We start from the raw sequence: 72089 nt of genomic DNA, 5'->3' as shown, positions 1-72089 counted from the left end.
CTCGTTGCTATGCATCACCATGATCTTGCATGTGCGTAGGATTTTTTTTGAAATTACTACGTTCCCCAACAGTGGTATCCAAGCCAGGTTTTAATGCGTTGATGTTATATGCATGAGTAGAACACAAGTGAGTTGTGGGCGATACAAGTCATACTGCTTACCAACATGTCATACTTTGGTTCAGCGGTATTGGTGGATGAAGCGGCCCGGACCGACATTACGCGTACGCTTACGCGAGACTGGTTTTACCGCCGTGCTTGCACACAGGTGACTAGCGGGTGTCTATTTCTCCAACTTTAGTTGAGCCGAGTGTGGCTACGCCCGGTCCTTGAGAAGGTTAAAACAACACTAACTTGATGAACTATCGTTGTGGTTTTGATGCGTAGGTAAGAACAGTTCTTGCTCAGCCCGTAGCAGCCACGTAAAACTTGCAACAACAAAATAGAGGACGTTTAACTTGTTTTTGTAGGGCATGTTGTGATGTGATATGGTTAAGACGTGATGAGATATAAGTTGTTATATGAGATGATCATGTTTTGTTGAAGTTATCGGCAACTGGCAGAAGCCCTATGGTTGTCTCTTTGTTGCATAAGATGCAATTGCCAAATAATTGCTTGACTTTATCGCTATGCGATAGCAATAGTTGCAAGAGCAATAGTTGGCGAGACGACCATGTGATGACACATTGATATAGATCAAGATGACAAAGATCATGGTGTCGTGCCGGTGACGATAGACATCATGACAGTACTTTGGAGATGGAGATCAAAGGCGCAAGATGATCATGGCCATATCATGTCACATATTTGGATTGCATATGATGTTTATCTGTTATACATCTTATTTTGCTTAGTTCGGTGGTAGCATTTTAAGATGATCTCTCACTAATTATCAAGAAGTGTTCTCCCTGAGTATGCACCATTGCGAAAGTTCTTCGTGCTGAGACACCACGTCATGATCGGGTGTGATAGGCTCTACGTTCAAATACAACGGGTGCAAAACAGTTGCACACGCGGAATACTCAGGTTAAACTTGACGAGCCTAGCATATAACAGATATGGCCTCAGAACACGGAGACCGAAAGGTCGAACGTGAATCATATAGTAGATATGATCAACATAGTGATGTTCACCATTGAAACTACTCCATCTCACGTGATGATCGGACATGGTTTAGTTGATTTGGATCACGTGATCACTTAGATGACTAGAGAGATGTCTGTCTAAGTGGGAGTTCTTAAGTAATATGATTAATTGAACTTAAATTTATCATGAACTTAGTCCTAGTAGTATTTTGCAAATTATGTTGTAGATCAATAGCTCGCGTTATTGCTTTCATATGTTTATTTTGATATGTTCCTAGAGAAAATTGTGTTGAGAGATGTTAGTAGCAATGATGCAGATTGGATCCGTGATCTGAGGTATATCCTCATTGTTGCACAGAAGAATTATGTCCTTAATGCACCGCTAGGTGACAGACCTATTGCAGGAGCAGATGCAGACGTTATGAATGTTTGGCTAGCTCAATATGATAACTACTTGATAGTTTTGTGCACCATGCTTTATGGCTTAGAATCGGGACTACAAAAACGTTTTTGAAATGTCATGGAACATATAAGATGTTTCAAAGAGATGAAATTGGTATTTCAGACTCATGCCCGTGTCAAGAGGTATGAGACCTCTGACAAATACTTCGCCTAAAAGATGGAGGAGAATTGCTCAACTAGTGAGCAAGTACTTAGATTGTCTGAGTACTACAATCGCTTGAATCAAGTGGGAGTTAATCTTCCAGATAAGAAAGTTATTGGCCGAGTTCTCTAGTCACCATCACCAAGTTACTGAAACTTCGTGATGAACTATAATGCAAGGGATGACGAAAACAATTCCCGAGCTCTTCGTGATGCTGAAATCAACGAAGGTAGAAATCAAGAAAGAGCATCAAGTTTTGATGATTGACAAGACCACTAGTTTCAAGAAAAGGGCAAAGGGAAAGAAAGGGAACTTCAAGCAGAATGGCAAGCAAGTTGTCACTCCCGCGAAGAAGCCCAAAGCTGGACCAAAGCCTGAAACTGAGTGATTATACTGCAAAGGAAATGGTCACTAGAAGCGGAAATGCCCTGAATATTTGGTGGATAAGAAGGATGGCAAAGTGAACAAGGGTATATTTGATATACATGTTATTGATGTGTACTTTACTAGTGTTTATAGTAGCCCCTGAGTATTTGATACTTGTTCGGTTGCTAAATATTAGTAACTCGAAATAGGAGTTACGGAATAAACAGAGACTAGTTGAGGGGGAAGTGACGATGAGTGTTGGAAGTAGTTCCAAGATTGATATGATCATCATCACACACTCCCTATACTTTTGAGATTAGTGTTAAACCTAAATAAATGTTATTTGTCATTTGCGTTGAGCATGAATATGATTTGATCATGTTTATTGCAATACGGTTATTCATTTAAAGTCAGAGAATAATTGTTGTTCTGTTTACATGAATAAAACCTTCAATGGTCATACACCCAATGAAAATAGTTTGTTGGATCTCGATCGTAGTGATACACATATTCATAATATTGATACCAAAAGATGCAAAGTTAATAATGATAGTGCAACTTATTTGTGGCACCGCCGTTTGGGTCATATCGGTGTAAAGCGCATGAAGAAACTCCATAAAGATGGATTTTTCGGAATCACTTGGTTATGAATCATTTGATGTTTGCGAACCGTGCCTTTTGGGCAAGATGACTAAAACTCCGCTCTCCGGAACAATGGAACGAGCTACTGACTTATTGGAAATAATACATACCGATGTATGCAGTCCAATGAGTGTTGATGCTCGTGGCGGGTATCGTTATTTTCTGACCTTCACAAGATGAATTGAGCAGATATGAGTATATCTACTTAATGAAGCACAAGTGTGAAACATTTGAAAAGTTCAAAGAATTTCAGAGTGAAGTGGAGAATCATCGTAACAAGAAAATAAAGTTTCTACGATCTGATCATGGAGACAAAAATTTGAGTTACGAGTTTGGTCTTCAATTAAAACAATGTGGAATAGTTTCACAAACTCATGCCACCTGGAACACTACAACATTATGGTGTGTCCGAACATCGTAACCGCACTTTATTGGATATGGTGCGGTCTATGATGTCTCTTATCGGTTTACCACTATCATTTTGGGGTTATGCATTAGAGACAGCTGCATTCACGTTAAATAGGGCACCATCTAAATCCGTTGAGACGACACCGTATGAACTATGGTTTAGCAATGAACCCAAGTTGTCGTTTCTTAAAGTTTGGGGTTGCAATGCTTATGTGAAAAAGTTTCAACCTGATAAGCTCGAACCCAAATCAGAGAAGTGCGTCTTCATAGAATACCCAAAGGTAACTATTGGGTACACCTTCTATCACAGATCCGAAGGCAAGTTATTCGTTGCTAAGATGGATCCTTTCTAGAGAAGAAGTTTCTCTCGAAAGAAGTGAGTGGGAGGAAAGTAGAACTTGATGAGGTAATTGTACCTTCTCCCTTATTGGAAAGGTGTTCATCACAAAAATCATTTCCAGTGATTCCTACACCAATTAGTGAGGAAGTTAATGGTGATGATCATGAAACTTCAGATCAAGTTGCTACCAAACCTCGTAGGTCTTCCAGAGTAAGATCCGCACCAGAGTGGTACGGTAATCCAGTTCTGGAAGTCATCTTACTAAACCATGATGAACCTACGAACTATGAGGAAGCAATGATGAGCCCAGATTCCGCGAAATGGCTTGAGGCCATAAAATCTGAGATATGATCCATATATGAGAACAAAGTATGGACTTTGATTGACTTGCTCGATGATCAGCAAGCCATGTTAAATAAATGGATCTTCAAGAGGAAGACGGATGTTGATAGTAGTGTTACTATCTACAAAGCTCGAGTTGTCGCAAAAAAGTTTTTTGACAAGTTCAAGGTGTTGACTACAATGAGATTTTCCCAACTGTAGCGATGCTTAAGTCTGTCCGAATCATGTTAGCAATTGCCACATTTTATGAAATCTGGCAAATGGATGTCAAAACTGCATTCCTTAATGGATTTTTTAAAGAAGAGTTGTATATGATGCAAACAGAAGGTTTTGTTAATCCTAAAGGTGCTAACAAAATGTGCAAGCTCCAGCGATCCATCAATGGACTGGTGCAAGCATCTCGGAGTTGGAATATACGCTTTGATGAGTTGATCAAAGCATATGGTTTTATACAGACTTTTGGAAAGGCCTGTATGTACAAGAAAGTGAGTGGGAGCACTACCGCCTTTCTGATAAATATATGTGAGTAACATATTGTTGACCAGAAATGATGTAGAATTTTTCTGGAAAGCATATAGGAGTATTTCAAAGGAGTTCTTTTAAAAGAAAGACCTCAGTAAAGCTACTTACATATTGAGCATCAAGATCTATTGAGATAAATCAAGACGCTTAATAAGTTTTTCAATTAGTACATACCTTGACAAGATTTTGAAGTAGTTCAAAATGGAACAGTCAAAGAAAAGAGTTATTGCCTGTGATGCAAAGGTGTGAAGTTGAGTAAGACTCAAAACCCGACCATGGCAGAAAATAGAAAGAGAATGAAAAGTCATTTCCTATGCCTCAGCCATAGGTTCTATAAAGTATGTTATGTTGTGAACCAGACCTATTGTATACCTTGCTCTGAGTTTGACAAAGGAAGACAATTTAGATCTAAGAGTAGATCACTGGACATCGGTCAAGAATATCCTTAGTGAGGACTAAGGAGATGTTTCTCGATTATGGAGGTGATAAAAGAGCCCATCGTAAAAAGTTAAAATGATGCAAGCTTTTACACCTATCCAGATGACTCTAAGTCTCAATCTGGATACATATTGAAAGTGGGAGCAATTAGCTAGAGTAGCTCCGTGCAGAGAATTGTGGACATAGAATATTTGCAAAATACATACGGCTCTGAATATGACAGACCCGTTGACTAAACTTCTCTCACGAGCAAAACATGATCATACCTTAATACTCTTTGGGTGTTAATCACATAGCAATGTGAACTAGATTGTTGACTCTAGTAAACCCTTTGGGTGTTGGTCACATGATGATGTGAACTATGGGTGTTAATCATATACAGATATGAATATTGGTGTTAAATCACATGATGATGTGAACTAGATTATTGACTCTAGTGCAAGTGGGAGACTAAAGGAAATATGCCCTAGAGGCAATAATAAATTTATTATTTATTTCCTTATACCATGATAAATGTTTATTATTCATGCTAGAATTGTATTAACCGGAAACATGATACATGTGTGAATACATAGACAAACATAATGTCACTAGTATGCCTCTACTTGACTAGCTCATTAATCAAAGATGGTCATGTTTCCTAACCATAGACATGTGTTGTCATTTGATTAAAGAGATCACATCATTAGGAGAATGACGTGATTGACTTGACCCATTCCGTTAGCTTAGCACTTGATCGTTTAGTATGTTGCTATTGCTTTCTTCATGACTTATACATGTTCCTATGACTATGAGATTATGCAACTCCCGTTTACCGGAGGAACACTTTGTGTGCTACCAAACGTCACAACGTAACTGGGTGATTATAAAGGATCTCTACAGGTGTCTCCGAAGGTACATGTTGGGTTGGCGTATTTTGAGATTAGGATTTGTCACTCCGATTGTCGGAGAGGTATCTCTGGGCCTCTCGGTAATACACATCACTTAAGCCTTGCAAGCATTGCAACTAATGAGTTAGTTGCGGAATGATGTATTACGGAACGAGTAAAGAGACTTGCCGGTAACGAGATTGAACTAGGTATTGAGATACCGACGATCGAATCTCGGGCAAGTAACATACCGATGACAAAGGGAACAACGTATGTTGTTATGCGGTCTGACCGATAAAGATCTCCGTAGAATATGTGGGAGCCAATATGAGCATCTAGGTTCCGCTATTGGTTATTGACCGGAGACATGTCTCGGTCATGTCTACATTGTTCTCGAACCCGTAGGGTCCGCACGCTTAAGGTTTCGATGACAGTTATATTATGAGTTTATGAGTTTTTATGTACCGAAGGAGTTCGGAGTCCCAAGTGAGATCGGGGATATGACGAGGCGTCTCGAAATGGTCGAGACATAAAGATTGATATATTGGATGACTATATTCAGAGTTCGGAAAGGTTCCGAGTGATTCGGGTATTTTCCGGAGCACCGGAAAGTTACGGGAAATCGCCGGGGAGAAGTATTGGGCCTTATTGGGCCATACGGGAAAGAGAGAGGGGCTGCCTAGGGCAGGCTGCGCGCCCCCCAAGGCCTAGTCCGAATTGGACTAGGGGGAAGGGCTGCGCCCCCTCCTTCCTTCCCTTCCCTCTCGCCCTTCCTTGAATCCTACTCCTACTACTTGGAGGGGGGGGGGGGAATACTACTCCCGGTGGGAGTAGGACTCCTACAGGGCGCGCCATAGGGGCCGGCCCTCTCCCCCTCCTCTCCTCCTTTATATACGGGGGCAGGGGGACACCCGATAGACACAACAATAATTGATCCTTGAGATCTCTTAGCCATGTGCGGTGCCCTCCTCCACCATAGTCCTCGATAATATTGTAGCAGTGCTTAGGCGAAGCCCTGCAACGGTAGAACATCAAGATCGTCACCACGCCATCGTGCTGATGGAACTCTTCCCTGACACTTTGCTGGATCGGAGTCCGGGGATCGTCATCGAGCTGAACGTGTGCTAGAACTCGGAGGTGCCGTAGTTTCGGTGCTTGATCGGTCGGGCCGTGAAGACGTACGACTACATCAACCGCGTTGTTCTAATGCTTCCGTTTTCGGTCTACGAGGGTACGTGGACATACTCTCCCCTCTCGTTGCTATGAATCACCATGATCTTGCATGTGCGTAGGATTTTTTTTGAAATTACTACGTTCCCCAACAGAAATTACTTGAACCTTTCAATAATTCAGACTTTTGTTTCATCAAGTAAATACACTTGGCATCTAGTCAAATCATGTGTGAAGTAAGAACATAACGATATCCACTGCGTGCCTAAACACTCATTGGACTGCACACATCAAAATGTATTACTTCCAACAAGTTGCTTTCTTGTTCCATTTTACTCAAAACGAGGCCTTTCAGTCATCTTGCCCATGTGGTATGATTTGCGTGTCTCAAGTGATTCAATATCAGGTGAGTCCAAACGATCCATCTGCATGGAGTTTCTTCATACGTATATACCAATAGACATGGTTCGCATGTCTCAATCTTTTCAAAACGAGTGAGTCCAAAGATCCATCAACATGGAGCTTCTTCATGCGTTTTATACCAATATGACTCAAATGGCAGTGCCACAAGTATGTGGTACTATCATTACTATCTTATATATTTTGGCATGAATATGTGTATCACTACGATCGAGATTTAATAAACCATTCATTTTAGGTGCAAGACCATTGAAGGTATTATTCAAATAAACAGAGTAATCATTATTCTCCTAAATGAATAACCATATTGCGATAGACATAATCCAATCATGTCCATGCTCAACGCAAACACCAAATAACAATTATTTAGATTTAGTACCGATCCCGATGGTAGAGGGAGTGTGCGATGTTTGATCACATCAACCTTGGAAATACTTCCAACACTTATCGTCACCTCGCCTTTAGCTAGTCTCCATTTATTCCGTAGCCTTTTATTTCGAGTTACTAACACTTAGCAACCGAACCGATATCTATTACCATGGTGCTACTAGGAGTACTAGCAAAGTACACATTAATATAATGTATATCCAATATACTTCTGTCGACCTTGCCTGCCTTCTTATCTACCAAGTATCTAGGGTAATTCTGCTCTAGTGACCGTTCCCCTTATTATAGAAGCACTTAGTCTCGGGTTTGGGTTCAACCTTGGGTTTCTTCACTAGAGCAGCAACTATTTTGCCGTTTCATGAAGTATCCCTTCTTGCCCTTGGCCTTCTTGAAACTAGTGGTTTCACTAACCATCAGCAATTGATGCTCCTTCTTGATTTCTACTTTCGCGGTGTCAAACATCGCGAATAGCTCAAGGATCATCATATCTATCCCTGATCTGTTATAGTTCATCACGAAGCTCTAGTAGCTTGGTGGCAATGACTTTGGAGAAACGTCACTATCTCATCTGGAAGATTAACTCCCACTCGGTTCAAGTGATTGTAGTACCCAGACAATCTGAGCACATGCTCAACGATTGAGCTTTTCTCCCTTAGTTCGTAGGCTAAGAAACTCGTCGGAGGTATTATACCTCTTGACGTGGGCACGGTCCTGAAATCCCAATTTCAGCCCTTGGAACATCTCATATGTTCCGAGACATTTCAAAAACGTCTTCGGTGCCACAATTCTAAACCGTTTAACATTACTTAACTATCATGTAGTCATCAAAACGTGTATGTCAGATGTTCGCAACATCCAAAGACGACGTTCGAGGCTCAGCACACCGAGCGGTGCATTAAGGACATAAGCCTTCTGCGCAGCAATGAGGACAATCCTCAGTTTACGGACCCAGTCCGCATACTTGCTACTATCAAATTTCAACTATATTTTCTCTAGGATAATATCTAAACAGTAGAACTAAAGCGCGAGCTTACGACATAATTTGCAAAAACTTTTTGACTATGTTCATGATAACTAAGTTCATCTAATCACATTATTTGATGAACTCCCACTCAGATATACATCCCTCTAGTCATCTAAGTGATACATGATCCGAGTCAACTAGGCCGTGTCCGATCATCACGTGTGATGGACTAGTCATCATCGGTGAACATCTTCATGTTGATCGTATCTACTATACGACTCATGTTTGACCTTTTGGTCTCTTGTGTTCCGAGGCCATGTTTGTACATGCTAGGCTCGTCAAGTCAACCTAAGTGTTTCGCGTGTGTAAATCTGGCTTACACCCGTTGTATGTGAACGTTAGAATCTATCACACCCGATCATCACGTGGTGCTTCGAAGCAACGATCTTTCGCAACGGTGCACAGTTAGGGGGAACACTTTCTTGAAATTATAATGAGGGATCATCTTATTTACTACTGTCGTTCTAAGCAAATAAGATGCATAAACATGATAAACATCACATGCAATCAAATACCCTTGAAGTTCGCGACGTGGGAGCGTTACAAGAATGCGGTCGGTGGAGTCGTTCACGAAGCGATTCAGATCGCGGCCAAATCCGATCTAAGCACAGAAGAACGGTGCCTCCGTGTTCAACACACGTGCAGCCCGGTGACGTCTCCCGTGTCTTGATCCAGCAAGAAGAGAGGGAGAGGTTGGGGAAGACTCCGTCCATCAGCAGCACAACGGCGTGGTGGTGATGGAGGAGCATGGCACTCCAGCAGGGCTTCGCCAAACACTACGAGAGACGAGGAGGGAGAGGGGTAGGGCTGCGCCAGGAAAGATGGAAACTCATGTTGTTGGCAGCCCCAAAACCCCCACTATATATAGGGGAAGGGGAGGAGGGTGCGCCCCCTCTAGGGTTCCCACCCCTAGGGGGGCGGCAGCCCTAGATGGGATGGAGGGGTGCGGCCAAGAGGGGGAGAGAGGGGGGTCCGCCCTAGGGTGGGCCTTTAGGCCCATCAATGCCTAGGGTTTCCCCTCTCCCCTCATAGATGCACCTTGGTCCTTGGTGGGAGGCGCACCAGCCCACTTTGGGGCTGGTCCCTTCCCAATCTAGGCCCATGCAAGCCTCCGGGGCTGGTGGCCCCTCCCGGTGGACCCCCGGAACCCTTCCGGTGGTCCCGGTACATTACCGGTGACCACGAAAATACTTCCGGTGGCAAAAACCTCACTTCCTATATATTATTCTTTACCTCCGGACCATTCCGGAACTCCTCGTGACGTCCGGGATCTCATCCGGGACTCCGAACAACATTCGGTAACCACATACAAACTTCCTTTATAACCCTAGCGTCATCAAACCTTAAGTGTGTAGACCCTACGGTTCGGGAATCATGCAGATATGACCGAGACAGCTCTCTGGCCAATAACCAACATCGGGATCTGGATACCCATGTTGGCTCCCACATGTTCCACGATGATCTCATCGGATGAACCACGATGTCAAGGATTCAAGCAATCCCGTATGCAATTCCCTTTGTCAATCGGTACGTTACTTGCCCGAGATTCGATCGTCGGTATCCCAATACCTCATTCAATCTCGTTACCGGCAAGTCACTTTACTCGTTCCGTAATGCATGATCCTGTGAATAACTACTTAGTCACATTGAGCTCATTATGATGATGCATTACCGAGTGGGCCCAGAGATACCTCTCCATCATACGGAGTGACAAATCCCAGTCTCGATTTGTGCCAACCCAACAAACACTTTCAGAGATACCTGTAGTGTACCTTTATAGCCACCCAGTTACGTTGTGACGTTTGGCACACCCAAAGCACTCCTACGGTATCCAGGAGTTACGCAATCTCATGGTCTAAGGAAATGATACTTGACATTAGAAAAGCTTTAGCAAACAAACTACACGATCTTGTGCTATGCTTAGGATTGGGTCTTGTCCATCACATCATTCTCCTAATGATGTGATCCTGTTATCAATGACATCCAATGTCCATGGTCAGGAAACCATAACCATCTATTGATCAACGAGCTAGTCAACTAGAGGCTTACTAGGGACATGTTGTGTTCTATGTATTCACACTTGTATTATGGTTTCCGATCAATACAATTATAGCATGAATAATAGACAATAATCATGAACAAGGAAATACAATAATAACCATTTTATTATTGCCTCTAGGGCATATTTCCAACACCTAACACTTATGCAAATTTGATGACTTAGATGTGCAACACACGAAGTAACATTTTTCCTCAATCAATGAAGACTAACCCTCTAAAGTGTGAAGAAGTTAATGAAGAATTTGATTCTCAGAACCCTATGACAATTGTACACGGTGTCTGAAATCATCATTCTTATACGGTGGGTTACGCCACCAGCCAAAGTTGAAAATCTTCAATTTGAGTTTTTCTTCATTTTTGAAATTCCCCAGTTGTTCAATTTCTTCAACTTTGCATTGTCTTCACTCTTTCTGTCATTGTTCTTCATTGACTATATATATATATATACTTGAGTTTTATGTCCTCAACAACATTCACTTATTGCTAATTCTTCAAGTTTCCTGTTCTGCTAAGTAAATGTGATCGGACCCTTTCCCCCTCTATGCTAAACTCAACCTAGTCTGTTCACAAATTCTTCATGTGCGTTCTATTTGAAACCCACTCAAAATCTTCACTGTGTCCTTGTCAGCTGAAGAATTTGCGAACGAAACATTAAAATTTTCTTATCTGAATTTTCAGCTTTTGCCACTCAAACTGTTCCACATCCCACGATAAGATTTATCTATTCACCCATGATCTCACACGATCTCCACCACACTGTACATGGGTGACACATGTCGCTAGGATGAGAAGGGTCAGGGGCACATTCGTCCATTTTCCTCGGGTGAGCGATTTTTCACCTTGGCTATAAATATCCTTCACCCTCCTCAGACTGCATTTAGCCCACTCGAACTCACTTCCCTCGCTTGAGCTCTCAAGCCCTAGCGCTGCCGCTACTCTCATCGTCGCCGGTGAGGAAGAGCTTCACTGCCTCGACCTCGTCGCCGTTGTACTCGCGCAGGTCGTGGATATCTTCACTCCGCCGCCGTTGTAGCTGTCTTCCTCTGCCAAGTTAGGGCATGGAAGATCTGGACTGACAAACTTCGAATCTAACACTCCTAGTTCAGAGGTACACATGTCCACAGTTGAATCACTAGGTTCTCATCAAGTTAACTCATTTGTAGCATTCCTCGAAGAAAAACTGCATACTTCTTCAGAGAACTCAATTGTTCAAAATCCTCAGCTGAAGAAAATGGAAGATGGCAAGAGACCTCAGAAGGGAGGGAAGAAACTGGAAGTGAACACTGCCTTTGAAATCCCTGATGACATCTATGCAGGGTATTGCACTCCGGATGAGGCAACTCATGGAAAAGAAACGAAGAATGAGCACAAGGTGCGCATTCAGAGGATTGAACAAAGATGGGCACGGGAATGGAGGGGGAATATATATATGTTACTCCAAAGTACATGAAGAAATTCACTCTTCACCCTCCTTGCCCAATACCTCCGTTGGCACTTGGCCAAATTGATAATCCCACTAGCCTCAAGCGCGGTGAGGACTATGCTGATGAATGGGCCAAGCGGCAAGCCAAATTGGCCAAACAGACCAAGGAAGCAGTGAGGAAATGCAACGAAGACTCAACTACTGCCACTGTTGAGGCCTCTACTAGCAAGAAGGCTATGCCCAAGAAGCCAGCTCACAAACCACCTTCCTCAGTAATGCCCTCACAGCCAAGCTCATCTATGCCCTCATGGCATATTCCTCAAGCTGCTCTAGTTCCTCCAATTGCAAAACCCTCAGCTCCTCCAGCAAAGTCCTCGGCACCTGTGCATTTTGCCTCTTGCCAAAGGACCATAGGCATCTCAATTGCTTCAGGAGCATCTGCAAGTTCTTCAGCTCCTCCTGAGTCCTCAACAGGCCCCACTTTGCTGAAGACCAAGGCTACTGCTGGACGAGGCACAAGAACAAGTCCTCATAATAAGCAAGTTGCCTTCCAGGTACCGTCAGATGATGACGAAGCTGATGATGAGGAATTAGCAGAAATCATCAAAGATAGACATCAAAGGGCAGCTAGAGCCAAGGGTAGTGTCGTGCCACTCATGCTGGATCCGAAGAAGATCCTGGACTTCATTGATCTCTGGCACAAGGACCCAAACACTCCCTTGCCATAATTAAATCTCTCACCTGGCCAATGTCACATGTTGACGGTTTTAATTTCTAAAGAAAAATGGAAATTTGAGAAAGCCAGGTCTGTGAAGAAAGCTCAGTACAAGAAACAACACTTTCTGAAGGAAAATGTTCTAAAGCTATCACCTGATGAACTTATTGCTCTGCAATCAGAAATCAAGAAACTCAGTGATGAATTTGACGCCTACAAGGCAGAATGGTTGGGAGCCAAGGTCAGATTTGTCAGAATGGCGAAGGGATTTACTTCCAATGTTGCTGCTCAAATGCACATTGAAACTCCTCACGCTGAAGAATCTGCTAGGGCAACCACTAGTGTTGCACCTTAAGAACAAGACATGCCAGCTAAAGCATCTGACGTTGCGCCTGAAGAAACTAAACAAGTCAAAACAACTACATGAGTTGTGCCTGAAGAAACTGCACCAATTTCCTCTGCTCCTCCCGCACCAACACCAATGCCAAGTCCTATCCTTCCTTCTGCATTAGAAGCGAAGAAAACCAAGGCTATGGAGCGAGCAGCAGTGAAGAAAAGGAAAGCATCTGCTTCCTCAGAGTCTTCTGCTCCCAAGAAGGCGAAGACTTTGACCAGCTCTTATGCAAATCCAATAGACGCTGTTCCTCTTTCAAGCATGCCATCAAAGGAAATCATTCCTTTTGGTGAAGATTATGTGATTCCAAGCGAATCAGATGAAAAAGATCCTTCTGCTGCTTCGATAGAGCAGTTGGACGAGGAAATTGAAGTGGACAATGTCACTTCAACTCCATTGGTATCATCACCCATGCCTCAGTTCACGGCTGAAGAGGCAGGCATTGAGGAAATTGATGATGAAGAAGAAGAAGACATGGACATCGGGTGCACCACTCCAGTGTTGAATGATGACTATTGGGAAAGTCATCACCCTAATTCCCCCATGTTCACCCCACCGCAACAGATTCCTCAGTCCCCAGTCCAGACTGAAGAAATTCGTACGGGCTTTGATGAACCTCAAGCGTCTCTTCTTACCATCCCTGAAGAAATTCCAGCCACTAGTGCTGATGTTAATGCTGCTGAAGAAAAGGAGATCCATGCTGCTACTGAAGTGGAAACTGAAATTCCTCAGCCTATGGCCCCTGGGACTGTGATTCAAGAGGCAGTGAAGACATTGACTGACACACCTCAGCCAAAGCCGAAGAATCCGTTCTCAAAGACGCAGAAGTTAAAGGCTGATGACTTCTTTCATGAGCATGTATTCTTCAATGATTACAACCCATATGACTCTACTCGTCTTTGAAGGAAGCCTTTCTGGACAGCAAGTCAGATGAACTTCTACTCTTCACTGCTATTCGATAGGATAAGATCTTTGACCATGAGCATATTCCTCATGTGGATATGAAATCACTGCCTTGCTTCACACCAGTCCTCGGTGTTCTTCATGATGCTGGGCTACTCAACTTCTGCACTGACATATGTGATTGGAATGAAGAGCTAATTCTTCAGTTCTACGCGACGCTGCACATCAATGGAAATTATGAAGATATAAATTCTTTGGTGTTGGACTGGATGACATAGAACACACACTTCAAAGCACCGGCCTATGAATTGCTTCATGCCCTGCCTGTCAGTCCTCCCCTTGAAGGTGCACGTCTCCTCTATCATGAACCTGAGCTCTCTGATCATTTCATGAAAGTGTTGATGAATCCGCTAAAGTCTGGCCAAGCCCCAAGAACCAAATTCCTCGTGAAGGAATTGCTTTATGTGCCTTGGACCGTATATAGAACTTTGACCAAGACCCTGAGTCTAATCAAAGGCCACGACTCTAATGAAGAAGAAGTCGTTGGCATCATGAAGAATCTGCTATTCAATATCATGCATGGTATTCCAATCAACTACCATGATTTCTTCATGAGGACTATGGAAAATGTCGCTCTTTCTCCATTTGAATTGAAGCCTTACGCTCACTGGATCATGAAATTCATCAGATCAAGGTCTTCAATCAACTACAAGGATGATACACTTAACCATGGCAGCTACTTGCCCCCCAATGAAGTCCTCAAGCGGACTATTTTCTCAGCTGATGAGAAGAGCAAGGCCACTATTATTGATGAAGGCATTCGTCCATTGGATGGACAGTTCCGCAAAGCTGCATCCTACTCCACCAATGACGACTTTGCCACTCATGACTCTGCTGCCAATGCTTCTAAGAAAAATCCTCAAGGCACAACTCCAAGGGTGATGACTGACTGTGAGCTTCTCCTCAGTCTTCATCAGAAGGTCGATCGCAACCACAAATGGTTCAAGTGTCAGTTTGGTTCAATTCGTCACAACATGAATGCTACACACAATTCAGTGAAGAAGAACCATTACTACCTCCGTGAAGTATTTGATTGCACATGGTGTCGGTGTCAAAACCGGCGGATCTCGGGTAGGGGTCCCGATCTGTGCGTCTTAGGCTGATGGTAACAGGAAGCAAGGGACACAATGTTTACCCAGGTTCGGGCCCTCTCGATGGAGGTAAAACCCTACTTCCTTCTTGATTAATATTGAAGATATGAGTAGTACAAGAGTAGATCTACCACGAGATCGTAGAGGCTAAACCCTAGAAGCTAGCCTATGATGGTATGATTGTAATTGTGATCGGCCTTCTAAGGACCAACCTCTCCGGTTTATATAGACACTTGAGAGGGCTAGGGTTTACATGGAGTCGGTTACAAGGAAGGAAATATAATATCCGGATCGCCAAGCTTGTCTTCCACGCAAAGGAGAGTCCCATCCGGACATGGGCCGGAGTCCTGAGTCTTGTATCTTCACGCTCCAAGAGTCCGGATGATGCATATAGTCAGGCTATTCGGATACCCCTCAATCCAGGACTCCCTCACCTGGGCTGTTCTGTCTCATCTCTACAGTGAAGAAGATCTTAAGCAGATGGGCTTCAAGCAGGACTTTGACTTGTCTAAGCCGCCGTCGAAGAAATTCAAGAAAGTCAAAGTTCCTTCTTTGGTGGCCATCTCGTTTTCTTCATTGCACTAGACTGATGAAAATGAAGATTTGGATGACACTGCGGCAGGCCCTACTTCAACAACCAACCCCAACAACACTGGCGCTCCTCCATCGACTTCGTGATGATATTCTTCACGGGCGTTAGTCCTCACTTTTTGTCCCTTTTGGTCATTCAATGGCAAAGGGGGAGAAATTTGAGTTAGTCTTCAAGCGAGTCTATTTATGTGGGCGTTTTTTTGTTAAGTTGAAACTCTCGCTCTTCTGAAGTATTTGTTGGATCGAGTTGTAAACTTAAGTCCGATGGTGACCTGATACTTTTGCTCTGTTTTTCTGCATGCTATTTCCTCATATATGTTATGCACGCATGCTGAATTACACTAGTCACCATATTTCATCATGCATTTCAAATTCATCATTCTATATGTTAAATGCGTGTATGAATTACAAGATATAGGGGGAGATCTCCATGATATTACTCTACAATGTGCATCTGCTATCAAAATAAAATTCCTCACATATGCACATCTTCAGGGGGAGTTCTTCTATATCTTGCAATCAAATTCCTCAATTTTTGAGCACCTTCAATTAATATGTTTATCCTTGTTAAAAACTTCACCTATTTGCCATCAATTACCAAAAAGGGGGAGATTGTAAGTGCATCTAGTGCCCCTTAGTGATTTTGGTGTATTGAAGACCTATAGGTTAAGGGACTAATATGTTTGTGAGTGTACACAGGCTCTATAAGTCGATGATGAGTTTGATATTTACTGTGAAAGTCGACCGCTAAAAATGTATGTCTTCAGCCTAAGACTTTGGTTCTCCTGAAGATTTTGAAAGTGAAGAAATTGGTGTGACCTTGAATAATTGGATATTCATGTGAGGATTATGAAGCGTGAAGACTTTTGTTTTCGTAGTTTCATTTTCTCTTTCTTGAGTCATAGGAAACACCATACTGTTAAAGGGGCTCAAGGTAATACTAAGGAAACTGATTTCCAAGTGATGCTCATCTCAAAATACTACAACTAGCCAATCCTTTCGAGTGAAGCCATTGGAAATCTCATATCAGTTTAGACAATTTCTTCACTGACAGAGACAAAGATTTTCTAGTCTCTGATGAATTTGTTCTGACTGAGGAGTTAGGAATTCGCTAGTGCGGATTGCCTACATAGTGAGGAACATGATAGCCCCGAGGAATTTGATACCTCAAATCCGACCGTTGATGTGCTACGAGCCTGCTGTCCAAAATATTCTACCACCTAACGGTCATATCATTGAAGGGAATTTATGTCTTATCATGCCGCGCTGCTCCCTAGACTATAAATAGCCCCCCCCTACAACCACTAGCTGGTTGGCTGCACCATGAGAAACTGACACTTGTCATTGAGAGCATCCCATCCTCCAAGGACTTTGAGCGAAAATCATCAAGTGAGGAAAACCCAAAACCAAAACCCAAACACCTACAAAACCAAAGTGATTGAGCATCACTGAAGAGATTGTTCCTATGTGGAACTGACGCTTGTTACCTTTTGTCACATCCCTAGTTCTGGTATGCAGTAGGCTAGCCCTTCATGTGTGCATCATGTTTAAGTTTCAATTAAAGTTGAAATGGGGAATTGATCAAACCCTAGCACCAGAAAGAATCCAACTAGGATCAAAATAAAATATTTTTCATTGAACTCAAAATGCCCTCTAAAAATGTTCGACATTTCTGGTTTGAGGTGTAAGCATCTACCAAAAATGGTTTATATTTTTGCAGGACATATTGGGCTCTGAATTAAATCAAACTCTATTTGCATTTGGGCATTTAAATGCTATAAAATATTTTAAATGCTCAAATAGTCATAAACTAAAATGTTTACTGTTGGATATATTCTAAACAGTAGCCATGATTAGTTTCATGATTTTTGGAAGTGCCTAGATATTTTTAATAAAGCCCAACAGATACAGAAATAATAGAAAATAGAAACAATAAATAAAAGAGAGAGAGGGCTTTTACCTGGGCCACTTACCTGACCGCAGCCCACCTGGCAGGCCCAGCACTGTGCTGGCCCATGCCAGCCAGCTGCTTCGTCCTCGCCAGGCAGGCACAGAGGTGACTCCGACGAGCGCGAGCTCGCCACGGCGCCACCTACTTGCCGCCCGCGCCCCTGGACACATGGGTGAGCTCCACGTTGCCGCCCCGACCCCGCAGACACCTCACTCGCTTCCCTGCCTCTCCCTCTCGCTCTCCCTCCGCCATGGCCGACGCTGCTTCGCCCGCGCCACCGTGAAACCGCGTCCACCATTGTCCCCGTACTGAGCCACCGTGTCCAACAGCTCCGCCATCGTCATCTCCGTCGATTAGCCCGAGCCCCGAGTGCTCGCGCGCCCTGCTTCTTCCTCTTCGAGCTCAACTTCATCGAGCACCGCCGCAGATCCCCTTCATCGTCGTCACAGCATCAGCTCGTCCCCGACCCCGCCGTCTACGTTGTCGTGACAGCTGTGAGCCACTAACCCTTCTCCCCCTCCCCGTTCGCGCTCTCGAGCACCGTAGCGACTGCATGAAGCATCACCGCACGCGCCGCCGCCGAGCTCGTCGCCGACGTGACTCTGGCCACCCACTGGCCACACCACCATGTCCAACGCACTCACGGCACTCGCAGGAACCCGTATCACCACTCCACGCGCCTTGCCGTGCCCTCTAGCGCCGTGTTCGACCTCGGCCGAACTCCGGCGACCGCCAAGGTCGTCGCCGGCGACGTTCCCGGCCACCCCGAGCCCAACCACCGCCACCAAACACTGCGGCTTGCTCCCAGCTACCCGTAGGTGGTCTCCGCCGACCATTTGGTCGCTGGAGCGCGAATCTGCACTTCCTCCGCCACGTCTGGCCTCGCGGGCGGTTAAACGCCGGCGGGTTTGACCGTTGACCTTGACCGGGTGGGCCCAGGATGACTCCCCTGAGTCTATGACAGGTGGGGCCTGCCCTGCTAACTATCCAGGATTAGCGCTAACTAACTCTGTTTAGTTAGTTAACTAACCACTGACACGTGGGTCCCACAGGTCAGGTTTGACCTGGGTCAACCCTATTGAGTGCTGACATCACAGTGACGTCACCCTGATGCAATAAAGCATTTTCTAGATTTATTCTTTTTAGGAAATTCCAGAAAATAGTATAAACTTCTAAAAATCATAGAAATTCAACCATAACTCCAAATGAAATAATTTATATATGGAAAATTATCAGAAAAATCCAATCTATCCATATGTACCATTTTCATGCATGTTAGAAGAACTTACGACTACTGTTTAGGACAATTCAATTAAATGGCATTTAAATAACCACATGTGGAGTTTGAATTTGAATCTTGGATTCAAACCAACTTCATTTAATCTGGTTTTAGTTGCATTAGCACAAATCACAGCATATTGCCATGTCACATTCAGGCATCATATTGTTGCATTGCATTGATTGTGTTTCTTCTCTGTTGCCGGTGTTTGTGCCCCCCTCAGTAGACGTTGTTCCGACGATGAGTCCGATGACACCGATGAAGAACTATACTATCTTCAGAAGTGCCACGCAAGCAAAACCCCCTTGTTCATTCCGATACAATCCCACTCTCTCGCTCCTGCTCTATTTTAATGCATTAGGACAACAACGATACAACTGTTATTTGCTGCGGTAGTTGAACCCTTTTATCCTCTGCATGACCTGTCATTGCCACAGTAAATAAATGAAACCCACTAGCATGAGTAGGAGTTGTTTGAGCCCTGATGTGCCTACTCATTCATGCTTGTTTGTCATGCCTGCTATTGCTTAGAGTTGAGTTAGGTCTGATTCACCGGGGATGAATCAAAGGTGTGTGAACATGTCCTACTATTGAGAGCTAAGTGTGTGAACACGATTTGGTAAAGGTAGCGGTGAGAGGCCATGTAGGAGTACATGGTGGGTTGTCTCATTGCAGCCGTCCTCAGGAACTGAGTTCTGTGTTTGTGATCCATGAACAGTTACTACCACACATTGGGCTCCGGGTGCTCCAAGCTCTCTTGGCTTATTAATCAACTTGATCTCTGTCCAGGAGTTGCAACTAGTTTCTGGTGTTTGTAGGTAGTGTTAGTAGTCTACCAAGTGGCACCCGGTACAGGTGGGCTTGGGACAGACTAGGCACCGTGGCACGGTGTACCAAGCGTAGATCCACCCGTCGAGGTGGGCTTGGGAACCCTGCACACATCGTTTGGGGCCGTAAGCGACACCTCGGCCGGATCTCCTTGCGGATGGAACCCGAATGGGCGATAAACTTGGAAGAGAGACTTGTGTGGTTAGTCAGGTCGTGGCCGACACCCTCGCTGGGCTTCCGCTTGAAGGTTGCCGAGTACATGTCGTGTAAACGGCGGTAAGTGGTGAGAGCGTGTGTGAAGAAGTACACCCCTGCAGGGTTAATATGATCTATTCGAATAGCCGTGTCCACGGTAAAGGACTTCTGGGTTGCTTGTACAGTTCATAGACAAGTGAAAGTGGATACTCTAAAATACGCAAGATAAGCGTGAGTGCTATGGATGGCGTTCTCGTAGGGAGACGGGAGCGGATCCATAGTGGTGTATTGATATGGTGAATATGTGGACTCGTGTGCACCACCTCAAAAGAGTTACTTGCAGTCGTAGTTCAGGATAGCCACCGAGTCAAAGCTAGCTTGCTGCAGTCAAACTCCACCACCCCCCGTTGTTGATAATGATGCATATGTAGTTAGATCTGATGTAATTCTTGCTGGGTACATTTGTACTCACGTTGCTTAATTTATGTTTTTGCAGAGAGACTTCAGTCTCGCTAGTAGTTCCGCTTGGACTTTGACGTTTAGCTTGTTACGTCAGCTATGATCTTGTGCCCTCGGCAGGATCTGATAGACAGTCAGGCTTCTCAGCCTTTTTCTTTTGTAGATGTCTGTACTCAGACATGTTAAGCTTCCGCTTGTGCTTGACTTGTTTGCTCTGAATGTTGGGTCATGAGACCCATGTTTGTAATATCTCGCTCCTCGGAGCCTATTGAATAAATACTTGAGTTGTAGGGTCATGTTGTGATGCCATGTTGTATTTGCACATATCGAGCATATTGTGTGTATGTATTGAAATGCTTGGTATGTGTGGGATCTGACTATCTAGTTGTTTATCCTTAGTAGCCTCTCTTACCGGGAAATGTCTCCTAGTGTTTCCATTGAGCCATGGTAGCTTGCTATTGCTCCGGAACACTTAGGCTGGCCGGCATGTGTCCTTCTTCCTTCCTATGTCTGTCCCCTCGGGGAAATGTCACGCGATGAATTCCGAAGTCCTGCTAGCCCAGTTGCTACAGCCCGGATTCACTCGCTGATGACCGACACGTTCGTTGATGGGTCATGCATGCCTGTCCCTGTAAGTTAGTGCCACTTTGGGTTCACGACTAGCCTTGTTAGCCCGAGTTCTTTGTCATATGGATGCTAGCGGCACTATCATATACGTGAGCCAAAAGGCGCAAACGGTCCCGAGCCAGGTAAGATGGCACCCATGGGAATACCGTGCGTGAGGATGCAAAGTGATATGATGTGTTACATGCTAGATCGGTGTGACTTGGATCGGGGTCCTGACAGCTTTGGTATCAGAGCCTGACTGCCTGTAGGATTACCAAGTCAAACTGGTCGAAGTTGAGTCTAGAAATGCTTTAGTTATATAAGGGAATTGATGGTGGGATGGAATGTAAGGCTCTTTTTACTCCTTATACCTTATGCCCTTCTGATCTGAGTCATCTTATATTTCCTACGGGGTTAAGGAACTAGGCTTCTCATCTATCTACTAGGATGACGAGTTATTATGTTAGAGACTTATAGGATTGATAGTTTCAAGCCTCAATTCAGTTTCTACCTCTGTATGTTAACTATTGATCTCGAAACCTTGATATTGTGCTTCTGAGTGGCTATGCCACCATTTCTGTAGTATGTCTCCAAACTTTTTGAGCATTTACAGCTGTTATGCTGTCCGAGTAATCCCAGGTTTCTAAATAATCTGATGCATTTGCAAAATCCTTTCCCTCTGGTTTCGATATTATTTTAGGCCAGGTTAGTCACACTAATTGCTGAGTTGAGGTACTCTATTACCTCGACATATATGTTGGAGTTATTATTATGACCCTAGGTGTCTAGAGTATCACCTAGTAATCCAGCCATGCTTTGTGTTCCCAGTGTGATGATTCTGGCCACCATTCTCGACAGCATCCCGTGATGCCACTTAGTAGTAGGTATTCTACTCCTGGGTTTTGAACCCGAGATTCACCCTACTTGCTTCCTGTTAATAGTTTTTGCTTGTTCCTTTAGGTTATTAGCAACCTTTGCAATAGTCCTTGAAGTTCGTGGTATTTCCTTCTTCCAAATACTATGAACCACTTTATGGCAGAAGTTTGTTGGATCAAAAGATCACAACAGGAGTGCCCTCGATGAGTTCTCCATTCTATATTGCGACTCTGCCAGTTCTACCTTTCTGCATGGGTTATTCGGAAGGAACTTGTTGAACTTGTTTCGACATACTACCGTATGCATCCACTACTCAGAAACCGTATGTTCCTTTGGGTTGTCCCGCTTTAGTTGTCTTCCGACCCTCGTCTACCAATTGATAGTCAAGAGTATGCGTGCAATCGTTCATCGATGCTTATTATTCTTGTGTTCCGTCAAGCCATTCTATCCCAGAATGATTAGGAGAAATGAACTCCAGTACCTCATCCATATCTAGGATTGGGTCAAAGTAGTCATACTCCGCAGATCCCATACTAATCCAGTTTTTGTTCTGTTCTACCCTGAAGTATTACCCTCTTTATGTCAATAAAGTCATAGGAATTACACATCATCTTATGAATTCTTGGTGCAGTGATACTTCTTACCATCATTATTCATTTCTCGGTTCCGTGCTGTTGCAACCGGAATGCCGACAAGTGAACTATGATGTGTGAAATCAATACTCCTAGCAACCTTGTTGCCTAGTAGTTAAAGGACAATAATCTCATTCTTTGTGTCTTAGCTATTGAGTTATCATTCTAAGACTGATCGTGCTACCTAGTCCTTATTTCCGGTACGCTTTCGATCAATGAGTTAGGATTGTGTCAATCCTTGTTCATGTGATCACATCATCTTGCCTTGAAAAGCAAGACTGTTCTCGAGCTTAGTGACATATTGGTGTCGTGATTTTCCGAATATCTTCTCGGAAGTATTACCAGGTTGTCACCTGACTGTTATGTTGAGCTCGTGTTCAAGTTGGTTTTCTTATAACGACCCCTTCTCCAAGAATCTGTGTTGGGTACCCCTGAGCTAGTTGGTTAAGCTAAATAACAACTTGGAGAGTTGGAAGATAGAAGCTTGTCCGATTTAGTTCATTATAAGGGATATCTTGTGTGTGTGTGTTGAAGAAAGAGGATATATTCATCGATTGATCCTCGTGGTCATTTGTTGGATCTATTGTCTTGTCAAAACTTTGATTTGAGCATGGGCTATCCTCAAATCAAATCAGAACCAACGATGCTCGTAATGCTGTCTTACTCCTGGTTTCTCCTCGAGCATACACCATTACATCTTTTGGTCTGACCAATGCTATCCCCGTGTTCACACAATTGTGGAACTTCAATTATATGGAAATCTAGATGAATTGTTGTTGAGCCCATTAGCAACATTGTTATCTTCTCCATGATTCATGTTGAACATCCAGCTAGTATTGGAAACTTTTATAAGCATTATCTTCATGACCCGCTCATGGAGCATATGTCCGGATGAAAGAAGTGACCTCCTCTAATTCATGTGCATTTGATGCAAGTTGCCGCCATGAATTCAAGAAAGTCAATGTTGCCTCCTCTGGAACCATCTCAAGTCAGTCATGCATGTGCGAAGTATGCTATGGTTTGATAGGCTCGCTACCTCCATTCCATATGTGTCCCTAGCACACCAAGCCGCTGATTGATTTGTTCAGGAAAAAGAGTTAAGTGCTAATCCATGGTAATACACAGGACTTCGATATCCTCGATGATGGTTCCCCACCGGAACTTGGTAGTGTTTTATTGTAAGGCTACCATGGGATCATGTTTGTCTGGGACAACGTGTTCACATGTTTGTAGCAGAACCAGCTCATGTTTTGGAGCTTGCTATCGTAGTTCATTTCCCGAGAATCACGCAATGTCATCTCGTCGGTCTGTGTTGCAAACTTTCATTTTTATTTCTAGACTCGATGAGTCTAGATTATTCTGACACCAACCAGATCTGAATCTCAGGCAGATATGATGGTTGGAACGTTTCCCAAGAATTATAATATTGGTCTTTCTGTAACTGGTAAAGTGGATGTCGTGGCCAACACACCCAACCGGAAGACCTGTTATTATAGTATCTTGATTGAGAAAGTTGGCCACCTCCCCATAGGGATTTCGCAGGATTTACTCCATAGTTGTCCCTTATGGATTCTTGTGTTCCCGAAGTCCGACCTTTTACTTGATGTTCTAGATACCAAACCATATCTATGAATGGGATACGCTAGTGCATCAAGGAGATCATTAGAAGCGGAGTGCTAAATGTCTCTCGGTTCATCATCCTGATTTTATTCCCTTGGCCCGCTAAGGTGAAATCTGAGAAGTGTTATCCTCCTTTGCATCTGCATCGTCCATTGTTGTTCATCATGGTAGTATGATGTGTTGCCAGGATCCCTGACACGGATGTTGGTAAAACCTTGATGAATATGGAAATGCTCAAGTTCTTGAGAGCACGCGCAAGCGCTAGGTGTTATCATCGGCACTAACTGGGTTTGCTCTCAGCTTCCTCGGTTATGCTATAACTTCTCAAACAGTGGACTCACTCTCTACTGTTGAGCTTCTCCCCAGTTACTAAAATCATTCATTGTATTGTTTTCAACAAGGTAATCCACATCATCCATACTAGTCCAAGTATGCCATTCTACCGAACCCCTCCAAACGATCGCTCGAGAATTGCCTTAGGCTGGTATAAAGATTTTCAAAGATCTATGAATCAAAGGTAATTCTTTTTGCCACTTAAGGTAATAATCTACGAATCACCCTCCTCCAGGATGTTTTCCTGTGGCATCATGGCAACTCAACTCCTCGCTACGTTGACAACCGTTCACCACCCTCTTAAGTATGGAATTGTTGTCTACCTAGTGAACCCTAGTCATCTGTTTCACCCCATCCCTTTGGATGTGTGTTTCGTGTTTCAGCTCGAGAGATGTTGCTATGTCTCATTCCATGAGTTGATCCTAAGTTGTTCGACCTTCGATAAGATCGATCCTTCTAGAGTCTTTCTTTCTCTCTCGTTGTCATGTTAGTTGGAGTTCTCAGAGCAAGACGATGAGACAAAGATGGTGATCGAATTAATGCCCGTATGAAGTGCCACCTGGATCGTGAAGATTGTTAGTTTGCGTTCCCCCTTCATCTTACCCTAGCTTGAATCTCGGGTCGAGATTCTTGTTTAGTAGGGGTGAGTTGTCACATCCCTAGTTCTGGTATGCAGTAGGCTAGCCCTTCATGTGTGCATCATGTTTATGTTTCAATTAAAGTTGAAATGGGGAATTGATCAAACCCTAGCATCAGAAAGAATCCAACTAGGATCAAAATAAAATCTTTTTCATTGAACTCAAAATGCCCTCTAAAAATGTTCGACATTTCTGGTTTGAGGTGTAAGCATCTACCAAAAATGGTTTATATTTTTGCAGGACATATTGGGCTCTGAATTAAATCATACTCTATTTGCATTTGGGCATTTAAATGCTATAAAATATTTTAAATGCTCAAATAGTCATAAACTAAAATGTTTACTGTTGGATATATTCTAAGCAGTAGCCATGATTAGTTTCATGATTTTTGGAAGTGCCTAGATATTTTTAGTAAAGCCCAAGAGATATAGAAATAATAGAAAACAGAAACAATAAATAAAAGAGAGAGAGGGTTTTTACCTGGGCCACTTACCTGGCCGCAGCCCACCTGGCAGGCCCAACACTGTGCTGGCCCATGCCAGCCAGCTGCTTCGTCCTCGCCAGGCAGGCACAGAGGTGACGCCGACGAGCACGAGCTCGCCACGGCGCCACCTACTTGCCGCCCGCGCCCCTGGACACATGGGTCAGCTCCACGTTGCCGCCCCGACCCCGCAGACACCTCACTCGCTTCCCTGCCTCTCCCTCTCGCTCTCCCTCCGCCATGGCCGATGCTGCTGCGCCCGCGCCACCATGAAACCGCGTCCACCATCGTCCCCGTACTGAGCCACCGTGTCCAACAGCTCCGCCATCGTCGTCTCCGTCGATCAGCCCGAGCCCCGAGCGCTCGCGCGCCCTGCTTCTTCCTCATCGAGCTCGACTTCATCGAGCACCACTGCAGATCCCCTTCGTCGTTGCCGCCGCATCAGCTCGTCCCCGACCCCGCCGTCTACGTTGTCGTGACCGCTTTGAGCCACTGACCCTTCTCCCCCTCCCCGTTCGCACTCTCGAGCACCGTAGAGACTGCACAAAGCATCACTGCACGCGCCGCCGCCGAGCTCGTCGCCGACGTGACTTCGGCCACCCACTGGCCACACCACCATGTCCAACGCACTCACCGCACTCGCAGGAACCCGTATCACCACTCCATGCGCCTCGCCGTGCCCTCTAGCACCGTGTTCGACCTCGGCCGAACTCCGGCGACCGCCAAGGTCGTCGCCGGTGACATTCCCGGCCACCCCGAGCCCAACCACCGCCACCAAACACTGCGGCTTGCTCCCAGCTACCCGTAGGTGGTCTCCGCCGACCATTTGGTCGCCGGAGCGCGAATCTGCACTTCCTCCGCCGCGTCTGGCCTCGCCGGCGGTTAAACGCCGGCGGGTTTAACCGTTGACCTTGACCGGGTGGGCCTAGGTTGACTCCCCTGAGTCTATGACAGGTGGGGCCTGCCCTGCTAACTATCCAGGATTAGCGCTAACTAACTCTGTTTAGTTAGTTAACTAACCACTGACACGTGGGTCCCACAGGTCAGGTTTGACCTGGGTCAACCCTATTGACTTCTGACATCACAGTGACGTCACCCTGACGCAATAAATCATTTTCTGGATTTATTCTTTTTAGGAAATTCCAGAAAATAGTATAAACTTCTAAAAATCATAGAAATTCAACCGTAACTCCAAATGAAATAATTTATATATGGAAAATTATCAGAAAAATCCAATCTATCCATCTGTACCATTTTCATGCATGTTAGAACAACTTATGACTACTGTTTAGGACAATTCAATTAAATGGCATTTAAATAACCACATGTGGAGTTTGAATTTGAATCCTGGATTCAAACCAACTTCATTTAATCTGGTTTTAGTTGCATTAGCACAAATCACATCATATTGCCATGTCACATTCATGCATCATATTGTTGCATTGCATTGATTGTGTTTCTTCTCTGTTGCCGGTGTTTGTCCCCCCCCCCCCCCCGCAGTAGACGTTGTTCCGACGATGAGTCCGATGACACCGATGAAGAACTATACTATCTTCAGAAGTGCCAGGCAAGCAAAACCCCCTTGTTCATTCCGATACAATCCCACTCTCTCGCTCCTGCTCTATTTTACTTCATTAGGACAACAACGATACAACTGTTATTTGCTGCGGTAGTTGAACCCTTTTATCCTCTGCATGACCTGTCATTGCCAGAGTAAATAGATGAAACCCACTAGCATGAGTAGGAGTTGTTTGAGCCCTGATGTGCCTACTCATTCATGCTTGTTTGTCCTGCCTACTACTGCTTAGAGTTGAGTCAGGTCTGATTCATCGGGGATGAATCGGAGGTGTGTGAACATGTCCTACTGTTGAGAGCTAAGTGTGTGAACACGATTTGGTAAAGGTAGCGGTGAGAGGCCATGTAGGAGTACATGGTGGGTTGTCTCATTGCAGCCGTCCTCAGGAACTAAGTTCTGTGTTTGCGATCCATGAACAGTTACTACCACACATTGGGCTCCGGGTGCTCCATGCTCTCTTGGCTTATTAATCAACTTGATCTCTGTCCAGGAGTTGCAACTAGTTTTTGGTGTTTGTAGGTAGTGTTAGTAGTCTACCAAGTGGCACCCGGTACAGGTGGGCTTGGGACAGACTAGGCACCGTGGCACGGTGTACCAAGCGTAGATCCACCCATCGAGGTGGGCTTGGGAACCCTGCACACATAGTTTGGGGCCGTAAGCGACACCCCGACCGGATCTCCTTGCGGATGGAACCCGAATGGGCGATAAACCTGGACGAGAGACTTGTGTGGTTAGTCAGGTCGTGGCCGACACCCTCGCCGGGCTTCCGCTTGAAGGTTGTCGAGTACATGTCGTGTAAATGGCGGTAAGTGGTGAGAGCGTGTGTGAAGAAGTACACCCCTGCAGGGTTAATATGATCTATTCGAATAGCCGTGTCCGCGGTAAAGGACTTCTGGGTTGCTTGTACAGTTCATAGACAAGTGAAAGTGGATACTCTAAAATACGCAAGATAAGCGTGAGTGCTATGGATGGCATTCTCGTAGGGAGACGGGAGCGGATCCATAGTGGTGTATTGATATGGTGAATATGTGGACTCATGCGCGCCACCTCAAAAGAGTTACTTGCAGTCGTAGTTCAGGATAGCCACCGAGTCAAAGCTGGCTTGCTGCAGTCAAACTCCACCACCCCCCCTTGTTGATAATGATGCATATGTAGTTAGATCTGATGTAAGTCTTGCTGGGTACATTTGTACTCACGTTGCTTAATTTATGTTTTTGCAGAGAGACTTCAGTCTCGCTAGTAGTTCTGCTTGGACTTTGACGTTTAGCTTGTTACCTCAGCTATGATCTTGTGCCCTCGGCAGGATCTGATAGACAGTCAGGCTTCTCAGCCTTTTTCTTTTGTAGATGTCTGTACTCAGACATGTTAAGCTTCCGCTTGTGCTTGACTTGTTTGCTCTGAATGTTGGGTCATGAGACCCATGTTTGTAATATCTCGCTCCTCGGAGCCTATTGAATAAATACTTGAGTTGTAGGGTCATGTTGTGATTCCATGTTGTATTTGCACATATCGAGCATATTGTGTGTATGTATTGAAATGCTTGGTATGTGTGGGATCTGACTATCGAGTTGTTTATCCTTAGTAGCCTCTCTTACCAGGAAATGTCTCCTAGTGTTTCCACTGAGCCATGGTAGCTTGCTACTGCTCCGGAACACTTAGGCTGGCTGGCATGTGTCCTTCTTCATTCCTGTGTCTGTCCCCTCGGGGAAATGTCACGCGATGAATTCCGAAGTCCTGCTAGCCCAGTTGCTACAGCCCGGATTCACTCGCTGATGACCGACACGTTCGTTGCTGGGTCATGCATGCCTGTCCCTGTAAGTTAGTGCCACTTTGGGTTCACGACTAGCCTTGTCAGCCCGGGTTCTTTGTCATATGGATGCTAGCGGCACTATCATATACGTGAGCCAAAAGGTGCAAACGGTCCCGGGCCAGGTAAGGTGGCACCCGTGGGAATACCGTGCGTGAGGCCGCAAAGTGATATGATGTGTTACATGCTAGATCGGTGTGACTTAGGATCGGGGTCCTGACACCTTTGTGGACTGTGTATCCTCCAGACGGTTAGGCATCATGGTCTGAGCATCCAAGAGGAATTGTGGATCGCCGAGTGACCAAGTCTGTGAAGCTTTGAAAGTCATCTATGAAGACTTACCATGAGTGTTGGGCGAGGTCTGTGTGACTTTAGCTCAAGGATAATACGGTGAGGACTATGTGTCCTCGAGTTTAAATACTCAGCCGCTCCAACCAGACATACAATTGTCACAGCAATTGGAACTGGTCTACCAAATCATTGTCTTCACCAAGCCAACTGGTTCTATTTCTTCAACCCTTTCATTTCCTAATTCATGTGTTGATAAACCTGATCATTACTGTTTGAAGACTTTGACTGAAGCCTTTCTCTATTTCCTCAATCCAATTTCTTTAGTCACATAGTCTTCAGCCTGCTTATCCTATTATCACGCTTTCTGTACTTTGTGTTTGTTTTCATTTCATTATGATGACTATGCTACTGCTGTGTTATGCTTATGCCTGAGTACTTATTCCGCTGCTAGTGTGTCTTTACTTAGGAATTTATTCACCTAGAAATTCCTCCATGAAGATTTTGTAAAAATCGCCTATTCTCCCCCCTCTAGTCGATATAACGCACTTTCATAAATGATAAAAACAGAATTTTTGATGTGGAATGCTACCTAACATATTTATCAATGTAATTTTCTTTATTGTGGCATGAATGTTCAGATCCGAAAGATTCAAGACAAAAGTTTAATATTGTCATAAAAACAATAATACTTCAAGCATACTATCAAAGAAACCATGTCTTCTCAAAATAATATGGCCAATGAAAGCTATCCCTACAAAATCATATAGTCTTTTTATGCTCTATCTTCATCACACAAAGTATTTAATCATGCACACCTTCGATGACAAGCCAAGAAATTGTTTCATACTTTTGATGTTCTCAAACTTTTTCAATCTTCATGCAATACATGAGCGTGAGCCATAGATATAGCACTATAGGTGGAATAGAATGGTGGTTGTGGAGAAGACAAAAAGGGAGAAAATAGTCTCACATCAACTAGGCGTATCAACGGGAATATATATCAATGTGAGTGAGTAGGGATTGCCATGCAACGAATGAACTAGATCTATAAGTCTATGAAAGCTCAAAAAGAAACTAAGTGGGTGTGCATCCAATTTTCTTGCTCACAAAGACCTAGGGCATTTTGAGGAAGCCCATCATTGGAATATACAAGCCAAGTTCTATAATGAAAAATTCCCACTAGTATATGAAAGTGACAACATATGAGACTCTCTATCATGAAGATCATGGTTCTACTTTGAAGCACAAGTGTGGAAAAAGGATAGTAGCATTGCCTCTTCTCTCTTTTTCTCTCATTTTTTATTTGGGCCTTTTCTCTTTTTTTATGGCCTCTTTTTTTAGTCCGTAGTCTCATCCCGGCTTGTGGGGTAATCATAGTCTCCATCATCCTTTTCTCACTGGGACAATGCTCTAATAATGAAGACCATCACACTATTATTTACTTACAACTCAAGAATTACAACTCGATACTTTGAATAAAATATGACTCTATGTGAAGGCCTCCGGCGGTGTACCGAGATGCACAATGATTCAAGAGTGACATGTATGAAAAAATTATGAACGGTGGCTTTGCCACAAATACGATGTCAACTACATGATCATGCAAAGCAATATGACAATGATGGAGCGTGTCATAATAAACGGAACGGTGGAAAGTTGCATGGAAATATATCTCGAAATGGCTATGGAAATGCCATAATAGGTTGGTATGGTGGCTATTTTGAGGAAGGTATATGGTGGGTGTATGGTACCGGAGAAAGTTGCGCGGTACTAGAGAGGCTAGCAATGATGGAATGGTGAGAGTGCGTATAATCCATGGACTCAACATTAGTCATAAAGAACTCACATACTTATTGCAAAAATCTATTAGTTATCGAAACGAAGTGCTACATGCATGCTCCTAGGGGGATAGATTGGTAGGAAAAGACCATCGCTAGTCCCCGACCACCACTCATAAGGAAGAAAATCAATAAATAAATCATGCTCCAACTTCATCACATAACGGTTCACCACACGTGCATGCTATGGGAATCACAAACTTTAACACAAGTATCTCTCAAATTCACAACTACTCTACTAGCATGACTCTAATATCACCATCTTCATATGTCAAAACAATCATAAAGAATCAAACTTCTCCTAGTATTCAATGCACTTTATATGAAAGTTTTTATTATACCCATCTTGGATGCCTATCATATTAGGACTAATTTTGTAACCAAAGAAAATTACCACGCTGTTCTAAAGGACTCTCAAAATAATATAAGTGAAGCATGAGATATCAACAATTTCTATAAAATAAAACCACCACCGTGCTCTAAAAAGATATAAGTGAAGCACTAGAGCAATATTGTCTAGCTCAAAATATATAAGTGAAGCACATAGAATATTCTAATAAATTATGATTCATGCGTATCTCTCTAAAGGTGTGTACAACAAGTATGATTGTGGTAAACTAAAAAGCAAAGACTCAAATCATACAAGACGCTCCAAGCAAAATACATATCATGTGGTGAATAAAAATATAGCCTCAAGTAAAGTTACTGATAGACGAAGACGAAAGAGGGGATGCCTTCCGGGGCATCCCCAAGCTTAGGATTTTGGTTATCCTTGAATTTTACCTTGGGGTGCCTTGGGTATCCCCAATCTTAGGCTCTTTCCACTCCTTATTCCAAAATCCATAAAATCTTTACCCAAAACTTGAAAACTACTTGAACAGAAAATCTCATGAGCTCCGTCAGTATAAGAAAATAAACCACCACTTTAAGGTGATGTAATGAACTCATTCTTTATTTATATTGGTGTTAAACATACTTTATTCCAACTTCTATATGGTTCATACCCCCCGATACTACTCATAGATTCATCAAAATAAGCAAACAACACACGAAAAACAGAATCTGTCAAAAACAGAATAGTCTGTAGAAATCTGTAACTTTCGAATACTTATGTAACTCCAAAAATTCTTAAGTAAATTGATGGACTTGAGGAATTTGTCTATTAATCTTATTAAAAAAGAATCAACCTAAAATCACTCTTCTGTAAAAAATGACAGCTATTCTTGTGAGCGCAAAAGTTTCTGTTTTTTACAGCATGATCGCAAAGATTTCACCCAAGTCTTCCCAAAGGTTATACTTGGCACAAACACTAACTAAAACATAAAACCACATCTAAACAGAAGCTAGATGAATTATTTGTTACTAAACAGGAGCAAAAAGTAAATAACAAAAATAAAATTGGGTTGCCTCCCAACAAGCGCTATTGTTTAACGCCCCTAGCTAGGCATTAATAAATTCAATGATGCTCACATGAAAGACAAGAATTGAAGCGCAAAGAGAGAATCATAAGACACGTGATAAACACATCTAAGTCTAACATACTTCCTATGCATAGGCATCTTATAGGCAAAAAAATGATAATAGCAAGCAAAAACTAGCATATGCAAGGAAGCGGAAAAAGCAATAGCAATCTCAACATAACGAGAGGTAATTTAGTAACATGAAAATTTATACAACCATATTTTCCTCTCTCAGAATAATTACATGTGGGATCATAAGAAAATTCAACAAAATAGCTATCACAGAAAATATTTTCAACACGATCCACATGCATACGAAGTTGACACTCTTCCAAAATAGGGGGATTAACATTAACTAAAGTCATGACCTCTCCAAACCCACTTTTATCAAAAATTTCATAAGATTGAACATTCTCCAAATATGTGGGATCTAAAGTTGACACTCTTCCAAACCCACTTTCAATATTATTGCAAACACTAATATCAATCTCATATTCATCATGGGGCTTAAATAAATTTTCAACAAATAGTAGTCATATCAAAACTAGCATCCCCAAGCTTGAGGTTTTGCATATCATTAACAAAATTGACATTAAGAGAATTTATAATTACATCATTGCAATCATGCTTTTCATTGAAGGAACTATCAAGTATGGGTGCAATAGCAACGATCTCATGTTTAACATAAGGAACTACAGAAAAATCGTCTTCATAAATATTGGCATCATGGCCACCAGAATAGCAAGCATCATGTTCATCAAGGGATATTTCAATCAAATCATCGGAATCATAATTATCTATAGATTCATGCATGTCACTATTTTCTTCCAAAGCAGCGGTCATTCTCTCAATAAATTCTTTGACACATACATTAGGAGCATAGTTTTCATAGAAATATTTAAGTATGTCAAAATTTTCAGATTCATAGAGAGTAATATCATACTTTCAATCAGAGAAGCAACTTCATAAGCACCCCTAAAAGAAAAAAATTCTTCAATTTGTTCGATATCATAGTTAATATAAACACCCTTTGCATAAGAAGATAAGATTTTATTATCATTAAACTCACATAGGCAGGGAAGGTGTTTTTTAGGGTTCTGAGAGCAACAAGTAAAATCATAAATTTCACAAAGATTCCAAGCATAACACAACAATCTGTTTATTTGATCCCATAAGAGTCCCCCTTTCCAGACAAACGGTGACACACAAAATGAGCATGCTCATCTAAAAATTTCCCATCAACTAGGCTACTTGGGGTTTCAGCATGAGCGCATAAGGATCAAAGATGATCCAAGTAGAACACTTTAAGTGGATCCATATCAATAGTTTTTTAGCAAGCAAAGATGCAAGCAAATAGAAGACACATGGAAACACAAACAAAGATACATACGGGAAAAAGGCCAAGAAAAGGCAAAGGTTTTCGAAAATCGTTTTAGAAGTGGGGGAGAGGAAAACGAGAGGCGAATGGCAAATAATGTAATGCAAGGGAGAAGAGTTTATGATGGCTACTTGTTATGGCTTGACTTGACGAAGATCTCCCCGACAACGGCACCAGAAATCCTTCTTGCTACCTCTTGAGCTTGCATTGGTTTTCCCTTGAAGAGGAAAGGGTGATGCAACAAAGTAGGGTAAGTATTTCCCTCAGTTTTGAGAACCAAGGTATCAATCCAGTAGGAGACGACGCACAAGTCACCGAATACCTGCACAAACAATCAAGAACTTGCAACCAATGCGATAAATGGGTTGTCAATCCCTTCACAGTCACTCACAAAAGTGAGATCTAATAGAGATAATAAAGTAAATATTTTTGGTATTTTTGTTGTATAGATTGGAAATTAAAGATTGAAAAATAGTAAATGAGATTCAACAATATGGAAAATACTTTAATATAATGGAAAAGAGACCCGGGGGCCATAGGTTTCACTAGTGGCTTCTCTCGAGATAGCATGTATTATGGTGGGTGAACAAATTACTGCCGAGCAATTGATAGAAAAGTGCATAATTATGATGAATCTAAGGCAATGATCATGAACATAGGCATCATGTCCGTGTCAAGTAGACCGACTCCTGCCTGCATCTACTACTATTACTCCACACATCGACCGCTATCCAGCATGCATCTAGAGTATTAAGTTCATAAGAACGGAGTAACACATTAGGCAAGATGACATGATGCAGAGGGATAAACTCAAGCAATATGATATAAACCCCATCTTTTTATCCTTGATGGCAACAATACAATACATGCCTTGCTGCCCCTACTGTCACTGGGAAATGACACTACAAGATTGAACCCAAAGGTAAGCACTTCTCCTATGGCAAGAAATATCAATGTAGTAGGCCAAACTAAACCGATAATTCGAAGAGACTTGCAAAGATATCAAATCATGCATATAAGAATTCAGAGAAGAACCAAATAATATTCATAGATAATCTTGATCATAAATCCATAGTTCATCGGATCTCGGCAAAGACACCGCAAAAGAATATTACATTGAATAGATCTCCAAGAACATCGAGGAGAACTTTGTATTGAGAATTAAAGAGAGAGAGAAGAAGCCATCTAGCTAATAACTATGGACCCAAAGGTCTGTGGTAAACTACTCACGCTTCATCGAAGAGGCAATGGTGTTGATGTAGAAGCCCTCTGTGATCGATTCCCCCTCCGACAGATCGCCGGAAAATGCCCAAGATGGCATCTCATGGGTACAGAAGATTGCGGTGGTGGAAAAGTGTTTTCGTGGCTCCCTTTGATGTTTTTAGGGTATAAGAGTATACATAGGCGAAAGAAGTACGTTGGTGGAGCTACGAGGGGCCCACGAGGGTGGGGGCGCACCTACCCCCCTGGGCACGCCCTCCTGCCTCATGGCCTCCTCGTTATGTCTTCGACTTCAACCCCAAGTATTCTGGTTTGCTTCGGTCCAAGAAAGATCATCGCAAAGGTTTCATTCCGTTTGGACTCCATTTGGTATTCCTTTTCTGCAAAACTCTAAAATAGGCAAAAAAACAAAAACTGGCACTGGGCCTTCGGTTAATAGGTTAGTCCTAAAAATAATATAAAAGAGCATATTAAAGCCCATTAAACATCCAAAACAGATAATATAATATCATGGAACAATAAAAAATTATAGATACGTTGGAGACGTATCAGTGGGTCATCAAGAATATTTTCAAGCCTGGACAAGCTAGGGGGTTCTCTGCTCCTTTCTTATTAGTGATATGCAAATCAAATTCTTGTAGCAGAAGAACACACCTAATGAGTCTAGGTTTAGCATCTTTCTTTTCCATAAGATATTTTATAGCAACATGATCGGTGTCAACAATTACTTTAGAATCAAGAATGTAAGATCTGAATTTATCACAAGCAAACACCACTGCTAAGAATTCTTTTACAATAGTAGCATAATTTCGTTGAGCACTGTCTGGAGTTTTACTAGCATAATGAATAGCATTCAGTTTCTTATCAACTCTTTGTCCTAAAACAATACCAACGGCATAATCACTAGCATCACACATAATCTCAAAAGGCAAGTTCCAATCAGGTGGTTGAACAACAGGTGCAGTAATTAAGGCTTTCTTTAGTGTTTCAAAGGCTTCCATACAATCATCATCAAACACAAAGGGAATATCCTTTTGCAAAAGATTCGTAAGAGGCCTAGTAAAGAAAAGTCTTTGATAAACCTCCTATAGAAACCAGCATGAGCAAGGAAACTACAAATACCTTTGATATCTTTAGGACATGGCATTTCCTCAATTGCATCAACCTTGGCTTTGTCCACCTCAATGCTTCTCTCAGAAATTTTATGGCCCAAGACAATACCTTCGTTAACCATAAAGTGGCACTTCTCCCAATTCAAGACGAGATTTGTTTGTTCACATCTCTGCAAGACTCGATCAAGACTGCTTAAACAATCATCAAAACACTTCCCATAAACAGAAAAGTCATCCATGAAAACCTCAACAATCTTTTCACAAAAATCAGAGAATATAGCAGTCATACATCTTTGAAAGGTAGCAGGTGTATTACATAAACCAAAAGGCATACGTCTATAAGCAAATTTTACAAAAGGACAAGTAAATGTGGTCTTTTCTTAATCAGGTTGTAAAACAAGTATTTGTGAAAAGCTAGAATATCCATCAAGAAAGAAAAAATGTGTGTGCTTAGATAATCTTTTCAACATTTGATAAATAAAAGGTAGAGGGTAATGATCTTTTCTAGTAACTTTATTTAATTTTCTATAATCAATTACCATCCTATAGCTTGTGATAATTCTTTGTGGAATAAGCTCATTCTTATCATTAGGAACAACAGTAATACCTCCCTTCTTAGGGACACAATGAACATGACCTACCCATCTACTATCAGCTATAGGATAGATTATACATGCTTCCAGAAGTTTCAATATTTCCGTTCTTACCACTTCTTTCATCTTTGGATTTAACCAACGTTGGTGATCAACAATGGGTTTAGCATCAGGTTCCATATTAATCTTGTGCTGACATAGAGTGGGACTAATGCCCATAAGATCATCAAGAGTATATCCAATAGCAGCCTTGTGCTTCCTTAGAACTTTCAATAATCTTTCTTCTTCATGTTCTGATAGGTTAGCACTAATAATAACATGATATATCTTTTTCTCATCAAGATAAGCATATTTCAAAGTTTCTGGCAATTGTTTCAGTTCAAACACAAGATCACCTTTAGGTGGAGGAGGACCTCCTAGAGTTTCAATAGGCAAATTGTGTTTAAGCAGAGGTTGTTGTTCGAAAAAGATTCTATCTATTTCATTTCTTTCATGCATATGCAAATCATTTTCATGGTCTAGCAAATATTGTTCCAAAGGATCAGTAGGAGGCACAACAATAGAAGTAAGACCTATAATTTCATCCTTACTAGGCAAATCTTTCTTATGAGGTTGTCTACTAAACTTCGAAAAATTAAATTCATGAGATTCATCACCAAAGCTAACACCGACAATTTGTTTCTCACAATCCATTTTAGCATTGACGGTGTTCAAGAAAGGTCTACCAAAAATAACGGGACAAAAGTCATCTTGTGGGGAGCTAAGAACAATAAAATCAGTAGGGTATTTTATTTTCCCACAGAAGACTTCAACATCTCTAAGAATCCCAATTGGTGATATAGTATCTCTATTAGCAAGTTTAATAGTGACATCTATGCCTTCTTTTTCAGCAGGTGCTATTTCATCTTTAATTTCTTGATATAAGGAGAAAGGAATAGCACTCACACTAGCACCTAGGTCACATAACCCATGATATGATCTCCTTTCTTAATTGAGACAACAGGCATGCCAACAACTGGTCTATGTTTATCTTTTCCTTTAGGTTTGGCAATTCTGGAAGCTTCACCACAGAAGTAAATAACATGCCCATCAATATTATCAACTAAGAGATCTTCGAACATAGCAACACTAGGCTCAACTCTGATTTGTTCAGATGGTTTGGGTGTTCTAACATAACTTTTGTTAACCACAGTTGAAGCTTTAGCATGTTCCTTCATCCTAACAAGGAAAGGTGGTTTTTCAATATAAGCAGTGGGAACAACTAGATCAACATTGTAAATTATAGTTTCTTCTCTAGCTTTTACCGGTTCTTTAATTTCCTCTTTAATTGGTGGGTGATATTTAAACCACTTCTCCTTAGGGAGATCAACATGAGTAGCAAAAGATTCACAAAAGGAAGCTACTATCTCAGAATCAAGTCCATATTTAGTGCTAAACTTTTGAAAAGCATCGGTATTCATAAAAGATTTAACACAATCAAACTTAGGTTCAATACTTGACTCTTTACCTTCGTCGAGTTCCCAATCTTCAGAGTTGCATTTAATTCTTTCTAAAAGATCCCACCGGAATTCAATAGTCTTCTTCAAAAAAGAACCAGTACAAGAAGTATCAAACATGGTTTGATCATTACGAGAAAGCCGAGCATAAAAATTCTGAATAATAATTTCTCTTGAGAGCTCATGATTGGGGCATGAATATAACATCGACTTAAGCCTCCCCCAAGCTAGATCGATACTTTATCCTTCACGAGGCCAAAAATTATATATATAATTCTGATCACGATGAACTAGATGCATGGGATATTATTTTTGATGAAATTCCAATTTCAAATGGTTCTAGTTCCAAGATCCAATATCATCGCATAGCCTATACCATGTCAATGCTTTTCCATTTAAAGATAAAGGGAAAACCTTCTTCTTAGCTTCATCTCTGGGCAAACCAGCAAGCTTAAATAATCTACAAATTTCATCCACATATATCAAGTGCATATCAGGATGTTCGGTTCCATCTCGTGCATAATGATTAGCTAGCAGTTGTTCTAACATAACCGAAGGAATTTCATATTCAATATTTTCAGTAGGTGCAGTAGGTTGAGGGGAAACTAATTGTGGTTTCAGTCGAGGTGAAGATACCCCGAACAAATCCCTCAAAGGATTCTTTTCCATAGTAGCAAGTGACAATAAATTTCAGCACGTAGTAGTCATGCTTGCTTACCAATTTCCACTTACGAAGAGCGCTTCACTCCCTGGCAACAACGCCAGAAAATATCCTTGATGACCCACAAGTATATGGGGTCAATTGTAGCCTTTTCAATAAGTAAGAGTGTCGAACCCAACGAGGAGCAGAAGGAAATGACAAGTGGTTTTCAGCAAGGTAATGTCTGCAAGTGCTAAAACTGTAAGTAGCGGAGTAATTTGATAGCAAGATAATTTGTAACGAGAAAGTACCGATAGCAGTAACGAAAGTGCAGCAAGGTAGTCCAATCCTTTTGAGGCAAAGGACAGGCCAAAGCAGTCTCTTATGATAAGCAAAGTGTTCTTGAGGGTACACGGGAATTTCATATAGTCACTTCAATCATGTTGGTACAGTTGTTGGTGATGATGATTTACCCCTCCAGGAGGGAATTTCCCCCTGCAGAATCGCTCTGCCGGAGGGCAAAAGTGCTCCTGCCCAAGTTCAACTTCGAGGCTGCGGCGCTTTGTCCTGAATGTCCTCCTCTCATTTTTTCTAGGTCAAAATGACTTATATACTAGAAGATGTGCACCGGAGGTGGGCCGAGGAGGGCAGCACCCACCAGGGCGCGCCTGGGCCTCCTGGTGCGCCCATGTGGGTTGTGCCCACCTGGTGGCCCCCCTCTAGTACTTATTTGCTCCAATAATTCTTAAATATTCCATTAAAAGTCCACGGAAAGTTTTAGCTCATTTGGAGTTGTGCAAAATAGGTAGCTTGATGTAGCTTTTTCAGGTCCAGATTTCCAGCTGCCAGAATTCCCCCTTTCTGCATACCTAGCATATTATGAGAGAAAAGGCATTGGAATTACTTCAAAAAGCATTATTATACAATAAAAAAACATAAATAACAGTAGGAAAACATGATGCAAAATGGACATATCACTCCCATTGTGAGCCACCGCACCGTTCCCCCTCTCCTCCCCCCCCCCGCGCCCCTACGCCGCCGCCCGCGCTCCGGCCGCCCGCACTCCGCCCGCTCTCCGGCTGCCCGCAATACGGCCTCCCGCAGTGAGCTCCTGATACGTCTCCGTCGTTCTATAATTTTTGATTGTTCCATACCAATATTCTAAAACTTTCATATACTTTTGGCATCTTTTTATATTATTTTTGGGACTAACATATTGATCCAGTGCCCAGTGCCAGTTCCTGTTTGTTGCATGTTTTATGTTTCGCAGAAACCCCATATCAAATAGAGTCCAAACGGGATAAAAATGGACAGATATCATTTTTGGAATATTTATGATTTTTGGGAAGAAAAACCAACGTGAGACGGTGCCCGAGGGGGCCACAAGGCAGGGAGGCGCGCCCCAGGGGGGCAGGCATGCCCTTGACCCTCATGGGAACCCCATAAGGCGGTTGATGCTCTTCTTTTGCCACAAGAAAGCTAATTTCCGGAGAAAAATCTGGGCGAAGGTTTCAATCCAATCGGAGTTATGGATCTCCGGATATATAAGAAACGGTAAGGGCAAAATCAGGGAACACAGAAACAGAGAGAGACAGAGAGACAAATCCAATCTCGAAGGGGCTCTCGCCCCTCCCACGCCATGGGATCCAAGGACTAGAGGGGAAACCCTTCTCCCATCTAGGGAGAAGGTCAAGGAAGAAGAAGAAGGGGGTCTCTCTCCCCCTTGCTTCTGGTGGCGTCGGAGTGCCACCGAGGGCCCTCATCATCACCGTGATCTACACCAACAACTTCATCGCCCTCATCACCAACTCCTCCCCCCTCTATGCAGCGGTGTAACATCTCTTTTACCCGCTATAATATCTACTTAAACATGGTGCTCAACGCTATATATTATTTTCCAATGATGTATGGCTATCTTACGATGTTTGAGTAGATCCGTTTTGTCCTATGGGTTAATTGATGATCGTGATTGGTTTGAGTTGCATGTGTTTATTATTGGTGCTGTCCTATTGTAACCTCCGTGTCATGCAAGCGTGAGGGATTCCCACTGTAGGGTGTTGCAATACGTTCATGATTCACTTATAGTGGGTTGCTTGAGTGACAGAAGCATAAACCCGAGTAAGGGGGTTGTTGCGTATGGGATAAAGAGGACTTGATGCTTTAATGCTATGGTTGTGTTTTACCTTAATGATCTTTAGTAGTTGCGGATGCTTGCTAGAGTTCCAATAATAAGTGCATATGATCCAAGAAGACAAAGTATGTTAGCTTATGCCTCCCTCAAATAAAATTGCAATAATGATTACCGGTCTAGTTATCGATTGCCTAGGGACAAATAACTTTCTTGTCACAAAAAGCTCTCTATTAAAACTAACTTAGTTGTGTCTTCATCTAAACAGCCCCTACTTTTTATTTACATGCTCTTTATTATCTTACAAACCTATCAAAAATACCTTCAAAGTACTTCTAGTTTCATACTTGTTCTAGCTAAAGTAACCGTCAAGCGTGTGTAGAGTTGTATCGGTGGTCGATAGAACTTGAGGGAATATTTGTTCTACCTTTAGCTCCTTGTTGGGTTCGACACTCTTACTTATCGAAAGAGGCTACAATTGATCCCCTATACTTGTGGGTTATCAAGACCTTTTTCTCGCGCTGTTGCTGGGGAGTCATAGCATGGGGTGAATATTCTCGTGTGTGCTTGTTTGCTTTATCACTAAGTAATTTTTATTTGTTGTTCTGAGTTGTTCTCTATCTTTAGTTATGGATATGGAACACGAAATACCAAAAAAATTAGGTGTAGTTGCTACTCATGGAGATGGGGAACCTCCTAAAACCCTCGATGCTCATTATGTGAAAGAAATTATGTACTACTTTGATAATCCTGAGAAAACCCCATTCAATTATGTTATGGGAGACACGTTGGATCAACGCAAATACTTTAGGGATTATCGCTTGACACAAAAAGGGAAACTATTATGGGATCAAATTTATATGTTGCGTTGGTATGCTCGGGATCTATGCTTGAGACATGATTATACTTGTTGCTCTAGGATGAAGGCTCCACACCTTCCCTTTTCATGCAAATTTAATGATAATGAAACCTTAGCTTCTTATGCTAATGGTATATATGATTACTATGATGTGGAACAAATAGAAGAATTCGTTGCTTTTATGGGTGCTTATGAAATTGAATCTTTGTTTAAAGAGTTTAAAGATTTTGATGATTTAGTTTATACTCCCTCCGTTCCAAAATATAAGGTGTATTGGTTTCCGTGCAAGTCAACCATTTGAAAGTTTGACCAAGGTTATAGAACAAAATAGAAACATCTACAATGCCTAATTTATAAAATATGAAACTACCTTTCATGATGGATCAAATGATATAAATTTCATATTGTGGATATTGATATATTTTTCTCAAAACTTGGTCAAACTTGCACTCGTTTGACTTTTGAGAAAACAAATACACCTTATATAAAGGAACGGAGGGAGTAGACCTAAAAATTTAGCTATCCTTAAATATTGCTATGAGAAATATGAATTCAATTCCGATATTGATGAATTTATTGAGAGAGTCTATGCTGTCCAAGAAGAGACTAATATTTTGCAGGAGTCTATGGAAGAAGAAATTGATGAAACTGTGAGCTCATTGGATGAAAAAGATGATGAGGAGAGCGAAGAACAAAAGGAGGAAGAGCGGATTAGCTACCCGTGCACACCTTCTAATGAGAGTAACTCTTCAACTCATACATTGTTTAATTCCCCTTCGTGCTTACCGAAGGATGATTTCTATGATGATTGTTATGATCCCGTTGATTCTTTTGAAATATCCCTTTTTGATGATGCTTGCTATGTTTATGGCCAAGATGCCAATATGAATGATGCATATGGAGACAAACTTGCTATAGTTCCTTATGTTAAACATGGAATTGTTGCTATTGCACCCACGCATGATAGTCCTATTATCTTTTTAAATTCTCCCGACTACACTATATCAGAGAAGTTTGTGCTTATTAAGGATTATATTGATAGGTTGCGTTTTACTACTACACATGATAATTTTGATAGATATAATATGCATGTGCTTGCTGCTCCTACTTGCAATTATTATGAGAGAGGAACTATATCTCCACCTCTCTATGTTTCCAATATGATAGAATTGCAAGAAACTGCTTATACTATGCATTGGCCTTTACTTGGTGTGCATGAATTGTTCTTTTATGACATGCCGATGCATAGGAAGAGAGTTAGACTTCGTTGTTGCATGATATATGTCACTTTGTGCTCACTACTAAATTACAAATCATTGTTAATTAAAATTGGCTTTGATATACCTTGGGATCCGGGTGGATTCATTACTTGAGCACTATATGCCTAGCTTAATGGCTTTAAAGAAAGCGCTGCCAGGGAGACAACCCGGAAGTTTTAGAGAGTGATTTATTTCTATTGAGTGCTTTTATATATTTTCCCTAATTAATAATAAAGCACGGATTGACTCCTTGGGTTCACCGTCACAATATGCTTCTTCTCGTGAATTTACGCTTTCAGTGTTTTCACCTATATATTATTTTCACTATCCGAGGTGGTACTAACTCTAATTGTGGGACCTCTTTGTACTGTTTCAGCCGAAAGAAAGTAGCCCACCTCGCTGAGAACCTGGCCCAGGAAGGAGGCCCACCCTGCTGCGGAACAGGCTCTAATGTGAGGCACTCTATGACGTTTCATCTTTAAGTGATTTTTTTTTCGACAGACACCTCTCTCTCCCGCACGAGAACCTGAGACGCCCCGGCGCTAGGGTTCCCTCCGCCGCCGTGCCCCATGCGTCCACCGTTGCTCCCCATCCCTCCGCTCCCGGCAACCCTCTTCACCTTCTCCTAACCCCAGTCGCCATTGTAGTACCTTGCCATCAGTCCGGTGCACGAGGGGAAGGAGCCATGCGAAGCACTTGGCTGGTGGAGGCGCGGGGGAGGAGGAGGAAGACGAGGCAGCAGGATGGTGAGGGGAGGACGCGAGAGGGTGGCCGCAATGGAACAGGAGGACCACTCCTCCTCCTGCAACAGCGACAGTGAAGGGCAGAGGACCATCCAACTATGTTGCTGCGGATGATGGAATTGGAGATGCGACTTTGATGAGAAGGCCGGTGGACTGAGAAACTACAGATGCGGCGACGGAGGCCATGGAGACTGATACGTCTCCAACGTATCTATAATTTTTGATTGCTCCATGCTATATTATCTACTGTTTTGGGCAATATTGGGCTTTATTTTCCACTTATATATTATTTTTGGGACTAACCTATTAACTGGAGGCCCAGCCCAGATGTGTTGTTTTATGCCTATTTCAGTGTTTCGAGGAAAAAGAATATCAGACGGAGTCAAAACGGAATGAAATCAACTGGAGAAGTTATTTTTGGAAGGAAAGCCACCCGATGGACTTGGAGTGCACGTCAGGAGATACAGGAGGTGCTCACGAGGGTGGGGCGCACCCCCTGCCTCGTGGGGCCCCTGTAGCTCCACCAACGTACCCCTTGCACCCATATATACCTACGTATCGTAAAACTTCCAGAACAGAAGATAGATCGGGAGTTCCGCCACTGCAAGCCTCTGTAGCCACCAAAAACCTCTCGGGAGCCCGTTCCGGCATCCTGCCGGAGGGGGATCCCATCACCGGTGGCCATCTTCATCATCCCAGCACTATCCATGACCAGGAGGGAGTAGTTCACCCTCAGGGCTGAGGGTATGTACCAGTAGCTATGTGTTTGATCTCTCTCTCTCTCTCTCTCTCTTGTGTTCTCTCTCGTGTTCCCTCTATGGCACGATCTTGATGTATCCCGAGCTTTTCTATTGTAGTTAGATCTTATGATGTTTCTCCCCCTCTACTCTCTTGTGATGAATTGAGTTTCCCCTTTGAAGTTATCTTATCGGATTGAGTCTTTTATGAGAACACTTGATGTATGCCTTGGTGATCAACTTGCGGGTTTCGTGACATTGGGAACCTATGCATAGGGGTTGGCACACGTTCTTGACTCTCCGGTAGTAGCTTTGGGGCACTCTTTGAAGTACTTTTATGTTGGTTGGATGAATCTGAGATTGTGTGACGCATATTGTATAATCATGCCCACGGATACTTGAGGTGACAATGGAGTATCTAGGTGACATTAGGGTTTTGGTTGATTTGTGTCTTAAGGTGTTATTCTAGTACGAACTCTTTTATAGATCGATCCGAAAGAATAACTTTGAGGTGGTTTCGTACCCTACCATAATCTCTATGTTTGTTCTCCGCTATTAGTGGCTTTGGAGTGACTCTTTGTTGCATGTTGAGGGCTTGTTATATGATCTATCTATGTTATTATTGTTGAGAGAACTTGCACTAGTGAAAGTATGAACCCTAGGCCTTGTTTCCTATCATTGCAATACCGTTTACGCTCACTTTTACCACTTGTTACCTTGCTGTTTTTATAATTTCAGATTACAAATACCTTTGTCTACTATCTATTTTGCACTTGTATCACCATCTCTTCGCCGAACTGGTGCACCTATACAATTTACCATTGTATTGGGTGTGTTGGGGACACAAGAGACTTTTTGTTATTTGGTTGCAGGGTTGTTTGAGAGAGACCATCTTCATCCTACGCCTCCTACGGATTGATAAACCTTAGGTCATCCACTTGAGGGAAATTTGCTACTGTCCTACAAACCTGTGCATTTGCAGGCCCAACAACGTCTACAAGAAGAAGGTTGTGTAGTAGACATCAAGCTCTTTTCTGGCGCCGTTGCCGGGGAGGCTAGGTAAGCGACACTAACACCCCGTCAACTAAGCTCTTTTCTGGCGCCGTTGCCGGGGAGGTTAGCGCTTGAAGGTATATCTTTAGATCTTGCAATCGAATCTTTTTGTTTCTTGTTTTGGCACTAGTTTAGTTTATAAAAGAAAACTACAAAAAAATGGAATTGAGTTTGTCTCATACGCTTCATCTTTTTAATATATTTCGTGAGTATGATGGAAAGGAAAATTGTGCCAAAGTGTTAGAAGAAGAATGCATTAAAATGTCTAGCACTAAATCTTTGAATGATGAGCATGATTGCAATGTTGTTAGTATGAACTCCTTTAATATCCATAGTACTAATGATGATTGCACTAGTTATGATGAAAATGCCTCCTATAAACATGTCAATTTTTGTGGAGTGCATTGGGTTTGCAAGTACACACCAAATAGGGAAGATAGATATTTCAAGAGGCATAAGTACTTAGAAACTAAATTGTTGCAAGAAAGGCTAGATGTTTGTGTTGAAGATTTAAATTATCTTGGCCGTACTTGTGGACTTTGCAATGAAAGTGGTCATTTAGCTATCCGATGGAAATTGTTTCATGATCTAGTCGTGTATGAAAATTGTGATGACTTGATTTCGCTTGCGCATTATAATGAACTTAGTTTGCTTATGGTCTATGAAGAAATGAAACGTATAACCAACTATCTCCCAGATTTTGCCCGTTATAAACTTCTTGGTTTTGATATAGAGGAAATTTATATGTATTGTGCGGATAATTGCAATGAAAATCCTTATATTGCCAATTACCTAAAGAAAAGAGAAGATGATGAAAATACTAATGAAAGGGAAGAGACTTCCCGATATCCTTCTATTATTTTTCATGATGAATCAGGTAACGAGGAGGAGCTTTCTATTCAACCAATCTCATCAATAAGGAGCTCAAAGAGGAAGGTTGAACCCACACATAATATGAAGAAGAAAAAGAAAAGAAGGAGCAACAAAGGTAGAAAGGTATCCCTCCCAAATGATCTTTCTCCTACTACTCATTGTGATGATGATAATTGCTATACTATTGGTGCTATCAATATTTTTAATATGAGAGTGATTATGCTTATGATATGAATGGGCCCAAGCTTGGGGAAGCTATGTTTGATGAGGATGAAATATTTGAGAATATATTTGCTGGAATTAATGTTTGTCCCAAGCTTGGGGATGCTATGTTTAATGAAGATGATATTTTTAGCGTCCCAAGTTTTGATATGCAAAGTTGTTATGATAATAGCATGCCTCCCACTTGTGATGAATATGAAAGTGGATTTGGAAGAGTGTCAACTTTATTTAGTGATTCCACTATCTTGGGAGAGGTTTCAATCGATTATGATGAGAATGAAGTTGCTACTTATGATGTTTATTGTGATGAAACTTATGCTATAAAAAGTAGTGATGATTATATTTACAAATCTTTTCATGATTATGATTACCCTTTTTCTGAACATTACTCTTTTAATGTGGAAACAATTGTTAGTGTTCAAGTCTCTTATGATACTCCCACTATTCCGAATGAGAAGAATTTTGCTTGTGTGGAGAGTAGTAAATTTTCTATGCTAGTAGATCACGAAAAGAATGCTTTAGGTGGTGGTTATATTATTGAATTCATTCATGATGCTACTGAAAATTATTATGAGAGAGGAACATATGCTTGTAGGAATTGCAATAATATCAAGTTTCCTCTCTATGTGCTTAAAATCTTGAAGCTATGCTTGTTTTACCTTCCTGTGCTAGTTGATTATTGCTCCCATAAGTTGTTTTCTCACAAAATCCCTATGCATAGGAAGTCGGTTAGGCTTAAATGTGCTAGTCACATTCTTCATGATGCTCCCGTTATGTTTCAATTCTTATCTTTTATGTGAGCATCATTGCCATCATCATGCCTAGCTAGAAAGGCTTTAAAGAAAAGCGCTTGTTGGGAGACAACACAATATTTACCCTTAATGTTTTTGTGTGTCCACATGATTATGATACTGTTGTAATCATGTTTTGTAGCTTTTGTTTGAATAAAGTGCCAAGTAGAAACTTTGGGAAGACTTGGGTGAAGTTTATGTGATCTTGCTGTAGAAAACACAAACTTTAGCGCTCACGATATTAGCTGCCATTTTTTACTGGAGAGTGCTTTTAGGTTGATTCTTTTTGCAGAAGATTAATAGACAAATTACTCAGGTCCAGCAATTTATTTCATAATTTGTGGAGGTCCAGAAGTATACGTTTGATACAGATTACTACAGACTGTTCTGTTTTTGGCAGATTCTGTTTTCTATGTGTTGTTTGCTTATTTTGATGAATCTATGGCTAGTATTGAGGGTATGAACCATAGAGATGTTAGAATACAGTAGATATTACACCAATATGAATTTAGAATGAGTTCATTATAGTACCTAAGTGGTGGTTTTATTTTCTTATACTAACGGAGCTTACGATTTTTGTTTTGAGTTTTGTGTGGTTGAAGTTTTCAAGTTTTGGGTAAAGATTCGATGGACTATGGAATAAGGAGTGAAAAGAGCCTAAGCTTGGGGATGCCTGTCGGTGTACTAGAGTAGGGGTACCCTAGTATCCCGAACTTGTGCATGGGCAGTTGCAGCACCCCCCGGCAAGGCTTGCCGGGTGACCGCCAAAGTCCTCCGTGGTTCCTGTGGAGCCATTCAAGAACAAAGTATTCAAGCCAAGGAGACAAGGCCCCGGCAAGAGGAGCTTGCCGGGAAGGCCAACCAAGGCATCTCAAGGAACTTGCCGCGACGCGCCACGCGTCCCGGCGAGGCCCGGTGAGTGACAAGCTTCCGGACGCGACAAGGCAACAACCGCGGCAAGGAGCTTGCCGCGGCAAGCTACCACCCTGTACCCGCGCTCCAGCACATCCACCAACGTGTCGCCCTGGGGCCTTTCCAGGCGCGCGTGGCAGGAGGCTGTGTAGCCAACGGTGCGCGGTGGCAAGCGGCGCTGACAAGATTGCCATCGTGGCGAGCGGTGGCGCCCCTGACGGTCCCTTTTTGCACTATTTGGGCGACGTAGACGGGCATTTAATGCCTTTGTCCCCTGCCGTCAGGGTTAGGTATGATACACTGTACAGGTTGTTGTACCAACCGCAACTCCTTTTCCATTTTTACCCTTGTCTACGTTGCCACCTGTCGGTGACCCCTTGAGCATATAAAAGGAGGCCCATGCGCAACGTAGAGGGGGGTTCAAAAGCAGAAAACACTCACGCTCGGTCTGGTTAGCAACTAGAGTGTACTGTAGCATCCAGCGCTCCTGAGCAAGAACTCAATACAACTCAGACATGCAGCAGTAGGAGTGTTATCTCTCCGGAGAGGTCCGAAGCTGGGTAAAACTGCTCGTGTGCTTCGCCTTGATCCGCTCTTCGTGCGATCCCCGCTCCCTGCCGAACCGAAAGGGGCCTGGTCCGCCGGCCCCATAGGTGTTCGTGGATCAGCCTCCCCGACATCTTTGGCGCGCCAGGTAGGGGGCGTCGAGGTTGTGTGAACCTGATCCGGCGTTCACACGAGCTAGCTCTTCATCTTCTTCATCGACATGCCACCGAAGAAGAAGGCTTCGGCGGTAGATGTTCCGTCCACGTCGATCCCACCACCACCGGAGCAAACGGGTGGTGGAGTAGACGCCGGCGGAAGAACGGACATCGATGAGGGAGCTCATGGTGCTACCAGATCCAAGGACAAGGCTGCGCAAACCTCGGCGTCCGTACATGCACCGCGCCCATCTCAGGAGGCGCAGGACCGATGGCGTCATGGTATTCGCAGTGCCATACGTTTGTTGGACCAAGATCAAGCTGGTGGATCTCGGGGTGCTCGAGACCAGCATGCACGCCAACATGCTGGCACGAGTGAGGCACGGTCGCCTGGACGTGATACTGCTCCTTCTAACATAGTTAGAAGTCTGAGCATATCCCGCTCCTCGCACCGTTCACCACTGCCGCCCACCACTCCAACAGAAGCCTTGGCGCGAGCTCAACTGCTCCTGGATTACCCTCGAACGGTAGACAAGATCGATGAATGGAGGGCCACCATTCAGAGTCTCATCGGCTTCGCCAACGGCGACACTCCACGGCAGCCGAGTACATCGCTGCCACGGCAGGACTGCCGGGCACGAGCCGATGGCGACGAAACCAGTGGGGGTGCAACCACCAAGCACTCTCCACCCCGAAGGCCAAGATCACTGACTCGCCGGATCCACCTCGACAGCGACTCCACCGCATCGTCAGATCCACGAGTTCGTCGCGATCAGCGCCAAGTTCTTCACGAACGACAGCAAGAAGACGCTCGAACTCGTATCGAGCGCCGAAGAGAAGCGCGGCGTCAATCGGACCAGCGCGCTGGGCCCTATGTCGACATGCATGCACCAGGGGAACCAGGCGACTTGCCGTACGCAGTAGGTTGCCCTGCGTTCACTCGTGAGCTGCAGCAAGTCCAGTGGCCCAGCACGAAGAATTTCAAGCCGGACGTACGAGAAGTATGACGGCAAGTCGCATCCATTGGAGTTCCTCAGCATCTACACCATCGCGGTGCAAGCTGCCGGGGGGCGGGGCGATAGGATCCTTGCCAACTACTTCCCGCTGGTGCTCAAGCCCAATGTCAGATCCTGGCTCATGCACTTGCCGAACAACTCCATATCCTCCTGGGAAGACCTATGCCATCAGTTTGTCGGCGCCTTTACAGGCGGCCACAAGCCTCCTGGCCAGGAGAGCGACCTTCATCTGCTCGCCCAGAAGGAAGGAGAGTCCTTGCGCAAGTACATTCAGAGATTCAGCCGCGTACAGCACAACATTCCAGATGTCCACCCTGCCGTGGTAATCAGCGCGTTCCATCAGAACGTGCGAAACCGCAGGATGCGGGAGGAGATGGCGATGTGCAAGATCAGAGACGTTAGTGAGCTATATGCCCTGGCCGACAAGTGTGCACGTGCTGAGGAAGGGAGGAAACTCCCCGGAGAGAATACAGAAGCAGGAGGATCTGACAGTGAGGAGGCCGCCCCGGCAAAGAAAAACCGGCGGCGGAACAACAGGAAGAAGAAAGGCAAAGATGTGCTAGTCGCTGAGCAGTTTGGCAACGGAGGTGGCGCCAAGAAAGCTAAAGCTGGTAGCTCCGGCAAGGAGATTGCTGCAGGCACCAACTACCAGGCTGTGGCGGTTGCCGACAAGCAGGACGGCGCCAACAAGCAGTAATGCAAGATCCACCGCACCAAGGGCCATGACCTCCAGAGCTGCAAGAAAGTCGAGCAGCTTGTCGAGCAGCAAAAGGCTGAATACGAGCGACGCGACAAGGAGAAGGCCCAGGAAGGTGCTAGAGGAGCCGGCAAGAAACGCCCCGGCCGAGGAGGACGCCGCGGCAAGGCCAAGCAGCGACAAGGAGACATACCTCCTCGCGACCGCGACAAGGATGAAGATGACGACGAGGATGAAGATATGGATGATGAAGAGACCGATGAGCAGGAGTTCCAGAAAGCCACAGAGGTCCTGTGCGTTGACGGCGGTGCTTCTCTGCATACTTCACACCGCCAGCTCAAGCAGTGGGTGCGGGAAGTCAATGCGGCAGAACCACCCGTCGAGTCACGCAGGCCTCTGAAATGGTCCAGCACGCCTATCATCTTTGATATTGAGGACCACCCTGATCGCATAACTGCGGTCGGGTGCTTGCCGATGTTGGTTTCACCAACTATCCGCAACCTCAAGGTCACTAAGATGCTAGTTGACGGCGGGGCCGGCTTGAACCTGATCTCCTCCGCGGTACTCCAGAAACTCCAGATCCCTGATGGCGAGCTCGAAGAGACCGGCACATTCCAAGGAATCAATCCGGGAAGGAGCAAGCCGAAGGGAAAGATCACGTTGCCGGTGACATTTGGCAGCGAGTTGAACTTCAGGACTGAAAGGGTCACTTTTGACGTTGCTGACTTTCCATTGCCTTACAATGGGATACTCGGCCGTCCAGCACTCGCCAAATTCATGGCAGCCTCTCACTATGCATACAACATACTGAAGATGCCAGGCCCGATAAGTGTCATCTCTGTCCCTGGCGACAAGAAGGATGCTCTTATCTGCACCGACAAGATCTATCGGGAAGCAGCAGCCGCAATAGATCGCAAGTCACTTGCCGTTGAAGCTCCCGGGGGGAAGAAGAAGACCAAGTCCGGCAAGAGTTCTGATACCCACTCCGGCAAGCGCACCTCTTCGGAGTGCTGCGCTACCGTCGAGGACGCACCATCGAGCTCCACCGGCAAGTGTAAGAAGACAATGGCAGCTCCACCAGAGACCAAGAAGGTGTCCGCCAAGGAGGATGGCACAGGAAAGTAATCGAGCACCATCTTGCCGTCTGTCCTCATGCGCGGCCCGTCAAGCAGAAAGTTAGGAAGCAGGCAGTGGAGCGCCAAAAATTCATCGCAGAAGAAATCAAGAAATTGGAAGCAGCAGGCCTTGTCAGAGGAGTGCTCCATCCTACGTGGTTGGCCAACCCTGTAGTGGTGCGCAAGGCAAACGGGAAATGGAGACTTTGTATTGACTTTACCGATGTCAATAAAGCTTGTCCCAAAGACCCATTTCCCTTGCCGCGCACCGACCAGATTGTTGACTCCATGGCCGGATGTGACTTGCTTTCATTTCTTGATGCATACTCAGGATACCATCAGATCTTCATGGCAGAAGAGGATGAGGAGAAGACTGCATTCATCACCCCATGTGGCACATACTGTTTCGTACGGATTCCTTTCGGTTTAAAGAATGTTGGTTCAACATTTGCAAAGGTAGTCCATCACGCTTTTGAGCCGCAAATGCACAGAAATGTGGAAGCCTACATGGATGACATAGTGGTCAAGAGCAAGGACAAGGCGACTCTGATTCAAGATTTAGACGAAACCTTTGCAAATCTGTGCAAGACAAACCTCAAGCTTAACCCCGAGAAGTGTGTGTTTGGAGTCCCCTCCGGCAAGCTTCTCGGGTTCTTCATGTCTCAGCGGGGAATTGAGGCCCATCCCGACAAGATCAAGGCCATTGAGCAGATTGAAGCACCAAAGCGCGTCAAGGATGTACGAAGACTTGCCGGCTGCATAGCTGCTCTCAGCAGGTTTATCTCTAGGTCTGCTGAGCGCGCGCTGCCATTTTTCAAAATTTTGAAAAAGGCAGGTCCAATGAAATGGACTCCGGAAGCGGAGGCTGCACTGCAGGACTTAAAGAGATACCTGTCCTCCACTCCAACACTTGTCGTACCTAAGCCACAAGAGAAGTTGCTGCTATATATAGCGTCAACCAATCAAGTGGTTAGTGCTGCGTTAGTAGCGGAGAGGGTGGCGGACGATGAGCCAGCAACCACGGCAGATGCATCCAGCGACAAGCAGAGGACTTCACCGGCAAGCTCTGGTCCCGACAAAGATGGATCTGCGCAGGCGCGAGAGAAGATGCAGAAAAGAATGGTGCAGCGCCTAGTTTACTTTGTCAGTTCCCTTCTGCAGGGGGCTAGGTCAAGGTACTCTGGTGTGCAGAAATTGCTTTTCGGCCTTCTCATGGCCTCGAGAAAGCTGCGCCATTACTTCCCAGCACATGAGATCACAGTCGTCACTCGTTTTCCACTGAAGAGGATACTGCAAAATCCAGAAGCAACAGGCAGGATTATCGAGTGGGCACTAGAACTGTCAAGCTTTGGCCTCAAGTTTGAGAGCACTTCGACTATCCAAAGCAGAGCATTGGCAGAGTTCATAGCAGAATGGACACCAACACAAGATGAAGAAATTCCAGAAACGAGCATCCCCGTCAAGGAGGCAAGCAAAGAGTGGCTGATGTACTTTGATGGTGCCTTCTCGCTGCAAGGCGCCGGTGCGGGTGTGCTGCTTGTCGCACCCACCGGAGAGCACCTCAAGTATGTAGTCCAGATGCACTTTCCCAAGGAGCAGGCAACCAACGATACAGCAGAGTATGAGGCTTGCTTGCCGGTCTAAGGATCACAGCAGACCTTGGGATCAAGAAGCTCATCGTCAGGGGTGACTCGCAGCTTGTCGTCCGCCAAGTGAACAAGAATTATCAGAGTCCGTTGATGGAAGCTTACGTTGATGAAGTGAGAAAGCTAGAAGAGCACTTTGACGGACTACAGATGGAGCATGTTCCAAGAGCTCAGAATGACATTGCTGATGGCCTGTCGAAAGTGCGCTGCACTTAAGTTACCTGTGGAACCAGGGATCTTTGTGCTCAGATTGACTCAACCGTCTGTGACACCATCAACTGGACAGAGCAAGAAGAGGAAGTTGATTTCTGGTGACTATTTTCCGGTAGAGCTCCCTGAAGCCGCCGCCAAGAAGGTCCCCAAGATCAACACCAAGAGTGCTGAGGAGCAGTCTGCTCCGGCAAACTTAGGGTTTGTTCCGTTGAAGCAGACGCTCCTGACAAGTTTTGCCCCGGCAAGCTTGTCAGGGAACATCAAGCTCCGGCTGAGCCGCAGGTTCTTGCCGTAGAAGCAGATGTTCCCACAGCAGCAGATGTGCCTTTAGTCCTTGTTGTCAAGCCACAAGCTCCAGCATGGGCACAGCAGATTGTCCGTTTCCTTCAGACAGGAGAACTTCCCAAAGAGCAAGAAGAAGCAGAAAAAGTAGCCCGGCAGTCAAGTATGTACCAGTTTGTTGACGGCACACTGTATAGAAGAAGACTCAGTGGAGTGAAATTGAAGTGTATTCACCGGGAAGATGGACAAAAGCTGTTGGCAGAGATACACGGAGGCATATGTGGTCACCACATTGGCGCAAGAGCACTTGCCGGCAAAGCTTTCCGGCAAGGTTTCTTTTGGCCGACAGCCCTCCAGGATGCAACTGCACAAATAACCAAATGTGAAGCGTGCCAGTTCCATTCCAAGCAAATACACCAGCCAGCTCAAGCTCTCCAGACGATCCCTTTATCCTGGCCATTTTCGGTCTGGGGGCTCGACATCCTCGGCCCTTTCCCCGAGCTGTCGGGGGCTTTGAGTACTTGTACGTTGCAATCGACAAGTTCACAAAGTGGCCGGAAGTGGAAGCAGTGAGGAAGGTGACAGCACAGTCAGCAGTCAAGTTCTTCAGGTCGATTGTTTGCCGATTCAGGATCCCTAACAGGATCATCACCGACAACGGCACGCAATTCACGAGCCGCACCTTCATGCAGTACGTCCAAGATCTTGGCGCCAAGGTCTGCTTCGCTTCTGTTGCTCATCCGAGGAGCAACGGTCAAGCGGAGAGGGCGAATGCTGAAGTGCTGCGCAGGCTCAAGACCAGGACTTTCGACAGGCTGCGCAAGTGTGGAAATAACTGGATTGAGGAGCTGCCGGTGGTTCTTTGGTCGGTCAGGACGACACCAAATCGAGCCACTGGCCAGACACCTTTCGCTCTAGTCTATGGAGCAGAGGCAGTTCTCCCCACGGAACTCGTATACGGGTCACCTCGAGTGCTCGCCTATGATGAGCTTGAGCAAGAGCAGCTGCGACAAGATGACGCGCTGCTCCTTGAGGAGGATCGTCTTTAGGCTGCTGTACGAGCTGCTCGATACCAGCAAGCTTTGCGCCGCTACCATAGCCGCAAAGTTAATGCCAGAAGTTTCAAGGAAGGCGACCTTGTTCTTCGGCGCGTTCAGTCCGCCAAGAATTCCAACAAGTTGACGCCGAAGTGGGAAGGCCCTTACCGGGTGAAACGAGTCACTAGGCCTGGCGCTGTCCGCCTTGAGACTGAAGATGGCATTCCGGTGAGCAACTCCTGGAATATTGAGCATCTTCGTAAGTTTTACCCGTAAGGCGCAGTTGCCGGAACCTGTTCCGGCAACCACCTTTTGTACAAGTCTTGCCGATGTTGCATGTAATCCTTTGTACAAAGCCGGGCGCAGACCCCGTGCATAAGTAAAGCTCATGTGCTCCGCACATCTTGTCAATTTCATGCTTTCTACTTTTCTTTGCATGCATTATCTGACACTTTGTGCAGCACCTACCCCCGGTAAGCAATAACGAGCCGTAAGGCTCCATATCTTTATTTTCTATTCTTTCTATTTCTCAAAGGAAGGAAGGTTCCCTCGCCCACAAGTTTGTCGGGGGGAAAGGAGAAGATAATGGTGTGGACCGGCCGTCGTTCAAGGAAGTTTCGCCTTACCGGAAAGCAAACGACACAAAAGCTAAGTTGCCAAAGTTTGAGCAATCAGTTTTAATTTTAAGTTATCTTCCTCGAACGACCGTGCTTTTTATGGAAAACCTATGCGCGGAGGAACCAACTCGTAGCTAGTTGCGCCCTTATTTTGTTTCGAGTCCGCTCAACAACTTAAGTGAGCTGCGACTAGTTGCGACAAGGTTTCTTGTCGGTAGCGGCACCGCCAGCAGGCTGCTGACGTCCCGCACTCAGCGCTCGCGGCTAAGGTGCCTGCACCGACAAGTTCCCTAAAAGCATAGGGCAGAAACATACAAAGGAAGGAATCAAGTAAAGGAAATAACATAGCAATCGCTACCCAAAATAGAGTCATATTACAAGATAGCTTGTCGCAGCTCTAATAAATTGTTCTCATAACATGACCAGCAGCGACAAGAAAAAAGAGAAAACGGGCGGCCTAATCTACGCGATCGCCCTCAACCCTCTTGATCCCGCTCACCTTGTCCACAATGGGTGCGACAAGGGTATTGAGCGCTTCCAGATCAGCATCCGGCGGCAGGGTCCTGAGGACGTTGGTGAGGTTGAGGCCTGGGTTGCGGAAGGCCACCTTCACCAGCACCTTTTGGAGAGCTCCCGCGCAGATCTTGCGTGACTCGTCAGCCAGCTGCTTTGGGATCTTCTCCCGGAGTCGCTGGAGGGCCGTCGCCATGCCTTTGAAGAACAAGATGAGCTTGGCGCTGGGTTGGAGGTGCTCATCGGAGGAGTACCCAAAATCTTCCATCCCCAGCTGCGCCAGCTCCCTGTCAATGGCTGCGGTAGCATCCACGAGACCCTCCGTCCAGTGCTCCACATTCTCCCTAAAAGTATTCTGGGAGGCGGCAGCACTCGCCAGCAGCGCCTCGTCGGCCTTGATCTTCTCCGACAAGGCCACCTCCCGCTCCCTGGCGCCGTCCAGCGTCTGAGTCAAAGTAGCCAGCTTCAGCTCAAGATCCGCGTTGGAGTCCTTGGTGGCGCTAAGCTCTTTGCTCCTCTCAGCGAGACGACCTTGTAGCTCGCCATGAGCGGCGGCGTCCTTCTCGCGCTAACGCTTGAGCGCGGCAAGCTCCTCGCCGCTCGCCTTGATATCGGCCTCCAACTGCGCCACCTTCGTCTCCAGCTCCTTCTTGGCGGCCTCGGCAGCTGCGGCAGCATCCTTTGCTTCCTTGAGGGCCCCGCCGAATGTTTGCTCGCGCGCGACGAGCTCCTCCTCGTGGCTGTCAAGGTTAACTTTCCGCTGCACCAACTCGCCTTCCTGCGCAGACAGCTTCTCGGCAGCAAGCTGCTGCTGCTCTTCAACTTCAGCCTTCTCGAGGAGGAAGGCTTTCCGCTCCTCGGCAACTTGCTCCCGCTCCTCTGCCAGGGCCCGGAGAGCTTCCTGCCTGAAACCCCGGAGCTCTTCCGCGCGCTTCTCGATATCCACTCCCGCCTTCACGACAAGCGCTTCTCAGGATACCAGCTTGGCTTGTCGGGTGCGGTAGAGCGACAACAGCTTCCGCAACAGCTGCTCCTCCTCAGGCTCGTCGCTGCTGCTGCTTGGCGCGTCAACCAGCGTTAGCCCAGCGGAGGCAAGCACTTCTCCATCCAACATCTCTCCTTCAACTGGCGCCCTGGAGCTTGACGCCCAGGGGAGCTTGATGAAGATGCCGTCGCCGGCCTTCAAATAGGCGCCGGGTTGGAGCTCTTCGGAGCCTTGCGCTGCAGCAGCGGCAGAGGGATCGGCGGTCGGCGTAGCGCCTGGCGCTCCTGCGGCCTCGGGGCCGTCAGTGCGATCGCCGGATCCCTCGCCAGCTTCTGCGGCGGCAGCTTTGGCAACCTCTTGGCCGGCGGGATCATCAGTGCCGGCTTCTCCTTCGGTGGCAACAGCGTCGTCGGTGTTACTGCGCGCATTCTCCTCGCCGGCGACCTCGGTTTCCATCAGCTCCGTGGCAGATGGATCTGACGAATGGAAAAAGGAGAAAAATCAAGCAAATATCCAAAAAGAAAATCAGAAGAAGAAGAACACAAGGGAAGTTTTCAAGCAAGAGGATTACCTGAACTAGGACCTACAGTCGTGGTCTCAGCCACCGGCGGGTCGCTGGTGCTGTCCCTTGCCAGAGAACTGTCCCTTGCCGGAGACTTCTCCCTTGCCAGAGAACGCTCCCTTGCCGGGGAATCCTCCCTTGGCGGTGTAGTTGAAGCAGATGGCATTTTGGGAGCGGCTTCTGGGCACTCCTGGCGAAGCTGCTCTGCTCCTGCACAAACCAACAGTCAGATATCAGCAAAGAAAGAGCACCCATGCGCGCCTAACAGCAGGAAGTGAACCATATACTTACGCTGGGGGCTGCTTTGGGGAATAGTTGCCGGGTCCGGCAAGATGGTCTCAGACATACCCCCTGCCGTCGCGGTGGGTTCGTCCTCGATGACAATCACCGGGACCTTGGCTCTCTTCGCCGCTCTCTGGGCCAGCGTCCTGAAAAGGAATGGGTTCAGAGTGAAGCAAATCAAATACAAGACAAAGCATCAAAATTGAAGAACTACAAGTACAGCAAAGAATCTTACTCTTCTTCTTCCTCGTCGGAGCTGAGCGCGGAGAGATCGAAGTCCGGCTCGCCTCCGGTGCAACGAGGCGGAGGAGTAGGTTCCCTTGTCCGCTTGGCAGGGGCAGTAGCGGTGGACCGGGAAGACCCCGCTCCAGTTGCCGCAGCGGCGTGAGGAGCTCCCGCGGCAACACTGCTTGCCGCGGTAGAGCGTGTCGCACGGCACGGCGGCTGTTGACTCGTCTGCCGCTCCGCTACGTCCCCGGCCTTGCGGAGACGCCTTCTCGGTGGAGCTGGGGGCTCCGCTTGCGATGAGCTGCCTGAAGGTTCGAGCCCGACAAGCTCTCCCTCGCCGGGCTCGCTCAACTCAGCTTCAGGCCCGACAAGCTCTTCCTCGCCGGCAAGCTCCTCTCGCTCGGCAAGGCTTGCCGCCTCTGCTGCCCCTGCCTCCTCCACGGTGAATCCGAACTCGCCCGCGGCAGCGGCTGCTGCCACCTCTTCCAGCCTGGTGGCGATGCGCTGCATCTCCGCATCGGTGGTATCGCGGGTGAGGCTCTTTTGTTCATCGGGGCGGACCGCCACTTCTACCAAGCCGTCAAAGAACTCCTGCACGACGTCCTCTGCAGGCTCTTGCCAAGTTGGAACAATTCCATGCGAATCGCACAGCGGCATCATTGCACGGATGCGGTCAAGCGAGGAATTGTTGCACAGCGGAACGACACCCCTCGGCAACACGAACGCTTCGGGATGTTGAGGATCGCGCTTGAACAATTCCAGGATCATCGCATCCAGTTCCAAGACAGTGAAGTTGAAGCTGAGGCCCGGGCGCAGCCTCATAATATCCGCCGCGTTCTGGAACTCCCAGGCGGGTCTCCTCCTCTCCTGCAGGGGGGCGATGCGGCGGCGAAGGAAATCTGCTCCAACGGCGCCTACGGTGAGCCCGGCAAGCCTAAGGCGTAGGATCCGGGTGACGGCAATCCTCAGCCTATCGTCTTCCGGGGCCACGTTGCTCCAATCGTTGCCGTGCACTATTGGAGCTTGGCGCTGGGCGGTAAATGGCTGCGGGTTCTCGTTGACAATCCAGCACCAGTCTGCTCTCCATTCCAACCACTTGCTGCGGAGCTCTCCCTCCAGATAAGCTTCCTTCTTGCCGGTCCTCGAGATCCAGGCGATTCCGCCGGATAAGGGCTCCCCTCTCTCAACTCGAGGCATAAAGAAGTGGCGAAAAAGGGCTACGTTTGGATAGACTCCGACAAAGTTTTCGCAGAGATGTGCGAAAACTGCCATGGTCAAAACAACATTGGGGGTGAAGTCAAGGAGGAGGAACCCATAGGTGTTCATGATATCGCAGAAAAATTCAGAGAAAGGCAGGCAGAGCCCGCAGTAGAAGAACAGCGCGAAGAAAGGGTATCCATTCGGAGCCAGGTCCGAAGCGGCAGCTGGGAGTACCTTCGTACGCGGGTGCGCTCGTGTCTCCGTCGCCCAGAAGAGGTAGTAGTACTCCCTCAGCTCCTTCGCGGTGAGCTGAGGGGGGAAGATTGCCCGCTCCTTTCGTAGCGCCGCGAGCCGCTGTGCCTCGGCCGACTTCACGACCTTCCCCTTGTCGGCTTTCGGAGCCATGGCGGAGGTGGTGGGGGAGATCGACGGCGTTGGTGATGCTGGTGGCGATGGGGGGCGGAGCGCTGCTCTCTTTCTACTTTGGGAAGAAGGGGGGGACCGGCGGAGATTTCTGAGATTGGAGTAGCAACCGACGAGATGGGCGAACTGCCCCTGTTTCCCCTGCTTATAAAGAGGGAGGGGGCGGGCATTCCGCCTTTCCAAATAAAAGAAACCACCCACGATCTCTCCCACGACGCCGCATTCAACGCGTGCCGTTCGGGGAGGGCGCGGTGGATACGGAGTGAGATACGGCGTAACCCAGGCCGCGCGTGCCCATGCCCTGTTTTGGGCCTGGCCCAACAGTGCTCGGCACCGTGTGTGGCCCAGGCCCGGGGGCTCCTGTCGGTGTACTAGAGTAGGGGTACCCTAGTATCCCGAACTTGTGCACGAGCAGTTGCAGCACCCCGCGGCAAGGCTTGCCGGGTGACCGCCAAGGTCCTCCGTGGTTCCTGTGGAGCCATTCAAGAACAAAGTATTCAAGCCAAGGAGACAAGACCTCGGCAAGAAGAGCTTGCCGGGAAGGCCAACCAAGGCATCTCAAGGAACTTGCCGCGACGCGCCACGCGTCCCGGCGAGTCCCGGTGAGCGACAAGCTTCCGGACGCGACAAGGCAACGACCGCGGCAAGGCGCTTGCCGTGGCAAGCTACCACCCTGTACCCGTGCTCCAGCACATCCTCCAACGTGTCGCCCTGGGGCCTTTCCAGGAGCGCGTGGTAGGAGGCTGTGCAGCCAGTGGTGCATGGTGGCAAGCGGCGCTGGCAAGATTGCCATCGTGGCGAGCGGTGGCGCCCCTGACGGTCCCTTTCTGCACTATTTGGGCGATGTAGACGGGCATTTAATGCCTTTGTCCCCTGCCGTCAGGGTTAGGTATGATACACTGTACAGGTTGTTGTACCAACCACAACTCCTTTTCCATTTTTACCCTTGTCTACGTTGCCACCTGTCGGTGACCCCTTGAGCATATAAAAGGAGGCCCATGCGCAACGTAGAGGGGGGTTCAAAAGCAGAAAACACTCACGCTCGGTCTGGTTAGCAGCTAGAGTGTACTGTAGCATCCAGCGCTCCCGAGAAAGAACTCAATACAACTCAGACATGCAGCAGTAGGAGTGTTATCTCTCCGGAGAGCTCCGAAGCTGGGTAAAACCGCTCGTGTGCTTCGCCTCGATCCGCTCTTCGTGCGATCTCCGCCCCCCGCCGAACCGAAAGGGGCCCGGTCCGCCGGCCCCATAGGTGTTCGTGGATCAGCCTCCCCGACAATGCCCAAGGCACCCCGAGGTTATATTCAAGGACACCCAAGAGCCTTAGCTTGGGGATGGCCCGGAAGGCATCCCCTCTTTCGTCTTCGTTCATCGGTAACTTTCCTTGGAGCTATATTTTTATTCACCACATGATATGTATTTTGCTTGGAGCATCATTTTATTTTGTTAGTTTTTGCTTGCTGTTAGTTAGAATAATGTTTTGCATCTTTAGGTTCAATAAAAATGTCAAGGATAGCCTTTGCCATGCTTATTTTGCTAGTATACATGTTGCTGTTTGAAAACAGAAAGTTTACCTCTGTTGCAAAAATTTCCTAGAAAAGTCAGAGAATGGTATAACGTTGAATCTTTTTGAATATTAAGCTCTGATAAATTTATTACAGTGGGAATTTTAGTTAATAATTTTTGGAGTCAGGGAAGTATTGATACTCTTGCATTCTTTACAGACTGTACTGTTTTGGCAGATTGCTGTTATGTTTGCATTGTTTGCATATGTTTACTTGTTTAATGATTCTATTTGAGGATAGGAGTATTAAATATGCAGATGCATTTATTATTTAATGTTTAATAATAATGTTAGTGATTTGTTACAGTAGAAGATGATATGGTTTTGCATTGGTTTATACTAACCTATCTCACGAGTTCTTGTTGAGTTTGTTGTGAATGAAGCTTTTGATAAAAAGAAAAACCATGATATGAGAGGAATTAAGGAGACACAAAAGTTCAAGCTTGGGGATGCCCAAGGCACCCCAAGATAATATTTCAAGAAGTCTCAAGCATCTAAGCTTGGGGATGCCCCGGTAGGCATCCCACCTTTCTTCTTCAACAACTATCGGTTAGTATCGGTTGAGCCTAAGTTTTTGCTTCTTCACATGAGTTGTGCTATCCTTGCAATGTCATTTTGTTTTGCTTTGCTTGATGTTTGAATAAAGTATCAAGATCTGAAATTCTTTAATGAGAGAGAGTCTTCACATAGTTGCATAATTATTTAGCTACTCATTGATCTTCACTTATATCTTTCAGAGTAGTTTTTGCTATTGCTCATAGTACTTCACTTATATCTTTTAGAGCACGGTGGTGGATTTGTTTTGAAGAAACTATTGATCACAAATGCTTCACTTAGATTATTTTTAGATTCGTTAATAGCATGGTAATTTGCTTAATATTAATATACTTGGTATTCAAGATATGTGAAACTTTCTTTTGAGCGTGTTGAATACTAAGATAAGTTTGATGCTTGATAATTGTTTTGAGATATGGAGGTGATAATATCAAAGTCGTGCTAGTTGAGTAATTGTGAATTTGAGAAATTCTTGTGTTGAAGTAGCAAATCCCGTAGCATGCACGTATGGTTAAAGTTGTGTAACAAATTTGAAACATGAAGTGTACCTGGCTTGTGCATCCTTATGAGTGGCGGTCGGGGACGAGCGATGGTCTTTTCCTACCAATCTATCCCCCTAGGAGCATGCACGTAGTACTTGGTTTTTGATGACTTCTAAATTTTTGCAATAAGTATATGAGTTCTTTTGACTAATGTTGAGTCCATGGATTATACGCACTTTTACCTTTCCACCTTTGCTAGCCTCTTCGGTACCGTGCATTGCCCTTTCTCACCTTGAGAGTCGGTGCAAACTTCACCGGTGCATCCAAACCCCGTGATATGATACGCTCTATCACACATAAACCTCCTTATATCTTCCTCAAAACAGCCACCATACCTACCTATCATGGCATTTCCATAGCCATTCCGAGATATATTGCCATGCAACTTTCCACTGTTCCGTTCATATGACACACATTACTTTTGTCATATTGCCATTGCATGATCATGTAGTTGACATCGTATTTGTGGCAAAGCCACCATGCATTATTTTTCATACATGTCACTCTTGATTCATTGCACCATGACGCTACACCGCCGGAGGCATTCATATAGAGTCATATCTTGTTCTAAGTTTTGAGTTGTAATCCTTATGTTGTAATCAATAGAAGTGTGATGATCATCATTATTAGAGCATTGCCCAAACAAAAAAAAAGAGAAAGGCCAAAAGAAAAAAAAGAAGGCCAAAAAAAGGGCAATGCTACTATCTCTTTTTCCACACTTGTGCTTCAAAGTAGCACCTTGTTCTTCATATAGTGAGTCTCATAAGTTGTGCTTCAAAGTAGCACCTTGTTCTTCATGTAGTGAGTCTCATAAGTTGTCTTTTTTTATACTAGTGGGAATTTTCATTATAGAACTTGGCTTGTATATTCCTACAATGGGCTTCCTCAAATGCCATAGGTCTTCATGGGCAAGCAAGTTGGATGCACACCCACTAGTTTTATTTTGTTGAGCATTCATAGCTCTAGTGCATCCGTTGCATGGCAATCCCTACTCCTCATGTTGACATCAATTGATGGGCATCTCCATAGCCCGTTGATTATCCTCGTCAATATGAGACTTTCTCCTTTTTTGTCTTCTCCACACAATCCCCATCATCATATTCTATTCCATCCACAGTGCTATATCCATGGCTCACGCTCATATATTGCGTGAAGGTTGAAAAAGTTTGAGATTATTTAAGTATGAAACAATTGCTTGGCTTGTCATCGGGGGTATAGAAGTTGGGAACATCTTTGTGTGACGAAAATGAAGCATAGCCTAACTATATGATTTTGTAGGGATGAACTTTCTTTAGCCATGCTATTTTGAGAAGACATGATTGCTTTGATTAGTATGCTTGAAGTATTATTATTTTTATGTCAATATGAACTTTTGTCTTGAATCTTTTGGATCTGAATATTCATACCACAATTAAGAAGATTTACATTGAAATTATGCCAAAGTAGCACTCCGCATCAAAAATTCTTTTTTATCATTTACCTACTCGAGGACGAGCAGGAATTAAGCTTCGGGATGCTTGATACGTCTCTAACGTATCTATAATTTTTGATTGCTCCATGCTATATTATCTACTGTTTTGGGCAATATTCGGCTTCATTTTCCACTTTTATATTATTTTTGGGACTAACCTATTAACCGGAGGCCCAGCCCAGATTTGCTGTTTTATGCCTATTTCAGTGTTTCGAGGAAAAGGAATATCAGACGGAGTCAAAACGGAACGAAATCAACTGGAGAAGTTATTTTTGGAAGGAAAGCCACCCGATGGACTTGGAGTGCACGTTAGGAGATACGGGAGGTGCTCACGAGTGTGGGGGGCACGCCCACCCCCCTAGGGCACGCCCCTTGCCTCGTGGGCCCCCCGTAGCTCCACCGACGTACCGCTTGCACCCATATATACCTACGTATCGTAAAACTTCCAGAACAGAAGATAGATCAGGAGTTCCGCCGCCGCAAGCCTCTGTAGCCACCAAAAACCTCTCGGGAGCCCGTTCCGGCACCCTGCCAGAGGAGGATTCCATCACCGGTGGCCATCTTCATCATCCCGGTGCTATCCATGACGAGGAGGGAGTAGTTCACCCTCGGGGCTAAGGGTATGCACCAGTAGCTATGTGTTTGATCTCTCTCTCTCTCTCTCTCTCTCTCTCTATCTATCTCGTGTTCTCTCTCGTGTTCCCTCTACGGCACGATCTTGATGTATCCCGAGCTTTTCTATTGTAGTGGGATCTTATGATGTTTCTCCCCCTCTACTCTCTTGTGATGAATTGAGTTTCCCCTTTGAAGTTATCTTATCGGATTGAGTCTTTTATGAGAACACTTGATGTATGCCTTGGTGATCAACTTGCGGGTTTCGTGACATTGGGAACCTATGCATAGGGGTTGGCACACATTCTTGACTCTCCAGTAGTAGCTTTGGGGCACTCTTTGAAGTACTTTTATGTTGGTTGGATGAATCTGAGATTGTGTGACGCATATCGTATAATCATGCCCACGGATACTTGAGGTGACAATGGAGTATCTAGGTGACATTAGGGTTTTGGTTGATTTGTGTCTTAAGGTGTTATTCTAGTACGAACTGTTTTCTAGATTGATCCGAAAGAATAACTTTGAGGTGGTTTCGTACCCTACCATAATCTCTATGTTTGTTCTCCGCTATTAGTGGCTTTGGATTGACTCTTTGTTGCATATTGAGGGCTTGTTATATGATCTATCTATGTTATTATTGTTGAGAGAACTTGCACTAGTGAAAGTATGAACCCTAGGCCTTGTTTCCTATCATTGCAATACCGTTTACGCTCACTTTTACCACTTGTTACCTTGCTGTTTTTATAATTTCAGATTACAAATACCTTTGTCTACTATCTATTTTGCACTTGTATCACCATCTCTTCGCCGAACTGGTGCACCTATACAATTTACCATTGTATTGGGTGTGTTGGGGACACAAGAGACTTTTTGTTAGTTGGTTGCAGGGTTGTTTGAGAGAGACCATCTTCATCCTACGCCTCCTACGGATTGATAAACCTTAGGTCATCCACTTGAGGGAAATTTGCTACTGTCCTACAAACATGTGCACTTGCAGGCCCAACAACGTCTACAAGAAGAAGGTTGTGTAGTAGACATCAGAGACTACTCATCCTTGGTCTAGAATCTTGGCAGACCGCTCAGAGATGGTGCATCCCTCTCTTCCTTCTCAATTGAACTATTTGTGTGTCATCCCCTTCTCTGATTGAAGTATAGCTTGCCAGATACCTAATGGACACTGTCTTTGAACTTGGCACCCCCTTCTAATGGTGTAAAAAAATCAGTGAATGAAACCAAAGCTACTGTATTTTCCACGGAGTTGCCCTTTTATCTGCAATGCGTAGCTTTTATATGGAAGATTAGATACAAATATACTCCTTGATGAATTACAACGGTACTGTGTAAAGTAGAAATCCTAAAAGAACCTATATGGAAGATTAGATACAAATATACTCCTTGATGAATTACAATGGTACTGTGTAAAGTAGAAAGCCTGAAAGAACCAGGTTCTGTTGATAAGTGAGTTAACCAATGCAAGAATTAGAAAGAGACGGGATGGGAAGATTGTTGATTGATTGTAAACCTATTAGTCAATCTTATTAATATTGATTAGTCTAAAATATCATAATTTCTGATTACCTTTCTTGTTTGGGAGTAAGTGTTTTGCTTGACTCAGCGTCCCTATGTTTCCATCTTAAGAAAGAAAAGAAAAACATTTAAGTTGTAGTATAATTTTTTTTATGTTTGCGACATTTTGTTTTTGGGGGAATTAGAGGATCAAGTAGGCTTGCCCTTAAATCCAACTGTTTTATTGTTTAGTGTCTAGGAAATTTTCTTGAGATGATGGAAACGTATTGTCCCCTCAAAAAGTGGTGGAAAACGAACTGGATGGAAAGCTAGAGCTGGAGCAGGTTGACCATGGATACTCGCAAAATCCTTTTCTACTTTACATGTTTTATCATTATCAAATTTTGTTCTGGCTTGTGGCTTTCTAAACCTCTTTTGGTCTTGTCTCTTGCAAATACAACTCCTGTCAAGTGGGTCTGAAGGAGTTGGGAAGTGGTTGGTTCCCATCACACTATGCCGTTGTTCATACTCAGTTCAGCAAAAGTTCTTTTTCTATGGAAAACATGAGGATTTCAATTTGTTAGGGCTTGTAGAATGTCAAAAGAAAGATGATTTCTCGAGTAAACCTAGTGTCAATTAGACTGGTTTCTCTAGAGTGAGTTATGATGAGGAGATCAACACACTGAGTGCAGAAGTCAAAAGTCCTAATTGACTTCCGTGAGCCATTCGTGCAGTAAGTTATTTGCTTTTACCATTCTGTAGTCGAAGGATAGTTCACCGTGTAGTCTCTTCTAACCTTTTAGAAACCCGTGCCTTGTAGGAGAGTTGGCTGGGAGGCCAAGAGTGGGCAGGGTAACTTGAATGCACTGTTTAGAGGTACACTCTTAACTACTCTTGCTGAACTAGGCCATCAGTCTACCATAGATGAGGTTGTTCATCAATTTACCTACCATTGTGTGTGCTATAGGTTCACAAATCTAGATGTCTTTGCTTGCCAAATAAAAAGCGAAGAATAGTTATGTTAGGAAGTTACACTAGCTTTGACTATCTGAACATTCATGGATTTTTACCCGGCATGGCAACACATTGAGCACTTCAGCTGTAAGTCTGTAAGCAGTCCTCTTTCAAAGAGAAAAATGTATAAATGCTTCAGTGAATGGCCGCCCCTTCTATTTAAGTAACATTGCAATTGTTATTAGTACATGCTAATCAGTATGCACTAGCAGTGCGAGGAAGACTTTCTCCAAAGCTCTTAAGAGTCCTTAATCCATTCACCGCAATTACAAGTCACGTACATATGTAGTTTGATTCATGTGAAATCAATGACTGATTATCTACGTCAATGCCAAGGGAAGTGAGGGACGATGATTGGGAGTTGGGGACGTACAAATTAAGGTGAGATAACTTTACATGATATCCGCCGTTTTGCCCATCATATTCTCCTTCATCTTATAGAGAAAGAAAGTCAGCGTACATGTCAGAAGAAAAACGATATTGTTTGTAAGGAAGAGAACTGTCATTTTTGGAAACAAGATAAAAATACTTGGGTGCTGATTTCTTTTCATTCAGACCCACGATTTTGTTATAGTTTGGATCAACTAGAAAAAGGAAGGTGTTGATTGGTTGGTTTCAATTGGAAAGAGCTATCAGTATCCTTTTATTTATTTTGAGAACAAATCCGTATCCTTTTATTGGAGAAAGAAAGTGTTGCAAAAAAAGAAAAAAGGGAGGCATTAAGAGGGCGATCAGATCTAATACTTGATATATGTGTTAGTAATACATACATTCTTGCATACTGATTGATCTTCCCATGTGTATGAGTGTCGGATGATTCAATTTTAGTTGCTGGTTGAGGAACAAGTGTCAAGATTGCTGCACCTCGATTTAATTTCATGGCCCAGTCTGGACTTGGAGGAAGTACTTTGTAGCAGATACTGGAGAGCACCACCGCTGCAGGTTCATGCCTTGGCGCTCCTCACCGGCGCAACTTCCCAACCATCTCTTCCTATCGCCATGCTCTCCTTTTTGCTGAAGGAGCTCTTTTTTTGGTGATCATTCTCACAAGACTTTGGAGAGACTGAAAACATGGGACTATATGGTGGCTGAAGAAGGTGGACATCCTTGATTGCCTGTCGCCTTCTTGTTCGGAGGTAAATCAACAAGCACTCTTATCTTACTTAAGGATGGATTGGATGCGAAATATTATTGTTTGTTCAATTTGTGTTCTGTTTAGTGGATTTTGAAAGATGAAACCAGTATGGTGGCATCTACCAAAGAACCATGGCATGTCTTTTTCATGGAAGTGGTGTGTGACCATGAATGTAGCAATGAGGATTGCTATGTCGATTCTTTTGTTGTAGCAGACTACTGATATGATAGTCATATGTATATTATTTTAACCTTACAAAGTAACCAGTGAGTTAGAGATCACAGGTTCAGGTTTAACTCTCTAGAAGTGAACTTAATTGGTTTGCTGAAGTGATTATATAGAGTTTGTATATATTTTTTATTTATGGTGAAGGTTTGATCTTGTAACAATTAACAGGAAGATATAAACCTCTGACTCCGAGTATGAGTTTATAACTGTAGGTGTTGCAGCAAGTGTTACCAAGATTACTTGAGTCCACTAATATAGAAATGTTTAAAGTTGCAGGTCTTAAAAACTAAGCATGGGGTCCTTCCCCTCCCTAGGCCTGGGGTTATCATTGAGGTAGTAGTAGGCTTAATAAAAGAAACAAAATGAAACCATCTCAATGAGCTTAGGAGAAACACATCATCAGTGGCAGGAGCTTTGCCGAACATGACCTTTACCTTATTGGAGAACCAACAACAGAGAGTGCAGAGAGGAGAAAAGAGGCTGAAGATGCATGCGGTGGATTATAGTTGCAATATAGAAAATATTTTCTATTTGAGTATGGATTTCTTTTCAAAAATACAGAGTATTTTGAATATTGTTTTTGTACTTGCAATGCTTTGTTTTAGTGGTATACTATTGTTTATGTTTTTTAACCATTTATTTATTTTGTACCCGCTACAATGCATGGGCATTTTTACTAGTAGTTTAAAAACAAAAAAAATAAAGAGGGGAACCCAAAACTTTTCAAAAAGGAAAGTGAAAGTGAGAAAGACAAGCATTGTTGAAGTGGGGGAGCTCCTTGAACTTTGTTCATGCTCACAGAAACTTTGTGAATCTTAATTACAGAAACTTTTCATCAAAAATAATTATCCCCTTGTACAAATTCCATTTTATTATAAAAATAATGTGCTACGGTTTGCCTTTAGGATGTTTACAATGCTTGTTGGTTTGTACAGTGCAGGATAGAAACTTTGGCTGTAGTGCGCGATTTTACATTTCTTTACTAGAACGTCAAATGGTTCTGATTCTTTTTGCACTGTATTTCTATACAAATTGTTTATTTTTCCTAATTTTGGTAGAATTATTGGGGTACCATAAGTATGGTGAATGTTCAGATTGCTACAGATTGTTCTGTTTTTGGCAGATTCTGTTTTTGATGCATAGTTTACTTGTTTGATGAAAGTATCAATTTCTATCAGTGGATTAAGCCATGAAAAAGCTATATTACAGTAGACACAATGCAAATACAAAATATGAATTGGTTTGCAACAGTACTTAGAGTAGTGATTTGCTTTATTATACTAACGGATCTTACCGAGTTTTCTGTTGAAGTTTTATGTGGATGAAGTGTTTGATCGAGGAGGTCTCGATATGAGGAAAAGGAAGAGAGGCAAGAGCTCAAGCTTGGGGATGCCCAAGGCACCCCAAGTAAATATTCAAGGATACTAAGCGTCTAAGCTTGGAGATGCCCTGGAAGGCATCCCCTCTTTCTTCAACAAGTATCGGTATGTTTTCGGATTCGTTTCGTTCATGCGATATGTGCAAGTCTTGGAGCATCTTTTGCATTTAGTTTTCACTTTTCCTTTATGAACCATGCTGGTATGAGATAATCCTTGGTTGATTTATAGAATGCCCATTGCACTTCACTTAAATCTTTTGAGTATTGCTTTATAGAATGCTTCATGTGCTTCATTTTTATCATTTGAAGTTTGGATTGCCTGTTTCTCTTCACATAGAAAACCACCATTTGTAGAATGCTCTTTTGCTTCACTTATATTTGTTAGAGCGTGGGCATATCTTTTGTAGAAAGAATTGAACTCTCTTGTTTCACTTATATCTATTTAGAGAGATGACAGGAATTGGTCATTCACATGGTTAGTCATAAAATCCTACATAAAACTTGTAGATCGCTAAATATGATATGTTTGATTCCTTGCAATAGTTTTGCGATATAAAGGTGGTGATATTAGAGTCATTCTAGTGAGTAGTTGTGGATTAGTAGAAATACTTGTGTTGAGGTTTGTGATTCCCGAAGCATGCACATATGGTGAACCGTTATGTGATGAAGTCGGAGCATGATTTATTTATTGATTGTCTTCCTTATGAGTGGCGGTCGGGGATGAGCGATCGTCTTTTCCTATCAATTTATCCCCCTAGGAGCATGCGCGTAGTACTTTGTTTTGATGACTAATAGATTTTTGCAATAAGTATGTGAGTTCTTTATGACTAATGTTGAGTCCATGGATTATACGCACTCTCACCCTTCCAACATTACTAGCCTCTTCGGTACCCTGCATTGCCCTTTCTCACCTTAAGAGTTGGTGCAAACTTCGCAAGTGCATCCAAACCCCGTGATATGATACACTCTGTCACACATAAACCTTCTTATATCTTCCTCAAAACAGCCACCATACCTACCTATCATGGCATTTCCATAGCCATTCCGAGATATATTGCCATGTAACTTTCATCATCATCATATACATGACTTGAGCATTCAAACCTTCACCATCATATTCTATTTCACCTATAGTGCTATATCCATTGCTCACACTCATGTATTGCGTGAAAGTTGAAAAGGTTTGAGAACATCAAAAGTATGAAACAATTTCTTGGCTTGTCATCTGGGTTGTGCATGATTTAAATACTTTGTGTGATGAAGATGGAGCATAGCCAGACTATATGATTTTGTAGGGATAACTTTCTTTGGCCATGTTGTTTTGAAAAAACAGGATTGCTTTATTAGTACGCTTGAAGTATTATCGTTTTTATGTCAAATGATAGACTATTGCTTTGAATCACTCGTATCTTAATATTCATGCCATGATTAGATTACATGATCAAGATTATGCTAGGTAGCATTCCACATCAATTTTTTGTATCATTTACCTACTCGAGGACGAGCATGAATTAATCTTGGGGATGCTGATACGTCTCCGTCGTATCTATAATTTTTTATTGTTCCATGCCAATATTTTACAACTTTCATATACTTTTGGCAACTTTTTATATTATTTTTGGGACTAACATATTAATCCAGCGCCCAGTGCCAGTTCATGTTTGTTGCATGTTTTATATTTCGTAGTAATCCCATATCAAACGGAGTCCAAATTGGATAAAAATGGACAGAGATCATTTTTGGAATATTTATGATTTTTGGGAAGAAAAACCAACGCGAGACGGTGCCCGAGGGGGCCATGAGGCAGGGGGCGCCCCACGGGGCAG

The sequence above is a fragment of the Triticum aestivum genome, chromosome 4B, assembly GCF_018294505.1.
Source record: "Triticum aestivum cultivar Chinese Spring chromosome 4B, IWGSC CS RefSeq v2.1, whole genome shotgun sequence".
Taxonomy (NCBI): Eukaryota; Viridiplantae; Streptophyta; class Magnoliopsida; order Poales; family Poaceae; genus Triticum; species Triticum aestivum.
The sequence above is the reverse complement of the archived record's forward strand: the minus strand, read 5'-3'. Positions refer to the sequence as shown.